Source organism: Lolium rigidum, chromosome 7, assembly GCF_022539505.1.
Source record: "Lolium rigidum isolate FL_2022 chromosome 7, APGP_CSIRO_Lrig_0.1, whole genome shotgun sequence".
NCBI classification, from domain to species: Eukaryota; Viridiplantae; Streptophyta; class Magnoliopsida; order Poales; family Poaceae; genus Lolium; species Lolium rigidum.
Genome location: NC_061514.1, coordinates 111,326,536 through 111,398,624, shown reverse-complemented (window position 1 = coordinate 111,398,624; position 72,089 = coordinate 111,326,536).

Genomic DNA, 72,089 nt, shown 5'->3' with positions numbered 1-72,089 from the left:
CTTTCTATTGGAATTCCAAGTATTTATAATACTTGTAATACCTTTTAATAACAAGTTATATGTTTGCTTTGTTTTATCTAGCAAGAATTGATTAATGCATTGTGGTCTTAATGCTTAATTTCCTATTTTGAAATAGGATTTCAAGGGTGTTATCTTATGTGTCCTAAATTTTATAATTTAAGGAGATGATCTAATGGCATGATTTCATGTACCTGAATATTTATAGGGGCTTGATTGCTTATTTGATAATTTGATTACTTGCATGATATTTTATGTGATCACTTATTCATTAGGATATTATAAGGTTGTATTATAACCCCATTTTAAGGTTAATACTAGTACTACATTTTAATAACACCTTGAAATACTTAGAGTAGGTATTCCTCTCATCATGGTTTGGTCTTGGTGATAAGGATAAGTGATTAATCACCATACATGGTTTTATCATTCTTAATTTATCACTAAAGTAACTAAAGTGATTAGGGTTCTTTTTATAGTTAACTTTGGTTATATGGATGAATGGTTTCTCACCATATAAGGTATAGATTTGACTCTAAGGTTTTCTTAGGTTCTTTAATTAAGGAATAAGTGGAATGTAGATGTGGTAGGATTCTACTTATGATCACCAAGTGATTCACAAGTTTTAGGGTTGAGATATAAGTTAGGGTTTTACATGTGATCATCAATTAATTCACAAGTTAGTTTGAGACATGGGGACAAGTTCTATATGGGATTTAACACCACATTACTATGGCTAAGGTTGCTCTTCCTCACCACACATAGGATGATTCAATCCAAGATCATTTGGATTGATATAGGGGCTGAACCATACAAGGTTTGTTTCTATTCAGTTGTTCCTCCAATTTAATATATTGGAAATGGTTTTAGGGTTGCTAGTGGTTCCCTAGTGATTGTATATGTTGAATAATATCTGTTTAACCCACTAAGGTTTAACTGATAATTATTTATCTCCAAGGTATGATCATGGATTTAGACATGATCAACTTGTTATTAATGTCTTCTACCTCAAGTTCTTAGGATTTATGATTATTACCCATTTTATAATGATCAAGGTTTGGCTTCCTAAGGTATCTCTCAAGAAATGAGGTTCTCACTTCTAGGCTCAAGCATTGTCTTGATCAACTAGGGTATAACACTTCTATTTTACTTTCTAGGATGGACATGGCTATGGTTGTCTCAATGGATTATATCCCAGGAGAATGCCTGAGATATTCTGTTAGGGTTCTACTTAAACAATTATGATATAATCATCTGGGTATATGGATATTTCTCTCCCTCAAATCCAAGTGTTGCCTCAATTAACTTGAGTGTAACACCATAGCTTGAGTTCTCTCATATAGGAGTGGTTTATTCTAGGGTTTATGGTGTACTCTCAATATCTCAATAGGTATCAAGTCTAAAACTCCACTTGGCTATCTTGGTTGAATTAATCTCTTCCTTACTTTATCAATTCATGGATATGGTATTATTCCATGTGATATTAAGTTATCTCACCACTCCAAGGGAAATGGTTTTCAACCTAATACTTTAGTTCAAAGGTTGTCCTTTATTCTTAAATAGGTAAAGCTTGGATTAGTATGAATGGTCTCTCTCATTTGGGAATGACTTGAATAATAATCTAGGGTTCCTCTTGAAGATGATGTTGTGATCATATGGATATTTATATCCAAGGTTTGCCTCAAGGTTTTTCATTGCTTCCCTAAATAAAATAGGACTCTCACCTCTTTAGGTTTGATGTAAAGCTATTTGTAATAGAGAGGAATATATACTTCTTGAGTGGATCCCCTTGTTATAATTCCAATGTTGAAGTGGAGTGAATACCATGAGGTTCATGGTAGGATCATGGATTTGTTTAAGACATGGAAAAGATAAATGAAGAATGGTTTGTCCATTTATTGTTACTTGATTTCCAAATAGATGTATGTTCATATGTTATGGCAAGGATTATCATATTATGACCTTTGATGAGATCAAACAATTGATCATTGATTAAAGTGTGATTATGTTAGTTTTAATTCCATTTGATCTAACCCCTCAGATCAAATCATCTCTACCCAAAACAAGGTTTTAAACAAGTCACATTGAGGTTTATAGCGCTTGACTGGATGAGCTACTTCAATTCCACCAAGATCAAGTGAAACTTCAGTTACTGTGACTGTTTTACTTTAAAGCGCGAAAATTCCCCGGATTTTCTACGCATGAATGCAATGCACACATCAGTTTCCTCTCTTTTTGTAACCCCAAATCATGGGATATTACATAGATCTCCGTCAAAGGCTCCACGATGCCGAGAATGCTTTGAGTGACAAGATATCTCAGCAAATCGCGCGTGAGAATTCCATCATAGATCGGCTCGACACCCAGAATCGGCGATTCGTTAGTAAGTTTTTTCTTTCGCTTGTCTTTGTTTCTATCTTGGTTTGCTTCTCAGATATTGATGATCTAGTACTTTGTTCCAGCAGGGAGGATGGGTGAAGATTTCACCTTGCACGAGGGTGTGGAGGATCGTCTTCTCGACACTCTTTCCATCCTTGAGTTGCACGACGATCTAGCGGGCACCAATATTTCCAATTCTCGTGCCGCATTTACGCGACTCTTTTGCCATTTCTTCCCCAAAGAAACACAGCCTACCATTTTCTCAGAGCTTGTCCACCGCTTCCTAGGTAAGGAAGATCCTGCCTTGGTTTATCGACAGGAGAACTTGAAGGTTGGTGTTGAGGGGACCATCGCCCTGGTGGCCGATGATGCGTGTAGTTGACACGTCCGTTGGGAACCCCAAGAGGAAGGTGTGATGCGCACAGTAGCAAGTTTTTCCTCAGAAAGAAACCAAGGTTTATCAAACCAGGAGGAGCCAAGAAGGACCTTGAAGGTTGTTGGTGGCGGAGTGTAGTGCGGCGCAACACCAGGGATTCCGGCGCCAACGTGGAACCTGCACAACACAATCACAGAACTTTGCCCCAACGTAACAGCGAGGTTGTCAATCTCACCGGCTTGCTGTAAACAAAGGATTAGATGTATAGTGTGGATGATGATGGTTGTTTGCGAAGAACAGTAAAGAAAAATTGCAGCAGTTTGTATTCCAGATGTAAAGAATAGGATCGGGGTCCACAGTTCACTAGCGGTGTCTCTCCCATAAGATAGCAGATGTTGGGTGAACAAATTACAGTTGGGCAATTGACAAATAAAGAAGGCATAACAATGCACATACATATATCATGATGAGTACTATGAGATTTAATCGGGGCATTACGACAAAGTACATAGACCGCTATCCAAGCATGCATCTATGCCTAAAAAGTCCACCTTCGAGGTTATCATCCGAACCCCTCCAAGTATTAAGTTGTAAACAACGAGACAATTGCATTAAGTATGGTGCGTAATGTAATCAACACAAATATCCTTAGACAAAGCATCGATGTTTTATCCCTAGTGGCAACAAGCACATCCACAACCTTAGAACTTTCGTCACATCGTCCCGCATTTAATGGAGGCATGAACCCACTATCGAGCATAAATACTCCCTCTTGGAGTCACAAGTATCAACTTGGCCGCAGCCTCTACTAGCAACGGAGAGCATGCAAGAACATAAATAACATATATGATAGATTGATAATCAACTTGACATAGTATTCAATATTCATCGGATCCCAACAAACACAACATGAAGGATTACAAATAGATGATCTTGATCATGATAGGCAGCTCACAAGATCTAACATGATAGCACAATGGGGAGAAGACGACCATCTAGCTACTGCTATGGACCCATAGTTTAGGGGTGAACTACTCACACATCGATCCGGAGGCGATCATGGCGATGAAGAGACCTCCGGGAGATGATTCCCCTCTCCGGCAGGGTGCCGGAGGCGATCTCCTGAATCCCCCGAGATGGGATTGGCGGCGGCGGCGTCTCCGGAAGGTTTTCCGTATCGTGGCTCGCGGTACCGGGGGTTTCGCGACGGAGGCTTTAAGTAGGCGGAAGGGCAGGTCGGGGGCCACACGAGGGCCCCACACGCCGTGGCCGCGCGCCGCGCACTCGGGCCGCGCCGCCCTGTTGTGGCGGCGCCTCGTGGCCCCACTTCGTCTATCCCTCGGTCTTCCGGAAGCTTCGTGCAAAAATAGGACCCCGGGCGTTGATTTCGTCCAATTCCGAGAAAATTTCCTTACTAGGATTTCGAAACCAAAAACAGCAGTAAAACAAGAATCGGCTCTTCGGCATCTCGTCAATAGGTTAGTGCCGGAAAATGCATAAATATGACATATAATGTGTATAAAACATGTGAGTATCATCATAATAGTAGCATGGAACATAAGAAATTATAGATACGTTTGGGACGTATCAAGCATCCCCAAGCTTAGTTCCTACTCGCCCTCGAGTAGGTAAACGATAACAAAGATAATTTCTGAAGTGACATGTGATGACGCGTAAAGCACACGCCCGTTGGGAACCCCAAGTGGAAGGTGTGATGCGTACAACAGCAAGTTCCCTCAGTAAGAAACCAAGGTTTATCGAACCAGTAGGAGTCAAGAAGCGCGTCGAAGGTTGATGGCGGCGAGATGTAGTGCGGCGCAACACCAGAGATTCCGGCGCCAACGTGGAACCTGCACAACACAACCAAAGTACTTTTCCCCAACGAAACAGTGAGGTTGTCAATCTCACCGGCTTGCTGTAACAAAGGATTAGATGTATAGTGTGGATGATGATTGTTTGCGAAAACAAGTAGAACAAGTATTGCGAGTAGATTGTATTCGATGTAAAAGAATGGACCGGGGTCCACAGTTCACTAGAGGTGTCTCTCCCATAAGATAAATAGCATGTTGGGTGAACAAATTACAGTTGGGCAATTGACAAATAGAGAGGGCATGACCATGCACATACATGATAGGGATTTCTATTTTCGTGCCCTCCGGTCCTTAGTTGTACTCAGTTTTCCCCAGCTCCTTAGTTTTTCCTCAGTTTTCCCCAAGCCCTTGTTTGAAACCCGCAGAAGCAGCCTCGGACGGCAGGATTCCCGTTTAGTTGACCGTTCTGTCACGTGTGGGGCCGCGTCTTGTGGGGCCGAGTCGTGTGGGCCCGCGTCGCGTGGGGCTGGTAGAAAGGGCCCGCGTGGGACAGGACGAGAAGCGTTTGGTTGCACGTGAGCAGGAGCCGGGTTCGTCTCTCTCGGCCCCAAATTGGCATCCCTATTAAGTGCACCTTTTTCCCCTCTTTCTCTCTCGTCCTTTTCACCAAATTAGTATAAAATCTAGAGAAGCTTGCATTTCTGACTTTCTTCAATTATTTGTGCCTTTTGGCCCTCGTTGTTTGCCCAATATGGCAGCAAATCTAGTACTCCCTCTGGTTCATATGTATGTAGTTAAATCTAGAAGCAAATCTCCAGGATAATGTACGATAAATTCACAATCATAGTAAATCAAGAAAACTAAGTACGGCCAACAAAATATAGTAGACTAGGGATAGATAATCCCTAGATAATATGGATAGATAATAGGTCGCATACACAAGCAGCCAACATAGTAACAGAGTTCTTCACAAGCACCATCATACTAACATAACAACAAGGGATCCCTAGCTAACAACAAAGGGATCCCAACAACAAACTAGGAGGCAGCAGCAGCAGAGACACGTCCGAGACTCCGCCTACCCCATCCGGCTCTCCCTCCACTTGTTGCTCTTGCTCCCCTTGGGAGCCTTGGGCTTGAGCGGAGGCATGCGCCCGGCGGAGATCTCCACCCGCCGGAAGGCTGCGGAGGTGCATGCCGAGCGCCCCGTGCTTGGCGCGGAAGGAGTGGACGTTCACCGTCGTGCCGACCTTGGGGAAGGTGTTGCTCGATGTTCTCAGCATGCGTGACGAGGCAGTTGAAGTCCGTGGCGCCGAGTCTCCCGGTGCGAAGGGGCACCTCGTACACCTCCTTGGCGAAGTAGGAGATGTGTCGGCCGACCCGCAGCCTCCGCAGCGACTCGGCGAGTCTTGACGTCCTCCCCGCTCTTCGTCGCTGCCGACGTCGCCGCCGTACATCCGATCCATATCAAACGAAACTAGTGAATGAGTTGCAACGATGACTAACGTACATGATAACAAAGTTAAGAAAAACAGAGTCAGCCTCGGTTAGAGTGGACATGATTATATATCTACAGGGAAGGGGTAAGCGAACTAAAGCTCATGCACAATAGATTTGTACACAGCAATGGTTCGCTGAACCCTCCTCGTAAAAATTTGTGCCCAACCATTCATCATAGGCAAAGAAACAGATTCTAGATCTGAACTAGATCTGAACTTGAACACATTCGAGATTATTTGCAAAATTAAACGGTTGATATCTTTTGATTAGTGCATAAAATAACCGATTGAGATCCCATGATTACTTGCATAAATTAACTGATTGAGATCCAATATTACTTGCATAAATTAACCGAACAGCCGAACCCCAAATCAAGAAGTGATCAAAACAAAATGGAATAAAATCGGCGCAAATATTAGCCCAATACCGATCCATCTACAGATCCATCTACACCAGCAAAAATAGGGTTCAAAAAGGAATGGGGAACAAAAAAGGAAGCAAACCGTAGTTACCTCGTTCCATGGGTCCTCCAGGGAGGTGTCGTAGGGGTTCGGGGCGGGACGTACGGCACGGGGTCGTAGGGGTCCCATCCCGCCGGGATCCGATCGCCACCGGCGGCAGCAGCCTCCGATGCACCGGCGGCGGCGGCGGCGGCGTCGTCCGTCGAGGGGACGGGGCCGAAGATGGAGGCGTCGCGCTTCGAGCCAACCTCGACGATGGGATTGGCATTCTCCTTGTCCATCTCTCCGGCGGAGGAAGAGGAAGAGGAAGAGGGAGAGGGAGAGGGTTTTTGCTTTGGAGAAGATGATGGGACGTGGGAGAGAGTTGGCGATGCGTGAGCGAGTGAGAGTGACAGAGACGAGTGGGAGGAGGCGTCTATAAAGGCGAGGGGTGGTTAATGCGACCCGCGTCCTACGCGTGCACGAGTGCACGTCCGCACGTCTTGGACTTCCGCAACGCGACACGCGTCCACGATTGCACGTCTCGACTTCTCCACCGCGACCCGCGTCTACGCGTCAACAATTGCACGTGTCCTCGAGTCTAACCCCGGAAATTTAGATATACTCAGGTATACCCTCGAGTCTTATACTAGCATTTTTTGTGTGCTCAATTTTCCCCTCGAGTGCTAATACTCGGCTAGTGCAATATACTCAGCTTTACCCTCAAGTGGCTGGTCAACAGAGAGTCAACAAATGGGATTAACTAGTTAAATGAGTCATTTAATGTGCAAAAAAATCCTAAAAAGAGTGGCACTTACTCATGGAGTCTTTACCACAAATTGACACTTCTCAAATCATAGATAAATCATAGATAAATCAAGTTTTACCACAAATTGCCACTTCTCAAATCACCTAGTAGCTATGAAGGTGCATGGTTTTCCACAATAAGCCCTTCCCAAAACAGCTTCCCCCAAATCATACTTTGTCTAAATGAGGCCACAATTCTCACACTGATGTATATTGGTATTGCAAATAGTTTGAGGTAGGCCAAGATGGGTTTCATTGTACAAAACACGCATTTTCCATTTTTTAAATCTCATATTTGAATCCCTTAGTCTATTTACTACTCAGGTGCCCTTGGTTTCTTGATAGTACTCGGTTTTGCCCTCTCTCTTCACAAATTCTCGCAGACGTGCATCATCGCTCTGATTGGTCTAGCCCATGTCACGCGGATCGTGCCCACCGACCGTTGATCGTATGATATAGGGAACGGGCAGGATAACCCCTCTCTCTCTCGTTGGCGGTTAATTAGCTTGCTCGAAGGGCGGTTTTTCGTATTATTTTTCACGCGCTAAAAATTATAAACTGTTTTAGGCGTTATTTTTCACGCAAAAAATGATAAACCATCACCGATTTGTTGTTACCATTACTTTTCACGCAAAAAAAATGATAAACCATCACCGATTTGTTGTTGCCATTACTTTTCACGCAAAAAATTGATAAACCATCAACAATTTGTTGTAGCCATTACTTTTCACGCAAAAAAAAATGATAAACCATCACCGATTTGTTGTTGCCATTACTTTTCACGCAAAAAATGATAAACCATCAACAATTTGTTGTAGCCATTACTTTTACGCAAAAAATGATAAACCATCAACAATTTGTTGTTGCCATTACTTTTACGCAAAAAATGATAAACCATCAACAATTTGTTGTTGCCATTACTTTTCACGCAAAAAATATGATAAACCATCACCGATTTGTTGTTGCCATTACTTTTCACGCAAAAAATGATAAACCATCAACAATTTGTTGTAGCCATTACTTTTCACGCAAAAAATGATAAACCATCAACAATTTGTTGTAGCCATTACTTTTCACGCAAAAAAATGATAAACCATCAACAATTTGTTGTAGCCATTACTTTTCACGCAGAAAAAACCTAATTTGTTACAAAAGCTGGTTTCAGTGAGACCTAACCAAGTTTGGCATACATGATGGCATACCTATAACAACAAGGAATATCTAAAAGGGAAAGTTTCGAGAAAATTTAGGGTGAAAATGATGCCATACATGATGCTCGTTTTTCGAGGTTTTGACCTGAAAATCAATTGGGTATTGTAAAGGGAAATAAAAAGTTCGAAAAATGTAAAAACGAAACAATCTATCTATCTATGTATAGAAGATCAGCTGTATGAAATTTGAGGTTATTTAGAGAAGGTAGAAAAAATCACCTTGTTAGAAAAGTCTGGTTTCAGCGAGACGAAACGGCATGCGCTTAAGCAAAGTGATTTTTTCGAACATCTCCAAATGACCCCAAATTTTCCATACATGATGCCATACGTGTAACAACAAGGAACCCTATCTAAAAAGTGTCAAAAAAGTTTGCCCAACCGTATAGCTCTATCAAAAAGAACCTCACCATGGCGCTAGTATAATTTTGGGATAGTTACAAACTTTCGTTACCTAACCTTCAACATGAAACTTGTTTCAAATTCATTTTGGCCTACAAGAAACAAATCCCAACTTGATTCGAGCACCACAGCCTCCAAACGATGCCGATGCCGATATCGGCATGGTCGAACGGCTATGCTCGCCGCCACTCGCTAGGTCAACGTCGGGATGCACCCTCAATCCCGTCCCCTCATTCGATCACCGACACACCGGAGATACCGCCGAGGCCAATGCCGAACGTACATGCCGATGCCAATGCCGATCATGCATGCACGCCGCCGTGGGCACGGCCACGCCGACCCGCTATGCTCGGACGCCACGGACCGCCGCGAGATCTTTCCCTTCGCCACCACACTCTCCTAGCACCCACCTATACACGCCGGAAAGGAGAGACACTAGTTTTCTCTACATTGCTCGCGTTCGTGTCCGACACGGTCGGTCAAAGTTTTGAGGTGGTCGTCGATGTCGTCGACCATTTCTTCTCTTCTTTGCATGGTTAAACGCGTCTAGTTCATATCTATCTAATGCGTCCGGTCTCGCCTCATGCAGTTCTTTGTGGACGTCGATCTCATCTCGGCACCCCGCATGCCACCTCCTCCGTGCCATCGCTGTAGAGCTCCGTTTAAAAATCTAATCCTACCCGTGTATTGCCCCTTGTATCAGCGTCATGGCCGTACTTGTCATTTGATATACCGAAGCCCCACTCGTTCGCGTTTTGGTCGGGGATACAGCGATGCTTACGGTCAAACAAAGATGGATGGTCCGACGTGTCTTTGCGGGCTCTACGTGGCCCCACTAGTCGGAAGATAACGGTCAACCGTCGGGCAACCGGCCGTTACATCACGTCTGATGGTTTCAGACAAACGCTTGGGTAAAACTGAGGAAAAACTAAGGAGCTGGGGAAAACTGAGCACAACTAAGGACCCGAGGGCACGAAAATAGAAATCCCTACATGATATGATGAGTATTGTGAGATTTAATTGGGCATTACGACAAAGTACATAGACCGCTATCCAGCATGCATCTATGCCTAAAAAGTCCACCTTCAGGTTATCATCCGAACCCCTTCCAGTATTAATTAAGTTGCAAACAACAGACAATTGCATTAAGTATGGTGCGTAATGTAATCAATAACTACATCCTCGGACATAGCATCAATGTTTTATCCCTAGTGGCAACAACACATCCACAACCTTAGAACTTTACGTCACTCGTCCCGCATTTAATGGAGGCATGAACCCACTATCGAGCATAAATACTCCCTCTTGGAGTTAAGAGTAAAAACTTGGCCGAGCCTCTACTAATAACGGAGAGCATGCAAGATCATACACAACACATAGGTAATAGATTGATAATCAACATAACATAGTATTCTCTATCCATCGGATCCCAATAAACACAACATATAGCATTACAGATAGATGATCTTGATCATGTTAGGCAGCTCACAAGATACGACAATGAAGCACATAAGGAGAAGACGACCATCTAGCTACTGCTATGGACCCATAGTCCAGGGGTGAACTACTCACTCATCACTTCGGAGGCGATCATGGCGATGAAGAGTCCTCCGGGAGATGATTCCCCTCTCCGGCAGGGTGCCGGAGGCGATCTCCTGAATCCCCCGAGATGGGACTGGCGGCGGCGGCGTCTCCGGAAGGTTTTCCGTATCGTGGCTCTCGGCATCGGGGGTTTCGCGACGAAGACTGTATGTAGGCGGAAGGGCAGGTCAGGGGGCCACACGAGGGCCCCACACAACAGGCCGGCGCGGCCAAGGCCCAGGCCGCGCCGCCCTAGTGTCTAGCCACCTCGTGGCCCCACTTCGTAAGTCCTCCGGTCTTCTGGAAGCTTCGTGGAAAATAGGCCCCTGGGCGTTGATTTCGTCCAATTCCGAGAATATTTCCTTACTAGGATTTCTGAAACCAAAAACAGCAACTGGCTCTTCGGCATCTCGTTAATAGGTTAGTGCTGGAAAATGCATAAATATGACAAAAAGTATGCATAAAACATGTAGATATCATCAATAATGTGGCATGGAACATAAGAAATTATCGATACGTCGGAGACGTATCAGCATCCCCAAGCTTAGTTCCTGCTCGTCCCGAGCAGGTAAACGATAACAAAGATAATTTCTGGAGTGACATGCCATCATAACCTTGATCATACTATTGTAAGCATATGTAATGAATGCAGCGATCAAAACAATGGTAATGACATGAGTAAACAAATGAATCATAAAGCAAAGACTTTTCATGAATAGTACTTTCAAGACAAGCATCAATAAGTCTTGCATAAGTTAACTCATAAAGCAATAAATCAAAGTAAAGGTATTGAAGCAACACAAAGGAAGATTAAGTTTCAGCGGTTGCTTTCAACTTATAACATGTATATCTCATGGATATTGTCAATGTAAAGTAATATAACAAGTGCAATATGCAAGTATGTAGGAATCAATGCACAGTTCACACAAGTGTTTGCTTCTTGAGGTGGAGAGAGATAGGTGAACTGACTCAACATAAAAGTAAAAGAAAGGCCCTTCGCAGAGGGAAGCATTGATTGCTATATTTGTGCTAGAGCTTTGGTTTTGAAAAGAAGAAACAATTTTGTCAACGGTAGTAATAAAGCATATGTGTTATGTAAATTATATCTTACAAGTTGCAAGCCTCATGCATAGTATACTAATAGTGCCCGCACCTTGTCCTAATTAGCTTGGATTACCGGGATTGTCATCGCAATACACATGTTTTAACCAAGTGTCGAAAGGGGTACCTCTATGCCGCCTGTACAAAGGTCTAAGGAGAAAGCTCGCAATTGATTTCTCGCTTTTGATTATTCTCAACTTAGACATCCATACCGGGACAACATAGACAACAGATAATGGACTCCTCTTTAATGCATAAGCATGTAGCAACAATTAATGTTCTCATATGAGATTGAGGATATATGTCCAAAACTGAAACTTCCACCATGGATCATGGCTTTAGTTAGCGGCCCAATGTTCTTCTCTAACATTATGCATGCTCTAACCATTAAATGAGTGGTAAATCTCCCTTACTTCAGACAAGACGAACATGCATAGCAACTCACATGATATTCAACAAAGAGTAGTTGATGGCGTCCCCACGAACATGGTTATCGCACAACAAGCAACTTAATAAGAGATAAAGTGCATAAGTACATATTCAATACCACAATAGTTTTTTAGGCTATTTGTCCCATGAGATATATATTGCAAAGGTAAAGAATGGAAATTTTAAAGGTAGCACTCAAGCAATTTACTTTGGAATGGCGGAGAAATACCATGTAGTAGGTAGGTATATATGGTGGACACAAATGGCATAGTGGTTGGCTCAAGGATTTTGGATGCATGAGAAGTATTCCCTCTCGATACAAGGTTTAGGCTAGCAAGGTTATTTGAAACAAACACAAGGATGAACCGGTGCAGCAAAACTCACATAAAAGACATATTGTAAACATTATAAGACTCTACACCGTCTTCCTTGTTGTTCAAACTCAATACTAGAAATTATCTAGAGTTTAGAGAGACCAATTATGCAAACCAAATTTTAGCAAGCTCTATGTATTTCTTCATTAATAGGTGAAAAGTATATGATGCAAGAGCTTAAACATGAGCACAACAATTGCCAAGTATCAAATTATTCAAGACATTTTAGAATTACTACATGTAGCATTTCCCGAATCCAACCATATAACAATTTAACGAAGAAGATTCAACCTTCGCCATGAATACTATGAGTAAATCCTAAGGACATATTTGTCCATATGCAACAGCGGAGCGTGTCTCTCTCCCACACAATGAATGCTAGGATCCATTTTATTCAAACAAAACAAAAAAACAAAAATAAACCGACGCTCCAAGCAAAGCACATAAGATGTGATGGAATAAAAATATAGTTTCAGGGGAGGAACCTGATAATGTTGTCGATGAAGAAGGGAATGCCTTGGGCATCCCCAAGCTTAGACGCTTGAGTCTTCTCAAAATATGCAGGGGTGAACCACCGGGGCATCCCCAAGCTTAGATCTTTCACTCTCCTTGATCATATTGTATCATCTCCCTCTCTTGATCCTTGAAAACTTCGTCCACACCAAACTCAAAAAAACTCATTAGAGGGTTAGTGCTCAATTAAAATTTACATGTTCAGATGTGACACAATCATTCTTAACACTTCTGGACATTGCACAAAGCTACTGGAAGGTAATGGAACAAAGAAATCCATCCAACACAGCGAAAGAGGCAATGTGAAATAAAAGGCAGAATCTGTCAAAACAGAACGGTTCGTAAATACGAATTTTATTGAGGCACCAGACTTGCTCAGATGAAAATGCCCAAGTTTAATGAAAGTTGCGTACATATCTGAGGATCACTCATGTAAATTGGCATGATTTTCTGAGTTACCGATAGAGAATTAGGCCCAGATTCGTGACAGCAAAGAAATCTGTTTCTGCGCAGTAATCCAAATCTAGTATGAACCTTACTATCAAAGACTTTACTTGGCACAACAATGCACAAAACTAAGATAAGGAGAGGTTGCTACAGTAGTAACAACTTCCAAGACTCAAATATAAAATAAAAATACTGTAGTAAAAACATGGGTTGTCTCCCATAAGCGCTTTTCTTTAACGCCTTTCAGCTAGGCACAGAAAGTGTATATCAAGTATTATCAAGAGATGCAGTATCAACATTATTTTCACAATTTATCCCATTGGGTATCTTATATGCTCCCTTATCTATAGTGGTTTTAAGAGCTTTATCAATTTTAGGCCTATAATAGCTTTTTGGTTTAGGCCCCTTAGAGATATACATGAACCTTTGCTCCTTTCCCACATAAGCTTTCTCTCTAAACTTTATAGATGAAAAGGTTGAACTCAATGTTCCCATAGCCTCTTCAAGTTCACTAATCCTTTGGGTTTGATTATCATGAATAGCACAAGATTCTAAGATGGCGATTCTCTCATTAATTCCACCTAGAGATTTATCAAGTCTATCAGTGCTATCAAGTAATGCTCCCAAAGTAGTATCAATACTTGGAAGGTTTTGCTCTATGGTTTCCAACTTTTTCATGACATCTTCAAGAGAGGTTTCAATTTTAACTTCATTAACAGGTGGTATTCCAAATAAACTTTCAATAATGCAACTAGCTTCTAAAGCAGGAGCGCCTAGGAAGTTACCTCCCGCGAGACAATCAAGAACATACCTATTCCAGCTAGAGATACCAACATAAAAATTCCTGAGTAGGATAATGGTGGAGTGTTTCTTAGTGCACCTATTATGGGCATCACTAATTCTATACCAATCATCTTTTAAACATTCTCCCCCTTGTTGCTTAAACGAACGAACTTCAACTTCAGGATTACTCATTTTAGCGATAGTAAATAAAGCAAACTAAATAAAGTAAATGCAAGTAACTAATTTTTTTGTGTTTTTGATATAGAGAACAAGACAGTAAATAAAGTAAAGCTAGCAACTAATTTTTTTGTGTTTTGATATAATGCAGCAAACAAGAAAGTAAATAAAATAAAGCAAGACAAAAACAAAGTAAAGAGATTGGATTGTGGAGACTCCCCTTGCGGCGTGTCTTGATCTCCCCGGCAACGGCGCCAGAAATTTAGCTTGATGACGCGTAAAGCACACACCCGTTGGGAACCCCAAGTGGAAGGTGTGATGCGTACAGCAGCAAGTTTCCCTCAGTAAGAAACCAAGGTTTAATCGAACCAGTAGGAGTCAAGAAGCACGTCGAAGGTTGATGGCGGCGGGATGTAGTGCGGTGCAACACTGGGGATTCCGGCGCCAACGTGGAACCTGCACAACACAACCAAAGTACTTTGCCCCAACGAAACAAGTGAGGTTGTCAATCTCACCGGCTTGCTGTAACAAAGGATTAGATGTATAGTGTGGATGATGATTGTTTGCGAGAAAACGAGTAGAACAAGTATTGCAGTAGATTGTATTCAATGTAAAAGAATGGACCGGGGTCCATAGTTCACTAGAGGTGTCTCTCCCATAAGATAAATAGCATGTTGGGTGAACAAATTACAGTTGGGCAACTGACAAATAGAGAGGGCATGACCATGCACATACATGATATGACGAGTATTGTGAGATTTAATTGGGCATTACGACAAAGTACATAGACCGCTATCCAGCATGCATCTACGCCTAAAAAGTCCACCTTCAGGTTATCATCCGAACCCCTTCCAGTATTAAGTTGCAAACAACAGACAATTGCATTAAGTATGGTGCGTAATGTAATCAATAACTACATCCTCGGACATAGCATCAATGTTTTATCCCTAGTGGCAACAACACATCCACAACCTTAGAACTTTCTCGTCATCGTCCCGATTTAATGGAGGCATGAACCCACTATCGAGCATAAATACTCCCTCTTGGAGTTAAGAGTAAAAACTTGGCCGAGCCTCTACTAATAACGGAGAGCATGCAAGATCATAAACAACACATAGGTAATAGATTCATAATCAACATAACATAGTATTCTCTATCCATCGGATCCCAACAAACACAACATATAGCATTACAGATAGATGATCTTGATCATGTTAGGCAGCTCACAAGATACGACAATGAAGCACATAAGGAGAAGACGACCATCTAGCTACTGCTATGGACCCATAGTCCAGGGGTGAACTACTCACTCATCACTCCGGAGGCGATCATGGCGATGAAGAGTCCTCCGGGAGATGATTCCCCTCTCCGGCGGGGTGCCGGAGGCGATCTCCTGAATCCCCGAGATGGGATTGGCGGCGGCGGCGGCGTCTCTGGAAGGTTTTCCGTATCGTGGCTCTCGGTACTGGGGGTTTCGCGACGAAGACTATATGTAGGCAGAAGGGCAGGTCAGGGGGCCACACGAGGGTGCCACACAACAGGCCGGCGCGGCCAAGGCCCAGGCCGCGCCGCCCTAGTGTCTGGCCACCTCGTGGCCCCACTTTGTAAGTCATCCGGTCTTCTGGAAGCTTCGTGGAAAAATAGGCCCCTGGGCGTTGATTTCGTCCAATTCCGAGAATATTTCCTTACTAGGATTTCTGAAACCAAAAACAGCAGAAAAAAGCAAGCGGCTCTTCGGCATCTCGTTAATAGGTTAGTGCCGGAAAATGCATAAATATGACATAAAGTATGCATAAAACATGTAGATATCATCAATAATGTGGCATGGAACATAAGAAATTATCGATACGTCGGAGACGTATCAACATGCTATCATAATCTTGATCATACTATTGTAAAGCATATGAGATGAATGCAGTGATTCGAAGCAATGATGAATATAATGAGTAAACTAATGAATCATATAGCAAATACTTTTCATGAATAATACTTTCAAGACAAGTATCAATAAGACTTGCATAAGAGTTACTCATAAAGCAATAAATTCGAAGTAAAAGCATTGAAGCAACACAAAGGAAGATAAAGTTTCGGCGGTTGCTTTCAACTTCAACATGTATATCTCATGGATAATTGTCAACACAAAGCAATATAACAAGTGCAATAAGTAAACATGTAAGAATCAATGCACACGAGTTGACACAAGTGTTTGCTTACGGGATAGAAAGAATAGGCAAACCGACTCAACAATAAAGTAGAAGATAGGCCCTTCGCAGAGGGAAGCATTGATTACTATATTTGTGCTAGAGCTTTTCATTTTGAAAACAAGAAACAATTTTGTCAACGGTAGTAATAAAGCATATGAGTTATGTATAAGACATCTTATAAGCTGCAAGCCTCATGCATAGTATACTAATAGTGCTCGCACCTTGTCCTAATTAGCTTGGGTTAACACGGATTATCATTGCATAGCATATGTTTCAACCAAGTGTCACAAAGGGGTACCTCTATGCCGCCTGTACAAAGGTCTAAGGAGAAAGCTCGCATTGGATTTCTCGCTTTTGATTATTCTCAACTTAGACATCCATACCGGGACAACATAGACAACAGATAATGGACTCCTCTTTAATGCATAAGCATTTCAACAACAATTAATATTCTCATAAGAGATTGAGGATTAGCTGTCCACACTGAAACTTCCACCATGAATCATGGCTTTAGTTAGCGGCCCAATGTTCTTCTCTAACAGTATGCATACTCAAACCATTTGATTGTGAAAACCTCCCTTACTTCAGACAAGACGAACATGCATAGCAACTCACATGATATTCAACAAAGGTAAAAGAGTTGATGGCGTCCCCGAGAAAACATGGTTACCGCTCAACAAGCAACTTACTAAGAAATAAGACACATAAGTACATATTCTTCACCACGATAGTTTTTAAGCTATTTTATCCCATGAGCTATATATTGCAAAGGTAAAGAATCGAAATTTTAAAGGTAGCACTCAAGTAATGTACTTTGTAATGGCGGAGAAATACCATGTGGTAGGTAGGTATGGTGGACACAAATGGCATGGTTATTGGCTCAAGGATTTGGATGCACGAGAAGAATTTCTCTCAATACAAGGCTAGGCTAGCAAGGTTGTTTGAAGCAAACTGAAGTATATAAAAGGTGCAACAAAGCTCACATATGAACATATTGTAACTATTATAAGACTTTATATTGTCTCCTTGTTGTTCAAACACCTCAACCAGAAAATATCTAGACTCTAGAGATCAATCATGCAAACCAAATTTTAACAAGCTCTATGTAGTTATTCATTAATGGGTACAAGGTACATGATGCAAGAGCTTAAACAAGATCTATATGAGCACAACAATTGCCAAGTATCACATTATTCAAGACATTAAACCATTTACCACATGCGGCATTTTTCGTTTCCAACCATATAACAATGAATGAAATAGTCCAACTTTCGCAATGAACATTAAAGATGAAGCTAAGAACACATGTGTTCATACAAAACAGAGGAGCGTGTCTCTCTCCCAAACAAAGAATGCTAGGATCCGATTTTATTCAAACAAAAACAAAAACAAAAACAAACAGACGCTCCAAGTAAAGCACATAAGATGTGACAGAATAAAAATATAGTTTCACTAGAGGAACTCGATAAGTTGTCGATGAAGAAGGGATGCCTTGGGCATCCCCAAGCTTAGACGCTTGAGTCTTCTTAAAATATGCAGGGATGAACCACGGGGGCATCCCCAAGCTTTGACTTTTCACTGTTCTTGATCATATTGTATCATCCCCCTCTCTTGACCCTTGAAAACTTCCTCCACACCAAACTCGAAACAAACTCATTAGAGGGTCAGTGCATAATTCATATATTCAGAGGTGACATAATCATTCTTAACACTTCTGGACATTGCACAAAGCTACTGAAAGTTAATGGAACAAAGAAATCCATCTAACATAGCAAAACAGGCAATGCGAAATAATAGGCAGAATCTGTCAAAACAGAACAGTTCGTAAAGACGAATTTTAAAGTGGCACCAGACTTGCTCAGATGAAAATGCCCAAATTGAATGAAAGTTGGGTACATATCTGAGGATCACGCACGTAAATTGGCAGATTTTTTTGATTTTGCTACAGGGACTACTGCCCAAATTCGTGACAGCACGAAATCTGTTCCTGCGCAGCAATCCAAATCTAGTATTGGCTTTACTATCAAAGACTTTACTTGGCACAACAATGCAATAAAATAAAGATAAGGAGAGGTTGCTACAGTAGTAAACAACTTCCAAGACTCAAATATAAAATAAAGTGCAGAAGTAAAATAATGGGTTGTCTCCCATAAGCGCTTTTCTTTAACGCCTTTCAGCTAGGCGCAGAAAGTGTGTATCAAGTAACATCAAGAGATGAAGCATCAACATAGGTGTTGGGAGTTTTCTCAACTATGCATTTTATCTTATCTATGTGAGTTTCAGAGGCTCCCTTTTCATTGTTCTTAGGTTTGCTATCCTCGTCAAACAAATTTTCAGGAACAAGCCAACCATAGTTATTTTCTAGAGCATCATTCATTTCCAGGAGCTTACAAGGTATTGTTGTCTTAACCTCCCCACCATCATTAATATTATTAGTGTACCTTACTCTCTCCATGTCCATCTTTTCAAGGATACTAACAAAATTGGTATAAGAGCCAAGCATTTTATATTTAATAAAGACCTTTCTAGCCTCTCTTGCTACTCCACCAAATTCTTTAAGAAGGGTTTCTAAAACAAAATCTTTCTTTTCCCCTTCCTCCATATCACCGAGTCTAAGAAACATGTGTTCGATTATAGGATTGAGATTAACAAATTTAGTTTCCAACATGCGAACTAAAGAAGCAGCAGCAATTTCATAAGTAGGAGCAAGTTCTACCAAGTGTCTATCTTCAAAATCTTCAACGATACTAACATGAGTGAAAAAATCTTCTATATTATCTCTCCCAATTATAGACCCTCATCCTACCGGTATGTCATTCAGAGTGAACTTAGGAGGAAACATGATGAAATAAACTAAAGGTAAATAAAGTAAATGCAAGTAACTAATTTTTTTTGTGTTTTTAATATGGAGAGCAAGACAGTAAATAAAGTAAAGCTAGCAACTAATTTTTTTTGTGTTTTTCATATAAGAGCAACAAACAAAGTAGTAAATAAAATAAAGCAAGACAAAAACAAAGTAAAGAGATTGGAAGTGGAGACTCCCCTTGCAGCGTGTCTTGATCTCCCCGGCAACGGCGCCTGAAAAAATGCTTGATGCGTGTAGTTGACACGTCCGTTGGGAACCCCAAGAGGAAGGTGTGGTGCGCACAGTAGCAAGTTTTCCCTCAGAAAGAAACCAAGGTTTATCGAACCAGGAGGAGCCAAGAAGCACGTTGAAGGTTGTTGGTGGCGGAGTGTAGTGCGGCGCAACACCAGGGATTCCGGCGCCAACGTGGAACCTGCACAACACAATCACGGAACTTTGCCCCAACGTAACAGCGAGGTTGTCAATCTCACCGGCTTGCCGTAAACAAAGGATTAGATGTATAGTGTGGATGATGATGGTTGTTTGCGAAGAACAAGTAAAGAACAATTGCAGTTGTTTGTATTTCGGATGTAAAGAATAGGACCGGGGTCCACAGTTCACTAGCGGTGTCTCTCCCATAAGATAGCAGATGTTGGGTGAACAAATTACAGTTGGGCAATTGACAAATAAAGAAGGCATAACAATGCACATACATATATCATGATGAGTACTATGAGATTTAATCGAGGCATTACGACAAAGTACATAGACCGCTATCCAGCATGCATCTATGCTTAAAAAGTCCACCTTCGAGGTTATCATCCGAACCCCTCCGGTATTAAGTTGTAAACAACGGACAATTGCATTAAGTATGGTGCGTAATGTAATCAACACAAATATCCTTAGACAAAGCATCGATGTTTTATCCCTAGTGGCAACAAGCACATCCACAACCTTAGAACTTTCACGTCACTGTCCCGCATTTAATGGAGGCATGAACCCACTATCGAGCATAAATACTCCCTCTTGGAGTCACAAGTATCAACTTGGCCAGAGCCTCTACTAGCAACGGAGAGCATGCAAGAACATAAATAACATATATGATAGATTGATAATCAACTTGACATAGTATTCAATATTCATCGGATCCCAACAAACACAACATGAAGGATTACAAATAGATGATCTTGATCATGATAGGCAGCTCACAAGATCTAACATGATAGCACAATGGGGAGAAGACGACCATCTAGCTACTGCTATGGACCCATAGTCCAGGGGTGAACTACTCACACATCGATCCGGAGGCGATCATGGCGATGAAGAGACCTCCGGGAGATGATTCCCCTCTCCGGCAGGTGCCGGAGGCGATCTCCCGAATCCCCCGAGATGGGATTGGCGGCGGCGGCGTCTCTGGAAGGTTTTCCGTATCGTGGCTCTCGGTGACCGGGGGTTTCGTGACGGAGGCTTTAAGTAGGCGGAAGGGCAGGTCGGGGGCCACACGAGGGCCCCACACGCCGGGGCCGCGCGGCCGGCACCGGGCCGCGCCGCCTCGTTGTGGCGGCGCCTCGTGGCCCCACTTCGTCTATCCCTCGGTCTTCTGGAAGCTTCGTGCAAAAATAGGACCCTGGGCGTTGATTTCGTCCAATTCTGAGAAAATTTCCTTACTAGGATTTCTGAAACCAAAAACATCAACTGGCTCTTCGGAATCTCGTCAATAGGTTAGTGCCGGAAAATGCATAAATATGACATATAATGTGTATAAAACATGTGAGTATCATCATAAAAGTAGCATGGAACATAAGAAATTATAGATACGTTTGGGACGTATCAGCCGATAGTCAGCAAAATGTCGACTGGGCGAGGGTTGGCAGCTCCGCAGGGATGAACAAGGACAAGTGGAAGACTTTGGTGAAGGCTGCCAAGCCTTTGTCGAAGAAAATCATCGCCCTCCTGAACCCGAAGCCTGCGGCGTCTACTAGCACTGCCAGGACTGAGGTCAAGTAGACCAACATGTCCCTATGTTTTTCCTTTTCCCTTTTGTAGTTGTCACTATCTTTGTAACTTGCTACTATATATCTATCGATTTGCTAGGAGTCAATCTTTTGTAAGGGAACCGATTGTGTAAATATCTCCAATATTAATGAAAAGTGGTCTTTGCTGGATGATTGATGTCGACATTTCTTTCTTCCAGTTCGTATTTGATAATTATACCGAGGCTGCTGGACCTTCCCCTGCTTCACCTGCTGTGTCTTGTTCTGCATGGACGTCTGCCGATGTTTTCTTGGGTGACTCTTCATGTGCTAACTCAACTCAACAAGAACTAGCCGAACTTCGGCAACAACTTCAAGCCATGAAAAAACAAGCCATCACTGTTATGGATCAATCCCGCAAATCTTCCGATCGTGAAAAAGCTGCTCTTCGACAAGCTCAAGATGCTCTGGAGTTAAAGGAAACTGCGGTAGCTGAAGCTTTGCGGGCTAGCACCCGTGAAAATTACATGCTTGACTTGATGACTGAAGCAAGTCAAGATATGGCGGGTACGTTGCACTGCATATTTCCGTTCCTCGACATTGTGCATGCGCTTTGTCATATCTTGTTTTTCTTTATTGACTCTAGGTTCCTTTGTCGATGTTGTTGCTGAGGACCAACGCGTTGATGCGTGAGTTGAGATTCTTCTTCGGCTTGCTAGTCAGAGTGGTAGTGACTTCTAGGCGAGCAAAGACCGTACCAGACGAATTGTTCGGTTCCAGGATCGTGCCACTCAAGTTCGGGAGTTTCTCGACTTCTGCACCAGTACTTTGGCCATGGTGTACAACACCATGTTTCCTCGGAATCCTCAACCTGCAACTGTTCCTGATTTGATGAAGAAATTCCGAAGCATACATCATATCCATGACTTTGTAAGAGTTCAGCTGACTGCCAGCGCCAGGTTTGCTTTGATCTGGTTGAAAATTTGTCAATCAAAGCTAGATCTAGACAAAGTTATCGACATCTGCCACTCCAAGTTGAAACAAAGGAGGAGGAACGTCGACAAGCTTAATGATGCGATGACGCCCGTTGCTGAAAAGATGATTGATGAGCTGCTAAGGGTGGATGCTGCTTTCTTCCGAGAATATCATTATGCGGACGCCCTTGGTGCTCCTGCTAAGGGTGAAAAAGTAACCATAGACGATTTGATGTAGATCTTCGTATTCTTTTCCTTCCGCTGTGCTTGATACAGAGTGTAAAGTTTGTATACTGCTAATCATATGAGCTGTAAACATTATTGCGAAACTTATGCATAGTCAAAGCAAATTTATATGTTGTTTGTTTTCTCCTAGCCCATGAGTGTTTTGACGGCGTATCTATGTTTATTGTTTGCGAGGTGTTTGAACCAAGGCGAATAGTTTCGAACTATATTTTGAGAGATCTTGAGAATTCTTCGGGTTAGAGCCCCCGAGCCATGCGAGAAATATATATCATCACTATTTTTATTATATTGCAGCATCGCAAGCCCGCCTCATTAAAAACCTTCCAGCCCCACTCGGTGCCCTGAAAGGAAAAGAGTGTGTCTGCAAACTTGCGAGCTCTTCAGTACAATGTATGTTTACAGAGTCGACTATATTAGTTTTAAGCGTAGAACCACCGAAGCTGCGCCACATTCCATGGGTTTGGCTCGTCCTTCCCTGTTTTCTTGTCCTTCAATCTGTATGCAACTCCTGGAATTACTTCAGTAACGATGTATGTCCCTATCGATGGAGACTCGAATTTTTCATGGTTGTCCTGCGTAAGCCGGAGAACTAGGTCGCCAACTTGAAAGGACCTCGGCCGCAAACGTCGACTATGATAATTCTTGAGGTTTTGCTGGTACTTGGTTACTCTTGACAATACTTCGTCCCTTGCTTTGTCGAGTGCGTCGACGTCATCCTCCAGTGCCTTTCGCGATGTTTCTTCGTCATATTCTGCGACTCTCGGAGAATTATGCTCTATCTCTATGGGGAGTACCGCCTCAGCTCCGTGGACCAGGAAAACAGAGTTTCTTGAGTTGCGGTGTTGGGTGTTGTTCGGATGCTCCACAATACATGAGGTAACTCATCAATCCAATTGTGCAAAGCTTTCTCCAATGGTGTTATCAACTGCTTCTTGATGCCATTGCAGATCACACCGTTTGCTTTCTCTACTTGGCCATTAGTTTGTGGGTGTGCCACCGATGCGAAGTGTAGTTTGATACCTACTTCATCGCAATACTACTTGAATTCTTGAGATGTAAAGTTGCTTCCATTATCCATAGCTATGCTGTGAGGGACTCCAAACCGAAAAACTATATCCTTCACGAAGTTCACTGCTGATGTTGCATCTGCCAAAGTTACTAGGGCTGCCTCTATCCACTTGGTGAATTTGTCGACAGCTACAAGTATAAACATGTGTCCTCCTGGCCAGGACTTGTGTAATTTCCCCACCATATCGAGTCCCCACTGCGCGAAAGGCCACGCCAATGGTATTGGAATCAGTTCTGATGCCGGTGAATGAGGTTTAGCCGCAAATCTCTGACACGCGTTACACGTGCGTACTATGTCTTTGGCATTTTCGACTGTTGTCAGCCAATAAAATCCTGCCCGAAAAACTTTGGCTGCAATAGTGATACGTCCCAAACGTATCTATAATTTCTTATGTTCCATGCTACTTTTATGATGATACTCACATGTTTTATACACATTATATGTCATATTTATGCATTTTCCGGCACTAACCTATTGACGAGATGCCGAAGAGCCGATTGCTGTTTTCTGCTGTTTTTGGTTTCAGAAATCCTAGTAAGGAAATATTCTCGGAATTGGACGAAATCAACGCCCAGGGTCCTATTTTTGCACGAAGCTTCCAGAAGTCCGAGGGAGAGATGAAGTGGGGCCACGAGGCGCCGCCACAACAGGGCGGCGCGGCCAGCAAGGGGCCCGCGCGGCCCAGTTGTGTGGGGCCCTCGTGTGGCCCCCTGACCTGCCCTTCCGCCTACATATAGTCTTCGTCGTGAAACCCCAGTACCGAGAGCCACGATACGGAAAACCTTCCAGAGACGCTGCCGCCGCCAATTCCATCTCGGGGGATTTAGGAGATCGCCTCCGGCACCTTGCCGGAGAGGGGAATCATCTCCCGGAGGTCTCTTCATTGCCATGATCGCCTCCGGATCGATGTGTGAGTAGTTCACCCCTGGACTATGGGTCCATAGCAGTAGCTAGATGGTCGTCTTCTCCTCATTGTGCTATCATGTTAGATCTTGTGAGCTTCCTATCATGATCAAGATCATCTATTTGTAATCCTTCATGTTGTGTTTGTTGGGATCCGATGAATATTGAATACTATGTCAAGTTGATTATCAATCTATCATATATGTTATTTATGTTCTTGCATGCTCTCCGTTGCTAGTAGAGGCTCTGGCCAAGTTGATACTTGTGACTCCAAGAGGGAGTATTTATGCTCGATAGTGGGTTCATGCCTCCATTAAATCTGGGACGATGACGAGAAAGTTCTAAGGTTGTGGATGTGCTTGTTGCCACTAGGGATAAAACATCGATGCTTTGTCTAAGGATATTTGTGTTGATTACATTACGCACCATACTTAATGCAATTGTCTCGTTGTTTACAACTTAATATCTGGAGGGGTTCGGATGATAACTCGAAGGTGGACTTTTTAGGCATAGATGCATGCTGGATAGCGGTCTATGTACTTTGTCGTAATGCCCTGATTAAATCTCATAGTACTCATCATGATATATGTATGTGCATTGTTATGCCTTCTTTATTTGTCAATTGCCCAACTGTAATTTGTTCACCCAACATCTGCTATCTTATGGGAGAGACTCCACTACTGAACTGTGGACCCCGGTCCTATTCTTTACATCTGAAATACAAACTGCTGCAATTGTTCTTTACTATTCTTCGCAAACAACCATCATCATCCACACTATACATCTAATCCTTTGTTTACAGCAAGCCGGTGAGATTGACAACCTCGCTGTTACGTTGGAGAAAAGTTATGTGATTGTGTTGTGCAGGTTCCACGTTGGCGCCGGAATCCCTGGTGTTGCGCCGCACTACACTCCTCCACCATCAACCTTCAACGTGCTTCTTGGCTCCTCCTGGTTCGATAAACCTTGGTTTCTTTCGAGGGAAAACTTGCTACTCGTGCGCATCACACCTTCCTCTTGGGGTTCCCAACGGACGTGTCAACTACACGCATCAAGCATTTTTTCTGGCGCCGTTGCCGGGGAGATCAAGACACGCTGCAAGGGGAGTCTCCACTTCCAATCTCTTTACTTTGTTTTTGTCTTGCTTTACTTTATTTTATTTACTACTTTGTTTGCTGCACTAAAAAAACACAAAAAAATTAGTTGCTACTTTACTTTATTTACTGCTTTGTTTGCTCTCTATATCAAAAACACAAAAAAAAATTAGTTGCTAGTTTTACTTTATTTACTGTCTTGTTCTCTATATTGAAAACACAAAAAAAATTAGTTACTTGCATTTACTTTATTTACCTTTAGTTTATTTCATCATGTTTCCTCCTAAGTTCACTCTGAAAGACATACCGGTAGGACGAGGGTCTATAATCGGGAGAGATAATATAGAAGATTTTTTCACTCATGTTAGTACCACTGAAGATTTTGAAGATAGACACTTGGTAGAACTTGCTCCTACTTATGAAATTGCTGTTGCTTCTTTAGTACACATGTTGGAAACTAAATTTGTTAATCTCAATCCTATAATCCAACACATGTTTCTCACACTCGGTGATATGGAAGAAGGGGAAAAGAAATATTTTGTTTTAGAAACCCTTCTTAAAGAATTTGGTGGTGTAGCAAGAGAGGCTAGAAAGGTCTTTATTAAATACAATATGCTTGGCTCTTATACAACTTTTGTTAGTATCCCTGAAAAGATGGACATGGAGAGAGTAAGGTACACTAATAATATTAATGATGGTGGGGAGATCAAAACAACAATACCTTGTAAGCTCCTAGGAATGAGCGACGCTCTAGAAAATAACTATGGTTGGCTTGTCCCTGAAAATTTGTTTGACGAGGATAGCAAACCTAAGAATAATGAAAAGGGAGCCTCTGAAACTCACATAGATAAGATAAAATGCATAGTTGAGAAAACTCCCAACACTAATGTTGATGCTTCATCTCTTGACAATACTTGATACACACTTTCTGCGCCTAGCTGAAAGGCGTTAAAGAAAAGCGCTTATGGGAGACAACCCATTATTTTACTTCTGCACTTTATTTTATATTTGAGTCTTGAAGTTGTTTAATACTGTAGCAACCTCTCCTTATCTTTATGTTATTGCATTGTTGTGCCAAGTAAAGTCTTTGATAGTAAAGCCAATACTAGATTTGGATTGCTACGCAGGAACAGATTTCTTGCTGTCGCGAATTTGAGCAGTAGTCTCTGTAGAAAAATTAAAAAAATCTGCGAATTTACGTGCTTGATCCTAAGATATGTACGCAAGTTTCATTCAATTTGGGCATTTTCATCAGAGCAAGTCTGGTGCCACTTTAAAATTCGTCTTTACGAACTGTTCTGTTTTGACAGATTCTGCCTTTTATTTCGCATTGCCTGTTTTGTTATGTTAGATGGATTTCTTTGTTCCATTAACTTTCAGTAGCTTTGTGCAATGTCCGGAAGTGTTAAGAATGATTATGTCACCTCTGAATAAATGAATTATGCACCGACCCTCTAATGAGTTTGTTTCGAGTTTGGTGTGGAGGAAGTTTTCAAGGGTCAAGAGAGGGGATGATACAATATGATCAAGAAGAGTGAAAAGTCAAAGCTTGGGGATGCCACCGTGGTTCATCCCTGCATATTTTAAGAAGACTCAAGCGTCTAAGCTTGGGGATGCCCAAGGCATCCCTTCTTCATCGACAACTTATCAGGTTCCTCTAGTGAAACTATATTTTTATTCCGTCACATCTTATGTGATTTACTTGGAGCGTCTGTTTGTTTTTGTTTTTGTTTTTGTTTGAATAAATCGGATCCTAGCATTCTTTGTTTGGGAGAGAGACACGCTCCGCTGTTTCGTATGAACACACGTGTTCTTAGCTTTATCTTTAATGTTCATTGCGAAATTTGAACTACTTCATTCATTATTATATGGTTGGAAACGGAAAATGCCGCATGTGGTAAATGGTTTAATGTCTTGAATAATGTGATACTTGGCAATTGTTGTGCTCATATAGATCATGTTTAAGCTCTTGCATCATGTACCTTGTACTCATTAATGAATAACTACATAGAGCTTGTTAAAATTTGGTTTGCATGATTGATCTCTAGAGTCTAGATATTTTCTGGTTGACGTGTTTGAACAACAAGGAGACAATGTAAAGTCTTATAATAGTTACAATATGTTCATATGTGAGCTTTGCTGCACCTTTTATACTTGAGTTTGCTTCAAACAACCTTGCTAGCCTAGCCTTGTATTGAGAGGAATTCTTCTCGTGCATCCAAATCCTTGAGCCAATAACCATGCCATTTGTGTCCACCATACCTACCTACCACATGGTATTTCTCCGCCATTCCAAAGTAAATTACTTGAGTGCTAACTTTAAAATTTCCATTCTTTACCATTACAATATATAGCTCATGAGACAAAATAGCTTAAAAACTATCGTGGTGAAGAATATGTACTTATGTGTCTTATTTCTTAATAAGTTGCTTGTTGAGCGGTAACCATGTTTTTGGTGACGCCATCAACTCTTTTACCTTTGTTGAATATCATGTGAGTTGCTATGCATGTTCGTCTTGTCTGAAGTAAGGGCGGTTTTCACAATCAAATGGTTTGAGTATGCATACTCGTTAGAGAAGAACATTGGGCCGCTAACTAAAGCCATGATTCATGGTGGAAGTTTCGAGTGTGGACAACTAATCCTCAATCTCTTATGAGAAAATTAACTGTTGTTGAATGCTTATGCATTAAAGAGGAGTCCATTATCCGTTGTCTATGTTGTACCGGTATAGATGTCTAAGTTGAGAATAATCAAAAGCGAGAAATCCAATGCGAGCTTTCTCCTTAGACCTTTGTACGGGCGGCATAGAGGTACCCCTTTGTGACACTTGGTTGAAACATATGCTATGCAATGATAATCGGTGTTAACCCAAGCTAATTAGGACAAGGTGCGAGCACTATTAGTATACTATGCATGAGGCTTGCAACTTATAAGATGTCTTATACATAACTCATATGCTTTATTACTACCGTTGACAAAATTGTTTCTTGTTTTCAAAATGAAAAGCTCTAGCACAAATATAGTAATCGGTGCTTCCTCTGCGAAGGGCCTATCTTTTACTTTATTGTTGAGTCAGTTTGCCTATTCTTTCTATCCAGAAGCAAACACTTGTATCAACTGTGTGCATTGATTCTTACATGTTTACTTATTGCACTTGTTATATTGCTTTGTGTTGACAATTATCCATGAGATATACATGTTGAAGTTGAAAGAAACCGCTGAAACTTATATCTTCCTTTGTGTTGCTTCAATACCTTTACTTTGAATTTATTGCTTTATGAGTAACTCTTATGCAAGTCTTATTGATGCTTGTCTTGAAAGTATTATTCATGAAAAGTCTTTGCTATATGATTCATTTGTTTACTCAATTATCTTCATCATTTCTTCGAATCGCTGCATTCATCTCATATGCTTTACAATAGTATGATCAAGATTATGATAGCATGTCACTTCAGAAATTATCTTTGTTATCGTTTACCTAATCGAGGGCGAGTAGGAACTAAGCTTGGGGATGCTTGATACGTCCCAAACGTATCTATAATTTCTTATGTTCCATGCTACTTTTATGATGATACTCACATGTTTTATACACATTATATGTCATATTTATGCATTTTCCGGCACTAACCTATTGACGAGATGCCGAAGAGCCAGTTGCTGTTTTTGGTTTCAGAAATCCTAGTAAGGAAATATTCTCGGAATTGGACGAAATCAACGCCCAAGGTCCTATTTTTGCACGAAGCTTCCAGAAGTCCGAGCGAGAGACGAAGTGGGGCCACGAGGCGCCGCCACAACAGGGCGGCGCGGCCAGCAAGGGGCCCGCGCGGCCCTGTTGTTTGGGGCCCTCGTGTGGCCCCCTGACCTGCCCTTCCGCCTACATATAGTCTTCGTCGCGAAACCCCCAGTACCGAGAGCCACGATACGGAAAACCTTCCAGAGACGCCGCCGCCAATCCCATCTCGGGGGATTCAGGAGATCGCCTCCGGCACCCTCGCCGGAGAGGGGAATCATCTCCCGGAGGTCTCTTCATCGCCATGATCGCCTCCGGATCGATGTGTGAGTAGTTCACCCCTGGACTATGGGTCCATAGCAGTAGCTAGATGGTCGTCTTCTCCTCATTGTGCTATCATGTTAGATCTTGTGAGCTGCCTATCATGATCAAGATCATCTATTTGTAATCCTTCATGTTGTGTTTGTTGGGATCCGATGAATATTGAATACTATGTCAAGTTGATTATCAATCTATCATATATGTTATTTATGTTCTTGCATGCTCTCCGTTGCTAGTAGAGGCTCCGGCCAAGTTGATACTTGTGACTCCAAGAGGGAGTATTTATGCTCGATAGTGGGTTCATGCCCCCATTAAATCCGGGACAGAGTGACGAAAGTTCTAAGGTTGTGGATGTGCTCGTTGCCACTAGGGATAAAACATCGATGCTTTGTCTAAGGATATTTGTGTTGATTACATTACGCACCATACTTAATGCAATTGTCTCGTTGTTTACAACTTAATACCGGAGGGGTTCGGATGATAACCTCGAAGGTGGACTTTCTAGGCATAGATGCATGCTCGGATAGCGGTCTATGTACTTTGTCGTAATGCCCTGATTAAATCTCATAGTACTCATCATGATATATGTATGTGCATTGTTATGCCTTCTTTATTTGTCAATTGCCCAACTGTAATTTGTTCACCCAACATCAGCTATCTTATGGGAGAGACACCACTAGTGAACTGTGGACCCCGGTCCTATTCTTTACATCTGAAATACAATCTGCTGCAACTGTTCTTTACTATTTTTCGCAAACAACCATCATCATCCACACTATACATCTAATCCTTTGTTTACAGACAAGCCGGTGAGATTGACAACCTCGCTCGTTACGTTGGGGCAAAGTTCTGTGATTGTGTTGTGCAGGTTCCACGTTGGCGCCGGAATCCCTGGTGTTGCGCCGCACTACACTCCTCCGCCATCAACCTTCAACGTGCTTCTTGGCTCCTCCTGGTTCGATAAACCTTGGTTTCTTTCCGAGGGAAAACTTGCTACTGTGCGCATCACACCTTCCTCTTGGGGTTCCCAACGGACGTGTCAACTACACGCATCAAATAGCTCGACTGCTTGCGTGGTGGCCGCATACTCCCTCATGTATATCTTTTAATATAACTCGCCCCTCTTCGGGTGTGATGCACCGCTGTAATACTCCCGAGATACTCCTCTTGTACAATTCTCCCTTAACCACGGTGAACGCCTTAGATCGTCGAATAACCCTCCGTGCTTCTACCGGATCATCGGGAATCACTTTCCTTGTGATGTATGCCAAGTACACATGCATCCATGGAACTTGTATCATCATAACCTCCTCGGTTTCCTCTTCATCTTCCGATGCATTTGACTCTTGAGCCGTCGGAGCCCCCGAGCCTTCCTTGGCCTTTTCTTTTTTCTTCGACTACTTCGGTGCTTTCTTCACCTTAGTCGATCTTTCACTTATATCCTCCCAGAAAACACCAGGGGGTATTGGTAAGCATTGTGAACCGATATTTGCCAGAATGTTGGCTTCGCCGTTGCTAAGTTTGCTGCTGTGATTTACTTCGCAGCCATCAAAGAGTTTCTCGAGTGCATTGTATACCTCCTTGTATGCTATCATGCTATCGTTGACTGCATCGCACTTGTTCATCACCTGTTGAGCCACCAACTGGGAGTCGCCGAAGATTTTTAATCGAGTTGCGCCGCACGCCTTTGCCATCTTCATCCCGTGTATGAGAGCTTCATATTCTGCCTCGTTGTTGGACGCGTTGGGGAATTTCATCCGCAGTATATATTTCATCTTATCAACTTGGGGTGACACAAGTATCACGCCTTCTCCAGCTCCTTCCAATCTCTTAGACCCGTCGAAATTCATATGCCAAGTACTAGAGAAATCTGGCGGGGTCCCGTATTTTGTAATTCCATCCACTCTGCGACGAAGTCCGGTAGAATCTGCGACTTGATCGCCTTTCTTTTCTCGTACGTGATGTCCCGAGGGGAAAGCTCGATGCCCCAAAGGGAGACACGTCCCGTGGCTTCGGGATTGTTCAAGATGTTCGACAGAGGTGCTTCATTGACTACTATTATCAGGTGTGCCGAAAAATAGTGCCGTAACTTTCTTGTTGTTGTGAATACTCCAGACGCAAGTTTCTGATATTGCGGGTAACGCTGCTTGGATGGTTATAACACCTCACTGATGAAGTATACTAGCCGCTGAACTCCATGAATCTTCCCTTCTTATTATCTCTCCACCACGAGAACTGTGATGACCACTTGAGGTGTGGCCGCGATGTATAACAAGAGTGGTTCTTTTTCCTTCGGAGCCACCAATACTGGCGGTGTTGAGATTGTGCGCTTCAGGTGCTCGGAATTTTTGTCTGCTTCCTCGTTCCACTCGAACTTTTCTCCTTGCTTGATGAGTGCATAGAAGGGCATCGCTTTCTCTCCTAGCCCGGCGACAAACCTGCTCAAAGCTGCGACCACGGCCCGTCAGCTACTGTATCTCCTTGAGCTTGTTTGGCTTCCACATCGTTACGATGGCCTGTATTTTCTCGAGATTAGCTTCGATTCCTCTGGCTGATACTAAGTACCCCAGGAGTTCTCCCGCAGGAACACCGAAGGAGCATTTCGTCGGGTTTAGCTTGAGGCGAAACTTGTTGACGTTGTCGAAAGTTTCTCTAAGATCATCAATCAAAGATAGCCCCTGCTTTGTTGTTATGACGATGTCGTCGATGTACACTTGAACGTTCTTGCCAATCGATGTACACTTTTGCATCATCCTCTGATAAGTAGCTCCCGCATTTTTCAACCAAAAGGGCATTGTTCCGTAGCAAAACACGCCATAGGGGGTTATAAAAGCTGTTTTGACCTCATCTTCTTCTTTTAGGCGGACCTAGTTGTAACCAGAATACACGTCCAGGAAGGAAAGACGTTCGCATCCCACTGTGGGGTCGATAATTTGATCGATCCTCGGGAGGGGAAAGTGATCCTTTGGACAATGTTTATTGAGACACGTGAAGTCGACGCACATGCGAAGGACATCAGTGTTTTTCTTCGGGACCAGAACTGGGTTAGCGACCCATGTGGCCTCTGTGTGTAGTTCCTTGATGAAATTTGCTTCTCGAAGTCGGTTAATTTGTGAGAGCATAGCTTTGCGGTTTGGCTCCGAAAATGCCGCAAAGGTTGTCGAATTGACCTAGCCCTTGGATCCAGATTAAGGGGGTGCTCGGCGAGTTCCCTGGGTACTCCTGGCATGTCAGCTGGACACCATGCGAAGATTTCCCAGCGCTCACAGAGGAACTCGACCAGCGCGCTTTCCTATGCGCTATCCATGTTTGTTGCGATAGCTGTCGTCGTCTTAGGATCCGCCAGGTGAATCTGTACTTCCTTTGAGTTCTTGGAGGTGTCGAAGGTTTGCTCCTTGAGCGGCCTTCCTCCGTTAGGTAGCACGTTGTAGTCGGTGGTGAGCCTAGAAGCCGCATACTCAGCTTGCATCCCGAAAGTTTCGGAGAGCTTGTGAAAGTCCTTGTCACATTTATCTGCTAAACGAAAACTTCCCTTCACTGTGATTGGACCTTTGGGACCAGGAATCCTCCATAGCAAGTATGTGTAATGCGGCACGGCCATGAATCTAGCATACGCGGGTCGACCCAATATAGCGTGATACTGTGACGAGAAATCGATGACCTCAAATTCCAACTTCTCCCTTCTGTAATTTTCTCGAGTTCCAAATTGCACGTCGAGGTTTATCTTGCCCAAAGGATAGTTCGGCTTCTCTAGTCTGATGCCATGAAAGCGCGTGTCTGTTGGAGTCAGATTTGCGAGGGAGATGTTCACCTTTCTCAAAGTGTCTGCGTATATGAGATTCAAGCTGTTCCCTCCATCTACGAATATACACGAGACCTCGAATCCTGCGATCACTGCCGGTAAAATCATGGCTGCTTGTCCTGGTCGAGGCACTTGGGGTGGGTGATCCGCTTGAGTGAATCCTATGTCCTGTGCCGACCAATTGAGGTACTCGGTGGTTGGTGGAGGCTTCTTCTCTGCCATGTACACCTGTCGTGAAATTACCTTCTGCGTCCTATTCGAGGGTCTCCCTTTCTGAATCATCGACACTGCTCCTGTTGTGTCAATGTAAGGACCTGGGTTTGTTGGGGCTGCCGCCAACTGCAACTGATGTTGATTTTCATTAGTAATCGCGAGTGGAGGTGGCAGGTGAACTTCACTCCTTGGACCCCTGTTTACTGCTTGAGCATTTGTATGCTCCGCATATGTATGCAAAGCTAGGAATGTTCGACAATCCTTCTGAAGGTGCCCTGACTGTCTCTTTCCGTCGATGTTGATGAAGAAATGCATCTAGCATGGCCTGTTTAGAAGATCTGCGGGTGATACATTATATGGCCTCGGGAACCTTGGGCGATTATTTTGTCTGCTGGAGCTTGGTGCATCTCGATGATCATTGCGCTGCTCATTGCCTCTCTGGTAATTGTCCCGATGATTTCCTCCACTGTTTCCTCGGAAACCAGCCGCCACTTGGTTGGGACCATCGTAATCTGAGTACTGTCGAGAATATCGTCGCCTATTTTGGTTGTTGCTCCTGTTGCAATCTTCCTCGGGTGATCTGTGTCATTTATTATGAACAACATCTTCACCATCCGCCCAGCGATTCGCTATCTCCATAAGATCTGCTATTGTTCGTGGCCTGGATCTGCCCAAATCTTTGATTAAGTCTCTTCTTCGGATCCCCGCAACAAATGCGTCAATTGCTCTTTCGTCAGATATGTTCTCTGCCGAATTTTTTATGATGTTCCATCGCTGAATGTACATCCTCATTAGTTCGTCATACTTCTGTTTGCAAGCTCTCAACACCTCTATTGACGCAAGTTTTTTTACACGTTGAGCAGAATTTTTTTACGAAGAAGTCCTCGAAAGTTTCCCAGTTGTCGATGGATCCTTCCGGTAACTTCTTTATCCACGATCTTGTGGCTCCGCTGAGGTGAACCTGGATGCTCTGCATGGCAGTTGCTCGAGTTCCTCCTGTTAACTTCACTGTTTCCAGGTAATCCACCAACCAATCCTCTGGATCTTGCAAGCCACCGAAATTTTTGTAATTTTCCGGTAGCTTGAACCCAGCAGGAACCCGAGTTTTACGACTCGTCGAGTAAAACAGGGGAGCCCGCACATATCCTCTTCGTCGACTTCTGGTGATTGCCGACGTTCTCTTCTCTCCTGTCGTGCTCTATCGACTCGCGCTTGTATCGTTGTGTCTCTTGGATCCCCAGCTCGAGGAGGATCTCGCGCTGCCGAAGTAGGCTGAGATTATTTTGCCTTGGTGCGCTTTCGGGTTGTGGTGTACTCGCTCCTTGTATCGCTGTCCCCATGACTCCAACTCCTTCCATGGCCATGTTGTACGACACTTCTCTAGGATCTCCTGCAGGTGGCTTAGATGCTAATATAAAAGCATGTGTCGCCATATATCCTGCTTCCGGTGTTCTGGGGATGATGTGCCCTCTTGTATCTATCGACATAAAGGACATGTCGAGATTCTGTATTAGGTTCTCTCTTTCATGCTCAGGCACATGGGCCAGCCGCGATCTTTCTCTCGCGCGCGCTGCTCGGTGACTATCTCCCAAAGTTCCTGAATGCTGGCTCAGGTTAGCTCTGCGCCTACTCGATGCTGAGGCCGCAACTTTTCTCTGCTCCAGTATAGCTGTCGATGCTTTCTGAGTTGCTGTTCAGATCGGAATCCGTGAATGACCCGAAAGACATCCCGCCGAGCAGATCGTCGAGATCTCCGCCGGCGGCGGGCTTGATGTAGCTTGCTGACGAAGTTTCCTCATCGCTTGACTCGATTGATGCCGATGATGGAAATCGGAATCAGCCGCTAACGATCCCGAAAAAATCGGTGCCGCTAGGCGATGTGATCCTTCTCTCCCAACGCAGAAGTGGAAACTTCCGAACGTCATCTCCATTGGCTCCTCCATATAGGCATATGCATCCACACGGGCGAGAGGGTGAGGAACAAAATCGACGAGACTAGTTTTGATATGTTTACCTCCGTCCATCGCGTTGCTTGCCACCGATGAAGTCGACGATGTTGAACGTGTCGTCGAGATCAGCTCCTTGTCGCCTCCAATTCCAACAGACGGCGCCAATTGACAAGGTATTAACTTGTCAATGCCTACAAGTTGTAAACTAGGGTTTCGAGGAAAGTAGAGGGCAAATAGATCTCGAAGGTTTCAGCCGAAAAGGTGCTCGACTGCTAAAAACTAGGGTTGTGTTGACAATGAATCGATCCTCTCTTTCTCTCTCGGCTCCCCTTTATATAGGAGGTGGAGCCGAGGTTTTCGTATCGTACAAGTTACAAAATCTGGGAGACTTATTTGAGTCTGTACCGTACAATTATAAATCTCTTTATTCCTAATCTATTCCTATCTTTCATATCGACGCTTTATTGGGCTTCCAGAATTTGTAATCTTCGAGTCGTGGGCCTTCGATCATCCCCGGGTACCTTATTCAGCAGGCCCATCTAGGATGCCTATGTCACCCGACGAGCGTTGCAAGGTGTTTCCGAGCGTGACAGTGATGAGCTCCGCAAGCCGCCGGAGCGCCGTGAGCGAAGAGGCTGGCCGTGCAGAGCAGACTCCCAAGGCGCACGACATCGAAGCTGGGGAATGCGGCGAGCGCGATGTCCAAGCTGGAGACACCGGAGAGCGCGACATCGAAGCGGGAGACGGCGGCTCTCGCCCTGGCAGCTGGCGCTGCCTTGCGGTGGCTATTTGTAGAGGCAATAGGGGGAGGAGGAGGGTGTGGTAGCCATCGGTGATGGAACTGCGGGGGAGACGAGGAAAATGCGAGGAGGGGCACTTTCGGAACATTAGCTATACCACGACGCCTGCGCCTTAATCTCTGAGACAAAATCTCATCTTTTTATGCCTTATGCCTTGGGTTGGAGGGAGTAAGTGGGAAGGACATGTGGGGCGAGGGAAAATAACCCTAACTCTGCCTCCTCCCCCTCTCCTAGCCTCTCAGCCGCCATATATAGTTGTTGTCGGGCAAGCCCGTGCAACACTGATGAAGGAGGCGGTGGGGATCTCGCCGCTCCATGGAGGGCTCCAGAACGTCGGGGCGGTGGCCTGGATGGTCTGGACGGTGTCGACTCTGTGGCCGGTGGTGTCCGTGGTTTGTGCCTTCCTATGTGCGGGGGGTGAGGAGTCGGTACTCGGAGGTTGTGGCACCGGGCTAAGTTGTCGGTCCTGGGCTGAAGATTGAAATCCCTCCATGCTCGATTTGCTCTTCCACTGCCAAATATGTTGCTTGGTTTTCTCCGCCAGGCTAGGTGATGGGCAGGGTGGTCTGATGTGGGTTTGTTACTAGGGAAAACCTTGGCTAACAGAGTTGGCCACGACAGTGACGAGGTCTGATACGTCTCAAACGTATCTATAATTTCTTATGTTCCATGCTAGTTTTATGAAAATACTCACATGTTTTATATACACTTTACATCATTTTGATGCATTTTCTGGCACTAACCTATTAACAAGATGCCGAAGCGCCAGCTCTCGTTTTCTCGTTGTTTTTGGTTTCGAAATCTTACACAGAAATATTCTCGGAATTGGACGAAACAAAAGCCCACGGTCTTATTTTCCACGGAGCCTTCCAGAACACCGAAGGAGAGATGGAGAGGGGCCAAGGTGGCCCCACACCCTAGGGCGGCGCGGCCAGGAGGGGGGCGCGCCAGCCTGTGGGGTGGGCCCTCGGGCGCCCTCCGACTCTGCCCCTTCGCCTATTTATTCTCTCCGTCGCGAAAACCCTAGTACCGAGAGCCACGATACGAGAAAACATACTGTGACGCCGCCGCCAATCCCATCTCGGGGATTCAGGAGATCGCCTCCGCACCCTCGCCGGAGAGGGGAATCATCACCGGAGGACTCTACATCATCATGCCCGCCTCCGGATTGATGCGTGAGTAGTTCATCCTTGGACTATGGGTTCATAGCAGTAGCTAGATGGTTGTCTTCTCCTCATATGCTATCATGTTTAGATCTTGTGAGCTGCCTAACATGATCAAGATCGTCTATTTGTAATGCTACATGTTGTGTTTGTTGGGATCCGATGAATATGGAATACTATGTCAAGTTGATTATTGATCTATCATATATGTGTTGTTTATGATCTTGCATGCTCTCCGTTGCTAGTAGAGGCTCTGGCCAAGTTGATACTTGTGACTCCAAGAGGGAGTATTTATGCTCGATAGTGGGTTCATGCCTCCATTGAATCTGGGACAGTGACAGAAAGTTCTAAGGTTGTGGATGTGCTGTTGCCACTAGGGATAAAACATCAATGCTTTGTCTAAGGATATTTGTGTTATTACATTACGCACCATACTTAATGCAAATGTCTATTGTTTGCAACTTAATACTGGAAGGGGTGCGGATGCTAACCCGAAGGTGGACTTTTTAGGCATAGATGCATGCTGGATGGCGGTCTATGTTCTTTGTCGTAATGCCCTAAGTAAATATCATATTAGTCATCATGATATGTATGTGCATTGTTATGCCCTCTCTATTTGTCAATTGCCCAACTGTAATTTGTTCACCCAACATGCTATTTATTTTATTGGAGAGACACCACTAGTGAACTGTGGACCCCGGTCCATTCTTTTACATCTGAAATACAATCTACTGCAATCTCTGTTCTCTGTTGTTCTGTTGGGGGGATGACCCCCGGTATGCCAAAGGCATGCCAAACCGGATGGTTTGAGCCATCAAGATACCGGTTTAATGTTCATTCCGGAGCGCGAAGTTAAGCGTTTTGCTGATTAAATCTATACCGGAATCCCCAAGAGGGGTATACCGGTATAAGCTAAGAAGACACCGGATGACCGGTAAGAGGTGCACTGTAGCACGTCGGCAAGACTGGTCAAAGATTCTCTCCAGAGCTAGAGGACAAGGATGAGCTAAGCAAAGTAGCTTTAAACGAAGCCCTGGAGCCAAAGAGGAAGGTGACGCCAAAAGCAACCAGAGGACATCAGCCTCCCTGATTAAAGAAGATACCGGCGTCACCTATGATTAAAGTATCTTTGTAAAGTAGTTTGTCCAGTCAAAGATCCCATTAGGGTTTCTAGGGTTTCTTCCCCTGTAAGCCACCCTCTCCCCTATATAAGGAGAGGGGGCACACCCCATCGCGGGCAAGTAAGTAGGTACGAGATAGTGGTTGAGAAAAACCTGTAACCTGTTGAGATCAATGAATAGAAAGATCTAGAGCAGAGTTCTTCCTTGTGTCTTTCTTCTTCTACCTCTGGCTTAGGCCAAGTTCTTGAGGAAAGCATCCGGAAGTTCATCCAATCTAATCAAAAACCCTCCCCCGAATCCTCTAGCGCCCATTCGGCCCCAACTTAAGCCATCCTATGGCATCTGTCTGTTCACCACGACGACAGTTGGCGCCCACCGTGGGGCAAGAAGCGGCGCTTGATGGAGTTCACATTCGGGCGGGCCTCCTTGACGTCGCCGGCGAGCGGACGGTGTCTGCGCTCGTGCAGCGCATCTACTCCATGGACTTCATCAACGACAACGCGGGCTGCTTCGCCAACGGCGGCATCTTCCCCAAGAACGGCCGCGTCATCGAGTTCGGCAGCCACCGCGTCTACTTCGGCACTGTCCCTATGCGCCAGCGCCTTCCGCCGGTGCTGGTGGCGCCGGATCCGCCAAGGTGGCTATGTGTTGGCCGCGCCGCCGGCAGCGTGGAGGTAATTATGGCTGGCGCGGTTGGTGCTGGCAAGGAAGCTGTGGATGAAGGTGCTGGGCGTACGACATCGACCCGTCCGGCCAAGCCACCGCTGGAGCGCGAGACAGGCGCTGCGGGAACATCTTCCGCACCACCGGAGACACCACTTCAAGCGGCGATGAACGTGCTGGCGACGCCTGATAACCCACAAGTATAGGGGATCGCAACAGTCTTCGAGGGAAATAAAACCCAAATTTATTGATTCGACACAAGGGGAGGTAAAGAATACTTATAAGCCTTAACAACTGAGTTGTCAATTCAGCTGCACCTGGAAAAGCACTAGTAACAGGGGTGATGTGAAAGCAACAGTAATATGAGAGCAGTAGTAACAGTAACACAGCAGCAGTAATAGTAACACAGAGGCAATGGCACCAGAAAATAGTTGATACTACTTCCAATGACATGTAGAACGAGTATATGATGATGAAAGATGGACCGGGGTTCCCAGCTATCTACACTAGTAGCAAGTCTCCAATAACACAAGTGTTGGGTGAACAAATTACAGTTGGGCAATTGATAGGATTGAAATAGCATTAAGACAGAACATCAAGATCATTAATCATGTAGGCATGTTTTCCATATATAGTCATACGTGCTCGCAATGAGAAACTTGTACAACATCTTTTGTCCTACCAGCCGGTGGCAGCCGGGCCTCTAGGGAATCTATCGGAAATTAAGGTGCTCCTTTTAATAGAGCACCGGAGCAAAGCATTAACACTCCGTGAAAACATGTGATCCTCATATCTAAGCCTTTCCCTCCAGCTTGTCCAAATTTCGTCACTTTGGGGCCTTTGGTTCCGGACATAGACATGTGCAAACAACTTGTAGATACAATCTAAGCAATAAGTATAGAGCTTAAATCTAAGATCATGCCACTCGGGCCCTAGTGACAAGCATTAAACACAACAAGATTGCAAGCAACAATAACTTCATAAACTTTGTAGATAGACAATCATAATGTAACAATCCATCGGATCCCGACAAACACAACACCGATTACATCAGATGAATCTCAATCATGTAAGGCAGCTCATGAGATCATTGTATTGAAGTACATGGGGGAGAGAATACCAACTAGCTACAGCTAGAACCCGTAGTCCATGGGGGAACTACTCACGGAGCATGATGGAGGCGATGGCGTTGATGGAGATGGCTTCCGGGGCACTTCCCCGTCCCGCGAGGTGCCGGAACGGAGACTTCGCCCCCCGAATTGGAGTTTCGCGATGGTGGCGGCACCCCTGGAGTCTTTCTGGAGTTTCGTCAATTCGTGTCGCGTTTTTAGGTCGGGACGGCTTAAATAGGCGAAGAGGCGGAGTCGGAGGGGCCACGGGGGCTCCTCACACCAGGCCGGCGCGGCCAGGGTGGAGCCCGCGCGGCCCACACGTGTGGGGCCCCCAGGGCACCCCTCTGGTCCCCCTCTGACTTTCTGGAAGGTTCCGGGAAAAATAAGATGTTGGGTCTTTATTTCGTCGAATTCCGAGAATATTGCCCGAACAGCCTTTCTGGAACCAAAAACAACAGAAAACAGCAACTGGCCCTTCGGCATCTTGTTAATAGGTTAGTTCCGGAAAATGCATAAAAACATTATAAAGTGCAAGCAAAACATGTAAGTATTGTCATAAAACAAGCATGGAACATCAGAAATTGTAGGTACGTTGGAGACGTATCAACGCCCATCGCGCAGAACATCGACCCAGCAGCGGCTCAGGCGGAGCTGGAGGCAACGCGCAAGCCGCTGCTTTTCGGGGGCGCAGACATCATCCGGGCGCAGCGCGAGCTGAACCTAACCCTACGTGAGTATAACGCTGCCCATGGCTTTGCTTCAGTTAGCGCTCAGGCTGCTAGGATGCCGGAAAACCGGCTTAAGGCTCGCAATCTAGATCAGGATTTGCGTAAGGAAGTTCTTGCCGGCAAGAGTACCTCTGCATCATTGAGCATCGTAGAGAAACCTAAGTATAGCAGTCCGGATAAAACCATAAAAGCTGCTAAGGCTGCAGTAGAGCTGTGTGAGTCGCTTTCCGGAGAGGCTTTGGCAAAACAGCAAGAACGTGTTAGAGAGTTGCTAGAAACCATTGAGCAGCAGAATGCTGAGCAGCTTGCTAAGTTGAACAAGGCCGCGGCTTCAAAATCTGTGCGTTCAACAAAGAATGCCGGAAGCAAGTCCCATGGGCAGGCATCGTCCCCCCATCCGGACAGAAGAAAAGAAAGAGAAATGAATGCGCAGCAGATGACTGTATATGATCTGGTCCTTGCCGGAAAACAACAAGTCGGGCAACACGATGCCGGTATAAAAAGCCAAGGGGCAAATCGAGGCTACGCCAAAGGAGGCTATGCCGGAAACAATCATGCCGGTAGACATGAAACCGGGCAAAATTATCGAGCTGTAAGGGCAACGTATGAAGAGGAGGAAATGCTTCCCCCGAGGTACCGGCAGCCAAGGGCCGCGGTACCGGAACATTACGATGAAGCTGATTCGACAACTGAAAGACTCACGGCATACTGGAACCCGTTGGGGGAACGCGTGGGAGAAAGACACCTGCCAGAACGGGATGCGAGGCACCGTCTGGATAGAGTGTATTTATCTGAAATGATCGAGGCAGAAGGTCCTCCGGGCCCTAAGTGTTTTGGCCCAAGGATCATGAAAGAGGAACCACCAGTTCGCAACTTCCAGTTGCCCCGTGACACAAAAACATATAATGGCACCACTAAGCCGGAAGACTGGCTCGCAGATTACGTAACCGCGGTATACGTCGCTGGTGGCGGAGGAACCGTGACTGGTGGAGGAAACCGGCATTGGGCCGTGAGAATTGTACCATCATTCCTGGTGGGACCGGCACGAATCTGGATAAACAACTTGCTGGCAGGAAGCATAAACGGTTGGTTGGACTTTGAGGAAGCTTTTGTGAGTAACTTCAGTAGCACATACCGGAGGCCCAACAGGCCGCAGCAGCTCGCCTTGTGCGTGCAGCGTCCAAATGAAACAGACCGGGATTACCTGACCCGGTGGAACTCCACGAGAAACTCCTGCGCAGGGGTGATAGAGGCGCAAGCCATTGCTTGGTTTTGCAATGGATGCCGCAGAGGTTCGCCGTTGTGGAAAAAGCTACAGCGGAACATGCCGGTAACTATGGCGGAGATGATACGTGTGGCAGATAGCTACGCATTGGGAGACCCAATGCAACCGGCAGTGCAAGCTGATCCGGCGCAAACAAGCCAACCGCGACAGGATCAATACCGGGACAACCGGCACAACAAGAGTAGGGAAGATTTTCCGGATCGAAGATATGGTCCACAGCAAGTAGCTGCGGTGCAGAATAACTCCGGCCCCAGCGGGAGCCAAAGGCAAAAAACCGGATCGCAGCCGTGGGCGGGTCCTAAAAACAATGGGTTGAAAAGAAGAAGTGGGGAGAGAAAAAAGATTGGCAAGAACATATGAGATACACCATGGAAGCAGCAATGGAGCAACCATGCCGGTTTCACACTCCAAATCCGACGAAGCCGGCAAATCATCTGACAAAAGATTGCTCTTGGATCAAGCACTTGATGTTAAGAGGTGCGGCAAAAGATGCGCAAGCACAAGGGTGTTCCACAATACTGCCACCCTCGCATGACATGTTACATCAGCACCCATTACCACCGCCACCACCGCTTACCGGAGCAAACGCTCTACCGGTACAGCCTCAGCCAAACCGGCAGCAGCATCAGCAAGTTCATCAGGTGGGAGAAGGCAATAGCCAACCACCTCCACCGGCACCTTTGGGCCGGAACGTTTACCACGATCTGGACGTGTGCTGTGTTGTGTTCGTCACTGAGCCAACCGACAGGCAAAGCCTGCGTCGCTGTTCCAAGTGAACGTTGTGATGCTGGCAGTACCAAAGTACATGCTGTGGTCAGATCAAGAAATCTCCTGGTCGTTCAAGGATCACCCTAGAATAATGCCTAATCCGGGTGGTTATGCTCTTGTGGTAGACCCAATCATGCATGGGCCAACGACTCGAGTCAAGTTCAGCAAAGTGCTGATAGACAATGGAAGCAGCATAAACATCATGTACCGGCACACCATGCATACACTGGGCATAACAGAAAACATGCTACAGCCAACTCGCACAACTTTCCACGGAATCGTTCCGGGCTTGTCCTGCGCGCCACTGGGAAAAGTCCGGGTGGATGTATCGTTTGGAGGGCGTGACAATTGTCGGGTTGAAAACATTGAGTTCAAGGTGGTGGACCTGGATAGTCCTTACCATGCATTGCTGGGGAGACCGGCATTGGCAGCTTTCATGGCCTCGACTCACACGGCCTATCTCAAGATGAGGATGCCGGCACCTCGAGGACCCTTAACTGTGGTGGGAAACTACAAGATTTTGCTGGAAACTCCTTCCGCTGGATCAAACCTGGCAGAATCGCTGGTGATCGCAGAGGAAAAGAGAAGGATGCAAACTGCGGTTGCGCTGGCTCAGTCCTCACAGTTGAGCTTAGCAGCAATGAGTGGAAACTTGGGCACACCGGCGTTCAAGCCGACAAAAGAAACAAAGGACATTGTGCTAGATCTGGCTTACCCTGAGCGCACCGTTCGTATCGGTGCCGGCCTCAGTGAGGCATAGGAAAGCGCGCTCGTCAGCTTCCTCTTTGAGAATTGGAATATCTTTGCCTGGTCTACTGATGACTTGGTAGGTGTTCCGAGGGAGCTAGCTGAGCACTCTTTAAATGTCCGGAAGGATGCTAAGCCGGTAAGGCAGCCCTTGCGCCGGTTTGCCGAGGATAGGAGAAAAATTATTGGAGAAGAAGTAACAAAGTTGCTGGTGGCCGGTTTCATCGTGGAAGTGCTGCATACTGAATGGCTAGCCAATCCGGTGCTGGTCGAAAAGAAGAAAGAAGAGAACCTTGAAGCAAAAGCTCCAAAGGTGTGGCGCATGTGCATCGACTACACCAACCTGAACAAAGCTTGCCCAAAAGATCCTTTCCCCTTACCCCGGATCGATCAAGTGATTGATTCCACTGCTGGGTGTGAGTTGTTGTCTTTCCTGGATGCTTATTCCGGTTTCCACCAGATTCCCCTGAAAAAGGAAGATCAAATAAAAACTGCGTTCATTACCCCGCACGGGGCTTACTGCTATGTCACTATGCCTTTCGGTTTGCGCAACGCTGGTGCAACGTACCAACGCTGTATGCAAAAGTGCTTGTTTGATCAAATCGTAAAAAATGTGCAAGTCTATGTGGACGATGTCGTGGTAAAAACTAAGGTAAAAGAAACCTTAATCGACGATCTCCGGCAAACATTTGATAACTTAAGAAGATTCCGGATGAAACTCAATCCGGCAAAATGCACCTTCGGTGTTCCCGCCGGCAAACTGCTTGGCTTTCTCGTATCAAGCCGGGGCATTGAGGTTAATCCGGTAAAAATCCGGGCAATCGAAAGAATGACTATACCGCGAGATCTCAAGGACGTGCAAAAGTTTACCGGAAGCTTGGCATCGCTAAGCCGGTTCATAAGCAGATTGGGAGAAAAGGTTCTGCCACTCTATGCTCTGATGAAAAAATCTGATACGTTCGTCTGGACCCCTCAGGCAGACGCAGCGTTTAAAGAGCTGAAAACAATGCTAGCCACCGCACCAATACTGGCTTCACCTTTGGAAAGGGAACCCATGTTATTGTACGTAGCAGCAACTAACCGGGTTGTAAGTGTTGTAGTGGTAGTGGAAAGAGGAGAGGAAGGAAAAACCGTGCAGAGGCCGGTATACTACCTGAGCGAGGTGCTCTCCCTCTCAAAACAAAACTACCCGCATTTCCAGAAAATGACTTATGACGTGTTCATGGCCGCCACAAAGCTTAAGCATTACTTTGAGGAGCACCCCATGAAAGTGGTGAGTGAGGCACCCATTTCCGATATCATGTGCAACAAAGATGCTAGCGGTAGGATCGCAAAGTGGGCAATCCAGATATCACCATACGTACCGGCATATGAAAGAAGAGATGCCATAAAATCGCAAGCTTTGGCTGATTTCCTGGTTGATTGGGTGGAAATGCAATACAAGCCGCCAGACCAAAAAAATAGAATACTGGAAGATGCACTTTGACGGATCCAAACTCAAAGAGGGTCTAGGTGCCGGTGTGGTACTTACCTCACCTAAGGGAGATCACCTCCGGTATGTTTTGCAAGTGCATTTCAGGGAATCCAACAATGTTGCTAAATACGAGGCTTTGATTCATGGACTTAAGGTCGCAAAAGAAATCGGTACACACCGGATCATTTGCTATGGAGATTCAGATCTTGTGGTGCAACAATGTTCCTGTGGTGACCCTGCATACCACTGCATGTTGTAGTATGCCAGTCGTTGATATAACATTCGCGAAGTACCATTCCGCAAATATCACATCCCTCAGAGTAGTACAACAGAACATAGCAAGGTCCATAACTCATTCACATATTATTACAATCATCATACACAAGTCGTCTCGGAGCTCCTCTTGGGTTCTGAGAGGATAACTCCTGGGTTCGAGGCGAACCCAACTTAACTTACAATACCATTGTCTCATTAAACTAAACATTTATTCAAACGAGCAGCTAAATAGTAAGAGTTCGCGCTGCTCGATTACTACTCCTCCTCCTGATATCCTTAGGCTTGTTCTCCTCCGGAAGCCTCTCCGGATCCATAGACTATGATGTAGTCTACGCCTTCCACTCCTCCTGAGAGGTCTGGTTCCTCGTAGCCGATGATTTCGGCTCCATCATGGTTGTCGTTGTCCTCCTCCAGATGGTTCAGACAATCTAAGCATGGGGTTTAAGAGTGGTATGAGTACGAGCGTACTCAACAAGTTCATTATAGATAAGAGGTGTTTAATGCACTAGCTACGATATTAGACCAGAAAGTCTAATACCAATGCAAGTTTTGATAAACATTTCTTCAATAGATTGCTTTTATTTCAAAGAGCTATGTCCGTCGACTTTCACCGGTTTACTAGAACTTCATGGAGCTCCTTTCCGGCCGCGTTCGCAGTTCCTCAATCCCGGAACGAGGAGTGACAGGTCACGGCTCTTTACACTCGCAGAGGTGTGTTGCTTTACCCATAAGAGATCTTAACCTTGGTGCCAACCGGGCAGCTTTCCCGTCCACACTTCCTTCGGTGTGAGGCCCGGTATAAGGTCTAGCCAATCATGTTCCTCCGCTACCTCGAACACCCACCCTTTGTTGCATACCCCGACCCTGGGTCCTCGTCGGTCCTCTTATACCACTTAACGACGGACCCCGACCACGACAACAGCTTGGGATCGAACCAAACTCCTTCGCCGGTAGCTGCAACCCATCATAGACCGCAATACCGTGGGGACTTTAGGCCTCCCCAGCCCACCGCTTGCACTTCGAGCGACAAGTGTCTACGGACTATGCCGTGGGGACTTAAGGCTTCCCCAGCCCACCGCTTGCCCTGACAGATACAAGTGTCTACGGTAAAGCGCATCCGTTGATGAACGAGAGGTGGAAACACTTTTGACTACTCCGTCCCACTCCGGATCTTATGGTTAACACGGGTATTACGGCACAAGAATCACTGGCGACATTTGTTGTTTAATCCTAGATGGATATAAGCCCGTGCAATGGAACCTCCACCATATCAACACAATCCATGGTTCCATTGCCCACCACTTAGTCATATTCATAGTTATGAAAGTAGTGGTTTCGATTTTTGTGCAATAGTGATAACCATAATACTTTGCAAGTAATTTGATAGAAATACTCAAATGACATGAGCAAGTGATGAACTTGCTCGAACACTGCAAAGTTCTGCAGTTGGAAGGTATGGACTGACCCTTGTCCTCTTGTTCTGAAAAATAGCATCATTGTCCGATAAGGGCAATGGTTAAAGAAGCAATAATGCATGATTCCAGTTTTAGGGTTTGTCTCCCCCCCTTTTTGATGTCGTTGTTATTTTATGAGAGGTTAGATACTAAGAACATCTTAGGGATACTTGATGTAGGGTAAATCCAACCTTGAAATGTTGTCAAGGTGTTTTGAAATCCAAAGGCATTAATGGACTTACTTTTATTATTAAAAAAATATGTGTGATTTAAATGATTATTTAAATCCTCAAATTAAGACTTATTCTTAATTGTCTTCAAAAATTATCTTTGATATTTTATTTGGATAGAGAATTTTATGCTGATCTATTTCCATATTTTTAATTATTTTTTTAGAGCTTTTATCATTTTTCTATTGAATTTTCAAATTCCTGGTTTTTAATGAAATTTGGAAAAGACTATTTTGCCCCTGGGCCCACCTGTCAGTGGAGCCCAGTGGTTTGGCTAGACCAGCTCGGGTCCAACCGACCCGAGCGGTCGGTCGCTCACTCCCTCGCCACTCCGCTCGTCCTAACCCTAATCCCCTCCGCTCTCACTGGCGACTCGCGGCCGCCCGCGCCGTCGCCGGTCGATTCCGGCGGACTCTGGCCGCCATGGCCTACGCCATGGGGCGCAATCGACGTGTCTCTCGACGGCGGTTATCCTCATCCGCGTCGATCTGGAGCGGGCGCTGCTCCAGCTCGTCTTCGTCCTCCCTCGCGGCGACTAGGGTTACGGAATCCGCTCGATCCCGCCGTTCCTGGCGCTCCAGGTGCTTGGGCTCCGCCCGTGCTTCGCCGCCGTGGTGCGGGCGGTGCCGTGGTGTCGCCATGGCCCGGCTTGGTCCGGCGCCGCCGTGCTTCGGTGCGTGCCGCCGAGGGCCGCCATGGCCGCGCCTATCTGCCCGACCATGGTAAGTGTTCCGCCGCCCCCTTTTCTCCCTGTGCCTCTCTTCTTCTTCCTCCGAGTATCCCCGGCCATGGCTTCCCTCCCGTGGAGGTGCCGGCCATGCTCGGCCTACTTGCGCTGTTGCTGTGAATCTGCTATGCTTAGCTTACTGCTGTGATTACCATGCTTCTGTGCTTCCTAGCTATTTCTATTCATTGTAATCTCTGGCTGTGGCCCTCCTGTGGTTGCTCATGAGCATCAGTGATGTTCCTGGCTTAATGGCATGCTCCTATTCATTCTTACTGTCACTAGGGCATACTGTGGGTGCTTAATCTTGTCCCTGGCTTGATTGTAGTGGTTAATCCTTGCATACTTGCAAGTGCCAGTGCCTCTGGGCTGGTTCATTTTGCTCAGATTCATGATTATGCTTAATTGAGTATTACTGTTGGCTTAGCAGTGTGATCCAGTGATGAATTGATATGTGCTTTTCTTGTATATTGGGATCCTTTGATTCATCAAGCCTTTGATGTGCGTCTGGATACAATTATAAAGCCTGATGCTCTTATCTGTGAGGCAATTGTTCAGTTATTTAATTATCTGTTTATGTGTGAGTTGCCTAGAATGAGTTCTAGCATGCAGTAGCATGCTCTAGCAAGCTTCTGGTGATCATGTGATCACCAGTTGCTTGTACAAACTGCTCCTTAGTGTCTGTGGCTCACTGTTGCTCACTCTGTGCTGTGTGTGTATCATACAGACTTAACCTGGTGTGTATTGATGTTGGCTTATACAACTGCTGTTGCTTGCACTGATCCATTGGATCACTGCAAAGCCCTGGTGCTTTTATTGATTTGTTTTGTTCACTTATCTGTGTTGCCTGAATTTTACTGAAGTGGATAAGTGATGTGAGCTGCTGTGCAGTTGTGATCATCTAATTAATTGTGACAGGGCTAGATGGATGCCAACTCTCAGTTGAGTACCCTAGCCCTCTACTGAATCCAAATGGATAATGAGGTATAGGTTCTTGTGCTGGCTTAGGGTTGAGGTGGCCTTGGCAGCACTTGTGTTGCTGTCCTGGTTGCTCCCCTATCTGTGGTTTGCCATGATTTGTGTTGGCTGGCTGGAATGGATTAATTGTTCACTGGCCTGGTCCAATCTTGGACTTCCAGTGACCTTTTGGTGTTGACAAAATATATAGACACATGATAGTCTATCATGTCTGATGGCTTAGCTAGCTATGGGTGCTTAGTGTGTGGATTTAGGTTAGCTATGGTTTCATTCTTGGCTGGATTTCTCTAGTTATGCATGGATTTGCATAACTGTTGTTCCCATAGGATGTTTACCTAGTGATCTTACCCATCTATGCTTGCACCACATGGCTTGCTAGCCAGATGATGACACACACAGGGTATTCTACCCTCCTGTGCTCCTGTGATGCATGGTATGCTTATGTATGAACAAGATATAATCTTGCTCAGGCTTTTGTGTGGTATACCTCACTCCAGCTCCTAGAAAATGAGTGTTGGTGTAGAGGTTTTGCTTCTGGTGGTCTTTTGCTTGCCCTGCTCCTCCTAGCAAGCTTGTGAATCTTGGTTTGGTTCGGTGGTGATCTGAGACAGGTTGATCAGCTCTGGCTGTTCTTCCTGTTCTTGGTGTTCTTACTCTTTGGAGATGCTGCCGATGAAATGGCTAGGGTTCACTGTTGAAGAGGTTTATATATGGCTGGCCTCTTCTCCCCCTGGTCGACAGCAAGGTCTGGTCCTTTTTGGTGACTCTCCCAGGCTTGTGTGCTGTGAGGCATGCACACTAGCTGGTGAGCTGCCTGTGTGTTTGCTGCTTGGTACTTGGTCCAGTGAGTGGATCAGCTCGGCTGATCATGGTCATATCCTCTCATTTCCATTTTTCTTGTTAACCTGCCAAGTGGCTTTGCCACTTGGTTTAATCCTTGTTTGGTCTTTGTGTGTATGTGCAGGGACAATGTGATGATCAAGATGAAGATCAAGATCTTCTTGAGCAAGAATTACATGATGATCAACAATGTAATTTAGGACATTTAATTGACTTGTAATTTTCCTTTTTCTTTTTCTATTTCATCAATTCTTGTAATGTGTTGTAAATTCATATATTTATTCTGGATATTGTAATGACATTGTATTATGTGTGTGATTATCAATAAAGCTCAAAGTTTTCTCTAATGAGCTTTACTTTAATATAATTGTTCATCTTATTTATTATTGATCATTTACTTAATGAATTTACTTAATTGAATTATTTATGTAATTATTTAATGTTTGAATTTGAAATTCAAATTCAACCTTGTTTTGAATTCAACCATGTCATAACATTTAGAATTCAATCATGTGAACTCTCCCCTCTCTTCTCAAAACCCTAAACTAGTGAAGTGAGAAGCAAGTTTGTCGCACTCTCGAAACCCTAACCCCGTAAGGTGTCGAGAGAGAAACTTGTCCCCCTTCGATGCATTTTTGTTTAAAAGCGCGAAATTTCCCCAGAATTTACTATGCAATGCACATCCCTTTCTAAAATCTACCCCTCGATCGTCTCTAAACCTGGGACATTACAGTTCCGGAGATTGGGACGCAAAAGATGCCAACATGGCTTCATACCGGTTTCACGTGCAAAAGATTGCCGGCTTGTTTGAAGGCTGTGAGTTTCACCATGTGCCACGAGCGAAAAATGAAGCCGCGGATGCTTTGTCCAAGCTAGGCTCATCTAGGCAAGAAATTCCTCCCGGAATAGCCTTGGCACACTTAAGAGTACCATCAATCAAACCGAGTCCGGAATCGGAGTCCATTTTTGTACCGGAATCACATGTTGTACCAATGGATATCGATGAAGGAAACCCGGGGACTGTTCCAGCAAACTCGGGGACTGTTCCGGTAAATTCGGGGACTGCAGCGTCCATACCGGAGGAAACAATGCTAGTGGATAACATGGAGATAGACGTACCGGTGTTTCTGGTTCGAGAGGCACCATCTTGGGTTAAACCTATTAAGGAATTCCTGATCAACGGCACCTTGCCGATTGACGAAAATGAGTCCAGAAGGATCCAGAGAAGGTCCAAAGCATACACCATCATCAATGGCGAGGTGTACAAGAGAAGTGTTACCGGTGTCCTTCAAAGATTTGTGGAACCGGAAGAGGGAAAAGAAATGCTTGTGGAGATTCACCAAGGGGAATGTGGGCACCACGCTTCGTCAAGGGCATTGGTAGCAAAAGTATTCCGGCATGGGTTCTATTGGCCCACTGCATTGGAAAATGCTGAGGATCTGGTACGAAAATGCAATGGATGCCAGAGGTACGCCAAGCAAAATCATACCCCGACATCCGGTTTAAAAACCATACCGCTAACTTGGCCATTTGCTGTTTGGTGCCTTGACATGGTTGGCCCATTCAAAACTGCAAGGGGGAGCATGACCCACATCTTGGTTATGGTGGACAAATTCACCAAGTGGCTAGAAGTAAAACCTATTGCAAAATGTGATGGACACACAGCGGTGAAATTCTTAAAGGATGTCATCCTGCGGTACGGATACCCACATAGTATCATAACTGACAATGGCTCAAACTTTGCCCAAGGTGAGTTCAAGCGATTTTGTGAGGATAACAATATCCGGTTGGATTTGTGCTCAGTGGCACACCCGCAAGGTAATGGCCAAGTGGAAAGAACAAATGCGCTGGTGCTTTCCGGTATAAAACCAAGGCTCATTGAACCACTCGAAAAGACACCGGGATGTTGGCTTGATGAGCTGCCATCGGTGCTGTGGAGCATAAGAACAACTCCAAACCGGTCTACCGGATACACCCCATTCTTTATGGTTTACGGAGCAGAAGCGGTCATACCAACCGACATTCTCCATGACTCACCAAGGGTGCAGCTCTATACCGAACAAGAGGTAAAAGAGGCCCGAGAAAACGATGTGGACTTGCTAGAAGAAGCAAGAGAATTGGCATTGGCAAGAACAGCCATTTACCAGCAAAACATCGGACGCTATCATAGCCGGAAGGTTAACCCGAGGGTATTCCGGGAAGGAGATCTGGTGTTGCGCCTAGTGCAGCGCACTGAAGGCCGGCATAAGCTTTCACCCCCATGGGAGGGACCTTTCATTGTGAGCAAAGCTCTCCACAATGATGCCTATTACCTGATCGATGCACAGGAATGGAAAGAAGGAAAGGCGGACAGATCCGGAGATGAGACCAAGCGTCCGTGGAACATAGCTCTGTTGCGTCCTTTCTACTCATGAAGTTGTGGTGTAAGAAGTTCCTTTTTGTACCTTATTTGCTATGAATAAAAGATGTCGGAACCTCGAATGAATCTCGGGGACTACCCCTACTGAAATTGCATGCAATATGTTTATTTTTTCAGCTTACCGGTTGCTTGTTGAACATTTTTTCTTTCCGGTTTAGTAACGTGCTAAACCTACCGGAGTCTTCGACTCGCTCGCTCGTCCGCAACCCGGCTTCATGACAAGCAAGATAAACCGGTAGGAATTAAGCACGTGAACTACGAAAAGAGAGAGTGGGAACGAATAATCCGGAAAAATTTAACTAACCCCGGCTAAACCGGTTTTTTGTGAAAATTTCGAGTTATTTCTAAGTTCAAGAAAGTGCTTGCTTGGCAAAAGAAATTTGTGCCTCATACGCCAAAACACCCAAAAGAGGTAGGCAGAGCCAAAGCAAAAGAGCCAAGTATGCATCGGATTGGATGCGGAAACGATTCCGGAATCTTCGCAGTACAAGATCAAAGCAAACAATGAGCAAAATGCTAAGTCAACAGACAAACATAGGTTAATAAGCTACCAGTATAACATACCGGCAGATAATATGGTAACACAGCCAAAAGAGCGGCTAAGTTTTATATTACATCATAAACCCCGGCATACCGGGGTAGAATTTGATAAGCATTGTTTTGAGATAAGCAGGGCAGGCAGATACACCACAGGAAATGTTTAGGCAGCCGGAGGCTGAGGGCCAGCAACAGGAGCTTCAGGAGGCGCGTCACCAGCTTCCGGAAGAGCATCACCTTCTCCGGCATCCTCATCATCATCTTCCTCTTCTTCGAAGTCACTAAGATAGTCCGTGACGTCAGGAGGAGGAGGGATGAAGGTGCGGACCGCCGCGTACTCTGCTATCTAGTAGGCGCGGTCCTTCCGCTTAGCGGTGCGGACTGGATCCGTATCGGTGGGAGCATCTTGGCGCAAGGTATGGAAGGCATCCAGGTCCAAATCTTCATACCAGGAACAGGCGATGCGTAGCGCCTCATCTGCTCCGGCACGAGCCGCTGACCACTGCCACTCGCGGATCCTCCGGCCGGCACTTTTCAGGCGTTCGGAGGTGAGCGTCAAGTTAGCCGGCACCTCCTCCCCAGGACATAGCACCTTGAAGAGCTAGATCGCCACGTCGGGCAGATCGGCGAGATTCCGGTCCACCGCGCGCATGTGCTGGACCCGGGCAGAAAGCGCGACCAGGTGGTCATAAGGATCCCAGAGCGCATTCGGGTTCCTGAACTCTTGCTGAACCCGGCGCTCTGACACCTTCTTCTGCGCGTGCAACTGCGAGTCCGGAAAGAGCCCTGCAAGACAAAGAAAAAAGGTAAGGACATGCTACCGGAAGATATAAGCTTATAAGAAAAAGCCGGAAAGAAAGAGGAAAAACTTACTGAGGGCAAGCGCGTCGGTTTGCATGACCAGTTGGTCGTACTCCTTTTGCTCTGCCTCTAGGAGGGCGGCCCGATCTTCGGCCGCTTTCCGTGCCTTGCCTCCCTCCTCCAGCTCTGCCCGCAGCACCGCGGTGGAGTTGGTAGACTCCTCCAGGACCTCATTCAGCTTGGCCTCAGCTGCAGCTTTGGCATCCTTCATCTCCTTATCGTGCCGGAGCCCGAATTGGATGAGCTGGTCCTTCAGCCCCCTGGAAACGAGCTCCTGGGCGTCCAGAGCCTTGCGATGATCCCGGATAAGCTGCTCTTTTTCGCCTAGAGCCCGGACAGGAAATATTAACAAACATATATTTGGTAAAACGCAGAAAGGCAGGTCAACCGGAAAAGAGAGAGTACTTTGGAGTGCAGCGAGCTGAGTCTTGAGGGCTTCGATGAAGGCTTCCGGGATAGTTGTTATGCAAAAAGTTTATAAGTACTAAAAGATAGAAGCTTCCGGTAAGATGGTGCCGGAGGCACGGAAGCTCACCTTGGCACTTGTTGTGCGCTTCAGAAAGATCCCGGTGCTCCCACAGTAGCTCCTCAAAGAGGTGCTTCCGGGCGTCATCCGTGCTCTGTTCAAGTAAAGAGGGTTAGAAAAAAGAAGCCGGTTTCTCTATGTTCTTAACTAAGTTTCGCGCTAAGAGCTATGCTCTCAACATGAAACTCGGGGACTGGGAAGATATACATAATCCAGAAAGAATGAAACCTGCATAAGTTGAAAAATTGCAAAGAGTTTGGTGTAACTTACCACCACGTTGTTGGTGGCATCGTGCCACGCATTGTCAAGCTCCTTGACCGCGCGCCGCAGCCGCATGAAGTGCTGCTCAGTACACCGGGGGCCAGCGGGGTCAATCGCCGGAAGCCGGTCTTTCCCCAGGCCGCGCGTAGCCGCGGACACATCCGCTCGATTCCACTTTTCAGCGTATTCGAGCAAATGTCCCAGCTCGTGGCCTCCGCGCTTCAGCTCCGTGATTTGGCCCAGCTGACCGGAAGCCGCTTCTCCGGCCACGACAGCGGCGCGGCCGGCGTGCAGTACCAAGTGCTGCGAGCCAGAGGTAGGAGTGCCGGAAGCCGTGGCCTTCGCCTTGAAAGGTTCCGGCTTGAGGACCTTGGTGCCTTCTGGCGGCGGCGTCGGCTTGGCCACAGCGGGTCCTTGGCTTGGCGGCGGCGTTGGCGTGGCCCCAGTTGGCTCGACGGTGGGAGCTTCTGGTGGAGGCGCGGGGGTAGTCTGGGGTGGCGAGCGGGCGTCGGGTGCGTCCTGGCCCGGAGTTGAGCTTGCCGGCACGGACTTGGAGGGGGAAGAATCCGTAGTATTCTTCTTCTTTCTTTTCGGGATGGGAGGAACTTGAGGTTCCGCCCTCCCGGCAGCTTCAGAATCGGCGCCGATGTTGCTGGCGCCGGTGTCTTTTCTTTCTGGAGGGGAGACGTGGTCCTCCTCCGCGCGGTGATCTGGAGGTGTAGGGGCCGCGCGCCCCGCACTTGAGGTGCCTCCCAGAGGGGAGGTAGAAGGGTTGCCGGTACCAGATGGTACCGGGCTTGAGTGAGGAGGAGATGAGGTCCTTGCGGTTCCCTCAGAGCTCTCCGGCCTCATGCCGCTGTCGCTCTTGGAGAGCTTGAGCGCAGGGCTGAACAAGAAAAAGAGAAAAGATCAGAAAGAGCAACCGGAAGGAAAAGTTTGTAAAACAAAGCAAACAGAGAAACAAAAACTTACCCGAAAGCGACCGGCATCTGCTTCCCTTTGTAGCGCCTCTTGCCTACTTCTTTCCCTCCAACGACTTCCGTCCGGGAGCGTTTGGCGGGAGGGGCTTGGCTTGAACCGACCTCTGGTGCCGGAGCCTTGTTCTTCTTGCCCTGGGAAGTGAGTTTCTCCAGGAACTCGCGGCCAACCTCGGCCTGCAGCGGCGTAGCGTGGTCCAGGACCTGCGGGTTGGCGCTTGCTGAGGGAGCATCTACAGCAAGAAAACATATGAGGAGGTGAAAGAATAAGATACCTCAAGAATGGTAACCTCATCATCGGAACCGGAGTCTTTGCCAGAAAAGTTACCGGGACGTGGAGTCTGGGAGCGGTTCATCTTGCTCTTGGTCCAGATCACGTAAGGATCCGGATCAACCGTGTCCAGGTCGCGCTTCCGGAAAGGGGCACGTACTTCCTCAGCAATGCGAGGGAAGCGCTCAAGGGCCTGAAAAAGAGAAGAATCTGTTAGTTACGCATAAGAAAAAATTACCGAAAGACAATCCGGATACTCAAGTTCTTACGTCAGCGGTTGGAGGGTTCATGGCGCTAAGAGGAAGAAGGCCCCACTTCCAGTCCAGGGGCATATCCGTATTACAGATTTGCATGGCCTTGAGCGCTACATCCTCGGTGCTCAGGGGCAAGCCGGTGATTTTTGTGGGGTCACGGGGGCCGCACATTTGACTAATCTTATGAGCTCGGCGCTGGAGAGGAAGCACCCGGCGTGCGATAAACGCGCGGATGATATCGTCGGAACACAACCTAGTGTCCTTCTTGAGTTTCTCCAGGAACTGGACTATCCGGTTGGTCTCAGTATGGTTGGTCCCTGGATGGTAGCCCCAGTTGGTCTTCGTGGGCGTCACCGGATTGAAAGCCGGTAAGTTGATGAAATCTGAGGAACCTTTGTTCCTCACATAGAAGAAAGTCTCCTGCCAGGCCCGGCAAGAATCCAGGCCGGAGAACTTGAAAAAGGGGCTCCCTTGGCGGGAGCCGATGATGCAAGACCCGCATTGAACGGGAGGTTTGGGCTTAGGAATATCTTTGCCTTGGACCGAGTTGATCCGAAGGCTAAAGAAGCGAGCAAAAGTTTCCCTAGTGGGAAGGAGGCGGATGTAGCCCTCCATGAAGGAAACGTAGCAGGAGAGATAGAAGATGGCGTTACCAGGAAGGTGATGGGGTTGGAGCTTGTAGAAGTCAAGAAACTGACGAAAGAAATCGAAGGCGGGAAGGCCGAAGCCGCGCTCAAAGTGAGAGATGAAAACAACGAACTCCCCGGGCTCGGGCTTAGGTTCCACCTCGTCACGTGGAACCCGGCAAGATACCTGTGCCGGTATCCTTCGGGAGCGGTACAACCAGTCGATGTCTCTTTGGGTCACATCGGAACCTTTCCAAGCTCCCCGGGTAATGTTGGCCAAGTCCGCGCTAGAAGCTTGGCGGGAGCTGCTGGCTTCCTGGCCCCTCCTAGAGCTAGAATCCGGAACGGATGAGGAAGCTCCCATCCGGTCCAGCTCAGCTTGAAGCTCGCCGGAAGCCTGACTGTGGTGGCTGCCGGAAGCCGAATCGGAAAGATAGAGATCGGCAGACATGTGTGTCGATAGAAGCCGGAATCTACTTAGAAACAGATTTCCCAAGATCTACCCTTGCGCGAAGATCTACGAGTAAGAGGAAAAGCAAAAGAAAAGAGAAAGTAAATACCCTACCGGCCCAAGATCTGAAAAGCAAAGAAAAAAGAGGCAAATGCACATCGGGCCTAACCTGAGGTGGCGGAGAAGCAGAGGGAAAAGGTCGTCGGAGGTGCGGCGAGCTCGTGGCCGTCGACGGAGGCCGGCGACGAAGAGAGGCGAAAGCCGATGAAGAAAGCTCGAAGCAACGGCGGCAAAGGAGCGCCGGTGGATCTCTGCGCAGCGGGAGCAACAACGCAGATTCGTCAGGAGCGATGCTCTGGCGGCGACCGGCGGCGATGAGATCGCAAGGGGCGAGGAGCTCAGAGCGCTGGAAAGTGGGCGAGTGCGGGGAAGAAGATGAAGTAGAACCGCACTCCCTTTATATAGAAGAAGGAAGTAGTGGGCTGGCAACCGCTGGGCCGCGGTGGTTCAGTTCGTGGGCCGCCACGTGGCGCGAGGATACACGCGCGAAAAATAAAATGCCACAGGGAGGCCGCACGGATCCGGAACGGCAGCCGAGATCCGGTGTGGCGCCATAAATGCTGGCGCCGAAGCCGAAGGGAAGTGACCCCTGGCACTGGCGCGTCAGATACAGTGCGCATGTCTCTGATAGGCACTGTACCCAAGAAATTCTCGACTTCACCGATGAGGAGTTTAATGACATAGATACCGGAAGGGAAGATACCGGAAATACTTTGCAAAGAGAGGAAGATGTGAGTCCGGCAAAGAGGCCTGGAAATCTAAGCTGACCGCCGGAAAGATTAAACCGGTACCTTAAAGATATGGGAACCTGGCATGGTCCGTTGGATAAAATCCACCGGACAATACCAGCTTCGGGGACTAATGTTGGGGGATGACCCCCGGTATGCCAAAGGCATGCCAAACCGGATGGTTTGAGCCATCAAGATACCGGTTTAATGTTTATTCCGGAGCGCGAAGTTAAGCGTTTGGCTGAGTAAATCTATACCGGTATCCCCAAGAGGGGTATACCGGTATAAGCTAAGAAGACACCGGATGACCGGTAAGAGGTGCACTGTAGCACGTCGGCAAGACTGGTCAAAGATTCTCTCCAGAGCTAGAGGACAAGGATGAGCTAAGCAAAGTAGCTTTAAACGAAGCCCTGGAGCCAAAGAGGAAGGTGACGCCAAAAGCAACCGGAGGACGTCAGCCTCCCTGATTAAAGAAGATACCGGTGTCACCTATGATTAAAGTAGCTTTGTAAAGTAGTTTGTCCAGTCAAAGATCCCATTAGGGTTTCTAGGGTTTCTTCCCCTGTAAGCCACCCTCTCCCCTATATAAGGAGAGGGGGCACACCCTATCGCGGGCAAGTAAGTAGGTACGAGATAGTGGTTGAGAAAAACATGTAACCTGTTGAGATCAATGAATAGAAAGATCTAGAGCAGAGTTATTCCTTGTGTCTTTCTTCTTCTACCTCTGGCTTAGGCCAAGTTCTTGAGGAAAGCATCCGGAAGTTCATCCAATCTAATCAAAAACCCTCCCCCGAATCCTCTAGCGCCCATTCGGCCCCAACTTAAGCCATCCTATGGCATCTGTCTGTTCACCATGACGACATGTTCTTTGCAAGCAAACATCATTCTCCACACCATACGTTTAATCCTTTGTTTATAGCAAGCCGATGAGATTGACAACCTCACTGTTAAGTTGGGGCAAAGTATTTTGATTGTGTTGTGCAGGTTCCACGTTGGCGCCGGAATCCCTGGTGTTGCGCTGCACTACACTCCTTCACCAACAACCTTCACGTGGCCTTCATCTCCTACTTGTTCGATAAACCTTGGGTTCTTACTGAGGGAAACTTGCTGCTGTACGCATCACACCTTCCTCTTGGGGTTCCCAACGGGCGTGTGCTTCACGCGTCATCAAGTTAATTTCTGGCGCCGTTGCCGGGGAGATCAAGACACGCTGCAAGGGGAGTCTCTCACACCCAATTTCTTTACTTTGTTTATTGTCTTGCTTTACTTTATTTTATTTTCTGTTTTGTTTGCTTTCTTTATATCAAAAACACAAAAAAATAGTTATTTGCATTTACTTTATTTTGATATCATGTCTAGTCCTGTACTTGTTACTCTGTCACCTGAGGAATTGATCTTTACTTTTAAACAAGGGGATGAGGAGAGTTTTAAGGAAGCTTGGTCTAGAATTTTTGATTCTTATGGTAGAACTAAACCTAAAATGACTCTAAGCCTGCTTCTTAGTAACTTTTATTTTGGGCTTATTCTTCGCTATAGATATGCCTTAGATGCTGTAGTGGGAGGAGATTTCCTTCATTGCGATCGGGATCAAGCTTTTAATGCCATAAAAAAATTGGTTGCATCATCTAGCTCAGCTAATAATTTTGATTCATCTCTTGTTAGTATTTATAATAGATTAAAAACTCGAGACAAATATATCTTGCTTAAAAGAAGGGTATAGTCAGATTCGTGAGCATTTTGATTATGTTCCAGTAAACTCTGAACCTTCAATGTGGGACCCTACTATTAAAGTTGCTATTGGTAGTGAAACTTTTTATGCCCGTTGTGATATTATGTCTGAGTTTTGCCTTATGCCTAAAAGTATCTATGAATCTTTGACACTTTGGGGACTTACTGAAGGTGGAGAAGGAATAACTCTTATCGATAATTCCGTTATAATTCCTAAGGGGATAGCTGAAGGTGTGTTCACAACCTTTCTTGGAAGAACGGTATCCACTGATTATCTCGTTATTGAATGTGTAGGAACAGGACAAATCACACTTGGGAGATCCCTGCTGAAACTCTTGGGAGCAACCATAGATGTGGGAAAACGCACTCTAAATTTTACCTCTACACCCAGATGGGGTCATGTATTCCCTAGACCAAAGAGTAAGAATAAGAGTAAGAAGGGTAGGCGCAAAGCCCCTGGTAATAATGTTAATGCTTTATCTCTTGATAATACTTGAGTTACAATTTCTGTGCCTAGCTGAAAGGCGTTAAAGAAAAGCGCTTATGGGAGACAACCCATTATTTTATTTCTGCAATTTTTGTTTTATATTTGTGTCTTGGAAGTTGTTACTACTGTAGCAACCTCTCCTTATCTTTACTTTATTGCATTGTTGTGCCAAGTAAAGTCTTTGATAGTAAGGTTGATACTAGATTTGGATTTCTGCGCAGAAATAGATTTCTAGCTGTCATGAATTTGAGTAGAACTCTCTGTAGGAAACTCAGAAAAATCTGCAAAAATTCATGAGTGATCCTCAGATATGTACGCAACTTTCATTCAATTTGATCTTTTTCATCTGAGCATGTTAAGTGCCTCAAAAAATTCGTCTTTACGGACTGTTCTGTTTTGATAGATTCTGCCTTTTATTTCACATTGCCTCTTTTACTGTGTTGAATGGATTTCTTTGTTCCATTAACTTTCAGTAGCTTTGGGTAATGTCCAGAAGTGTTAGGAATGATTGTGTCCTCTCTGAACATGTGAATTTTTTATTATGCACTAACCCTCTAATGAGTTTGTTTTGAGTTTGGTGTGGAGGAAGTTTTCAAGGGTCAAGAGAGGAGGATGATATAGTATGATCAAGAAGAGTGAAAAGTCTAAGCTTGGGGATGCCCCCGTGGTTCATCCCTGCATATTTCAAGAAGACTCACGCATCTAAGCTTGGGGATGCCCAAGGCATCCCCTTCTTCATCGACAACTTATCAGGTCACCTCTAGTGAAACTATATTTTTATTCCGTCACATCTTATGTGCTTTACTTGGAGCGTCTGTATGCTTTTATTTTTGTTTATGTTTGAATAAATTCGGATCCTAGCATTCCTTGTGTGGGAGAAAGACACGCTCCGCTGTTTCATATGAACACTGGTGTTCTTAGCTATACTTTTAATGTTCATGGCGAAGGTTGAAAACCGCTTCGTTCATTGCTATTTGGTTGGAAACAGAAAATGCTCCATGTGGTAATTGGTATATTATCTTGAATAATTTGATACTTGGCAATAGTTTTGAGCTCTCAAATAGATCATGTTTAAGCTCTTGCATCATGTAGTTTGAACCTATTAGTGGAGAATTACCATAGAGCTTGTTGAAATTTGGTTTGCATGATTGGTATCTCTAAAAAAGTCTAGATATTTTCTGGTAAAGGTGTTTGAACAACAAGGAGACAGTGTAGAGTCTTATAATGCTTGCAATATGTTCTTATGTAAGTTTTGTTGTACCGGTTCATACTTGTGTTTGCTTCAAACAACCTTGATAGCCAAAGCCTTGTACTGAGAGGGAATGCTTCTCGTGCATCCAAAACCTTGAGCCAAAACCCATGCCATTTGTGTCCACCATACCTACCTACTATGTGGTATTTTTCTGCCATTCCAAGTAAATTGCTTGTGTGCTACCTTTAAAATTTCATTCCTTGTCTATGCAATACATAGCTCATGGGAAAATAGCTTAAAAAACTATTGTGGTATTGAATATGTCGCTTATGTATCTTATTTCTTATAAGTTGCTTGTTGAGCGGTAACCATGTTTCGGGGACGCCATCAACTATTACACCTTTGTTGAATATCATGTGAGTTGCTATGCATGTTCGTCTTGTCCGAAGTAAGGGTGATTTATCATGATTAAATGGTTTGAGTATGCATATTGTTAGAGAAGAACATTGGGCCGCCAACCAATGCCATGTATCATGGTGGAAGTTTCAGTTTGGACATTAATCCTCAATCTCTTATGAGAATATTATCCGTTGTTGAATGCTTAAGCATTAAAGAGGTGTCCATTATCTGTTTCTATGTTGTCCCGATATGGATGTCCTTAAGGTGAGATCTATCAAAATCGAGAAATCAAATGTGATCTATCTCCTTGGACCTTTGTACAAGTGACATAGAGGTACCCCTTTGTGACACTTGGTTGAAACATATGTAATGCAATGATAATCCATGGAAATCCGAGCTAATTAGGACAAGGTGCGAGCACTATTGGTATTCGATGCATGAGGCTTGCAACTTATAGGATATTTTATGCATAACACATTGTTATCACCAAGATTTGACCGAGTCAGAGGTGGGCCGCAGTCAAGATGGGCTTAAGGAAATATACGTGGAGAATTCTATGAATCGGCCTGTTGGGTTTAATTGCCCGTGTATCTGTAACATATTAGATCTATTTTAGTTTAGAGATAGAATCTTAGTCGTGCACGGTTTAGTGCATGCCCACATTAGAAAGTCCCCCGGACTATAAATATGTACCTAGGGTTTATGGAATAAACAACAACTCACGTTCAACCCCAAAAACAAACCAATCTCGGCGCATCGCCAACTCCTTCGTCTCGAGGGTTTCTATCGGTAGCGACATGCTGCCTAGATCGCATCTTGCGATCTAGGCAAGCACAAGCCCCACGTTGTTCATGCGTTGCTCGTATCGAAGCGCTTTTGATGGCGAGCAACGTAGTTATCATTAGATGTGTTAGGGTTAGCATTGTTCTTCGTTTAAGCATGCTTACGTAGTGCAACCCTTGCATATCTAGCCGTCCTCACGCCTATCTCAGGTGTGGGGGCGGCACCCCGCTTGATCATTATTTAGTAGATCTGATCCGTTACGATTGCTCCTTGTTCTACAAGGATTAGTTTAATATCTCGCAATAGTTTGGCCTTACAAAGGGGGAGGATCCCGTGGCACGTAGGGTGGCGTTCGCAAGTCCTAAACGGGATGTTCCTAGGATCAACTTCATGTTGGTTTTTTGGCCTTGTTTAGGATCGGCTTACGAGCACCGTGCGTGGCCATCCGGCCCAACCTGGAGTAGGATGATCCGATTATGTGGTGAAAACCCTAAATCGTCGTAGATCTCATTAGCTTCATCTTGATCAAGCAGGACCACCAAGTATTCGTACACCCCGTACGGATCATGGGTGGATCGGCTCTTTGAGCCGATTCACGAGATAACCCGAGAGCCGATCGAGGCTCGTATTTAACGTTTACATGTATGCCCCGCAGAAACTAAGCGAGGCAATCTCATCACCTTCCCGACCAGTGTATAGGTCAGGTGGCACGCCCTGCACTTCGCAACGCCGCGTGTGACCGGAAGAGCATTGCGGGCCGTCGCTCGGAGGGGTCTCGGCCAGCCGCAGCTCTAGGCTCCCCCCGGCTCTACGGTGTTGACAAGGCCGCTGCCCGCCCGACATAGGCATCCCAAATGGGCCTGCCTAATATAGTACCCGGGGTTTATTGAAGGCCCACTACCCGAAGAATAAGAAGACTCGAGAGCCCAAGATGTATTTAAGGAAAAGATAGAGTTGTAATAGGAAGTGTTATTTGTAAATTTGGCGGGATGAGTTAGAAACCGTCCCGGACTCCGTAATCCTTGTATAGCACGAATCCCTCGGCTCCACCTATATAAAGGGGGGGTCGAGGGACGAGAAGATCATCGAATCATTGTCTACAAACCTTAGTTTTCATATTCGTCGAGTACTTTTCGGCTGAAACCTTCGAGATCTACTTGCCCTCTACTTCTAACTAAACCCTAGCCTACAATCCATAGGCATTGACAAGTTAATCCCTTGTCAATTGGCGCCGTCTGTGGGAACTAGAGGCGTAAGGATCTGATCTCGATGGCACGTTCAAGATCTTCGACATCGTCAACCGGAAGCAACACTATGGATCGAGGTAAACAGATCGCTACTGGTCCTGTCGATTTTGTTCCTCACCCACCCTCCCGTTTGGATGCATATGCGTATACGGCGGAGCCCTTGGAGATGACGTTCGGAAGGTTCCACTTTCGTGTCGAGAAGGAAGGATCGTATCGTGTCGAAATTCCGATTTCGTCGGGATCGTCGGCGGTCGATTCTGAATTTTCAAGCTATGCGTCATCAACTGAGTCAGAAAAAGAAACTTCGGCAACACGCTACGTCGGCACCGAGCAAGAGAGAAACTCGCCAAGATCTCCGAGCAACACATCGGTTGGGTCATCTGCGGACTCATATATAAGCGATGGCTCAAGCGATGTCGACGATTACGACTTCGTCGACAAATCTCTCACGGTGGGCAAGGTCTTCATCAATCTCAACAATGATGTCACCGAACCCAACATAGATCCGAGTACAAAATATCATCGGATTTATGCTATCGAAGATCAAGAGGGAACATCGGAGGCTTTCGACCAATTGGGAAATCCTTTTGTCGATCCCTCAGATCTAAGGAGAGGTATGGGCACTAAATACGACGGGCCCACACCACGCGTCGAGTTCAACTTCCACGAGCAGCTCGGGACGGAGCGGCAAAAGCCATAGATGGTTCGGAACCAATGACGACGACAGCTACGGCTCAAGAACTACAAGCTTATCAATATATGCTCGCACGAGCTGCCGAGAAATAGAAAAACGAGACGGCTGAGTTGAACGAGGAGAAAGGAGGCAGCTTACGCGTCCGGCGGGGAGAAGGGCGGATCTAAGTGGACAATCTAGAGTTTCGGGTGATAGCCACGAGAGAGGCTCGGAACGAGAGGAAGATCAAGGTTACAACACATACCCGAAGCGAGAAAGAGAGCACTTGATTCAAAACCTCGACATGTCTTTTATGACGATAGATACAAGAGGAAATATTATCCCTAAGACACCGGAAAGTCTGGGTATATGGCGACACAAGCTTACATACTTGCATCCGGACCACCCCGGGAGATCCAAGGGAAACATTATACAACATGGCGTTAGCGGGGGTTGGAGCTATGGGGACAGCATTCGTAGCAACGCCTCCCGAAGAAGCGAGCAAGGCAAAATAGTCCACGACCTGCGGTAGTAACGGCGGCGGCGCGGAAGGACCAAGTGGAGCAAGAGACACGGGAGTGCAAGCAAGGGTCGACGAGCAAGGCAAAGCGGAAGAGATCATCGGCGGTCCCGGAGCTTAATGACGAGGATATGTGCGGTCTACCGTGCTTCACGAGAAGAGTCCGAAAAACTCGAGTCCCCTCAGGATTCAAGTTACCCGATCACTTCAAAAAGTTCGACGGCTTGCAAGACCCGGAGGACTGGTTGATTGATTACCTCGAGACGGTGAAGCTAACCTGGAGGAACTAGAGCAACGGCGATGCAAAGTATTCGGGTGCACTTAAGTGGAGCCGCACGATCTTGGATCAAAAAACTTCCGCCGGGATCCATCGGCAGTTTGGGAAAGTTTCGAGGACGTTTTCGTCAAGAACTTCAGATCCACATGCAAGAAGCCTGCATCGTTGGAAGAGCTACGGGCGTGTCGACAAAAGCCAGATGAGTCAATGAGAAAGTACATCCAAAGGTGGAACATCATAAAAAACTCGGCAAGAAAATATATCGACGAGAGAGCAATAGATGCGTTTGTCGCGGGAATCGGGCGCGGAGATTTTGTCGAGGACTTGGGAAGGACTAATCCAAAAACGGTATCCGCGTTGATGGAGATAGCAAATAAATGGGCGGACGGAGAAGACGCTGTCCACAATAAACGACACGGGTCACCGAGAGGAGGACCGTGGTCGAAATTATCGAACGAGGCGACGATTTCCTCGGCGGTATCCGAATTACGACGCCCCGGGGCAAATTTCGGCGAGGATTTCGGTCAAATACGGGAGCAAGCAACGAGAGATGATTATCGGAGAAGCAATGAGCAGCGAGGCGATAATAGGGACGACTCCCGTAACGAGGCAAAATAGTGGGCCGAGGTTTCCACGACCTTTTATGTCTCCCGAAGAAATGTTGAACGGACCGTGCCGGATGCACTTCTTCCTCGACGGCAATGGGAAAAGACGGTCGGGACACCTACGGAAGGATTGTCGAAATTTCCAAGCAATGTTCGGATGTGCGAGAAAACGCTCACGCACGAGCAGCACGGAGAAACCCTCGGGAGCCTAGGAGCGAAATTCATCTACCGCCACCTCCCGCGATTACGAGAAGGCAATCAACACCGGCTCGGAATAGCGGCAGCACCGGCACCACCACCCTATGTTGATCCTAACTCCAACGGAGCCGGTGTCGATGATTCGGAAGGGAAGGCCATCCAATAGAGCTCAAAAAGTAATCTCGCGACGGTGTTCATGGCGAGAAAAAATGCCTCCACCAACGGTTGAGTACCTCAATTGGTCGGGACAAGACATCGGCTTCACCATAGCGGACCACCCGCGGCAAGTTCCTCGACCGGGGCGGTCGGCACTCATTACGCCGGCGGTTATCGCGAGGATTTGACGTTTCTCGAGTATTCATAGATGGCGGCGGCAGCCTAAACCTCATGTATGCGGATACATTGAGGAAGATGAACATATCCTTAGCAAACACTGAAGCCAACGGACACAAGGTTCCACGGCATCACACCGAGAGAAACCAAGTTACCCATTGGGGAAGATCAACCTCGACGTTCGGTTTGGAACCGAGAAAATTATAGAATCGAAAAGCTGGAGTTTGAAGTCGTGGATTTCCCATCGCGGTACCACGCTTTGTTGGGACGACCAGCATACGCTAGATTTATGGCGGTACCACACTATACATATACGTTATGGAGATTGCACGGACCCAAGGGACCAATCACGGTCAAAGGGAGCTTTGCTTTAGGCGATAAGTGCGACAAGGATTTCCATCGATTGTCGAAACCTTCGGGATGCAAGCGGAATACTTGGCGTCGAAGAGCATGACCGACTACGACGTGCGCCGGACGTCGGAAGGCCAAACAAGGAATCAACTTTCAACACGAGAGAAAAATTCTAAGGAGGTGCGGATTCACCCGAACGGATCCAAAAAAGACGACATCCATTGCAAACAACATGGATATCGCATAGGAAAGCGCGCTCGTCGAGTTCCTCCGTGAGAAGCTGGAAAATCTTCGCATGGTGTCCAGGTGACATGCCGGGAGTACCCGGGGAACTTGCCGAGCACCACCTAAATTTGGATCCAACGGCAAAACCAATCAGACAACCTTTGCGGCGTTTTTCGGAACCAAACCGCAAATCCATGCTATCAGAAATAAATCGACTAGAGGAAGCTGGTTTTATCAGAGAGATATCTACAGAAGCCACATGGGTAGCTAACCCAGTAATGGTGCCAAAGAAAAACACGACAGTCCTTCGCATGTGCGTCGACTTTACGTGTCTCAACAAACATTGCCCTAAGGATCACTTTCCCCTCCCAAGGATCGATCAAATTATCGACTCCACGGCAGGCTGTGAACGTCTTTCCTTTTTGGATGCATACTGCGGTTATAACCGGATCAGATTAAAAGAAGATGATGAAGCCAAAACAGCGTTTATTACACCTTATGGCGTGTTTTGCTACAAGACAATGCCCTTCGGTCTAAAAAACGCGGGAGCAACATATCGAGAGGATGATGCAGAAGTGTTTAGCAACACAGATTGGGAAAAACGTGCAAGTATACATCGATGATGTCGTCATAACATCAAAAAAGGGGACAACGCTGATCGAGGATCTCAAGGAAACTTTTGACAACCTCGACAAATTCTGCCTCAAGGCTGAACCCGACGAAGTGTTCTTTTGGCGTCCCGGCGGGAGAACTTACGGGGTTTCTAGTTTCAGCAAGAGGGATTGAAGCAAATCCCGACAAAATACAAGCCATAGTAACAATGAGGAAGCCAACAAAGTTGAAAGAAATACGGCGACTAGCTGGGCGAGTCGCGGCTTTGAGCGGATTCGTCGCCGAGGTTAGGAGAAAAAGCGTTACCATTTTATGCGCCGATCAAACAAGGAGATAAATTCCGGTGGAACGAAGAAGCCGATAGAGCTTTCGAGGATGCTGAAGCGAAAAATATCGACACCACCAATCCTGGTGGCTCCAAAGGAAAAGGAACCTCTCTGCTTGTATATTGCAGCCACACCCCAAGTGGTTAGCACGGTGTTAGTTGTCGAAAGAGAAGAAGAAGGGAAAATCCATGGAGTACAGCGACCAGTATACTTCGTCAGCGAAGTCTTATCCCCCTCAAAACAAAGGTACCCTCAGTACCAAAAGCTAGCATATGGAGTGTTCACGACAGCACGAAAATTGCGCCACTATTTCTCGGCACACCCGATCATAGTGGTCAATGAAGCTCCTTTGTCAAATATACTGAATAACCCAGAAGCTACGGGTCGTGTCTCCCTTTGGGGAATAGAACTTTCCCCTCGGGACATCACGTATGAAAAAAGAAAAGCAATAAAGTCGCAAATACTACCGGACTTCATCGCAGAGTGGATGGAGTTGCAAAATACGGGACCCCAGATTTATCGAGAACCTGGACTATGAACTTCGATGGGTCCAAGAGGCTTGAAGGGGCTGGCGCGGGAGTAGTACTCATATCACCTGAAGGCGACAAATTGAAGTACATCCTTCGGATGACGTTCCCTAACGCATCTAACAATGAAGCGAGAATATGAGGCTCTCATACACGGGATGAAGATGGCGAAAGCACTGCGGAGCAACTCGACTAAAAATCTTTGGCGACTCACAATTGGTAGCTCAGCAAGTTATGAACCAATGTGACGCGAGTCAATGATAGCATGATGGCATACAAGGAGGTGTACAATGAGCTCGAGAAATTGTTCGATGGATGCGAAGTAAATCATATTAGCAGATTGAGCAACGACGAAGCCGACGTTCTTGCAAACATCGGGTCGCGGTGCCTTACGGTCCCACCAGGTGTATTTTGGGAGGAGATAACAGAGAGATCCACTGAGACGACAAAATCAAAAAAGAAGGAGAAGAAACCCTCGGGGGCTATCAAGGAGAAGCAAGAGGAAGAAGAAGAGGAGCAAGACCTGGTCCTAGTAATACAGATACCATGGATGCAGCCATACATATCATATATCCTCAGGAAAGAAATACCGGGTGATCCGGTTGAGGCAAGGCGAGTAATCCGACGCTCCAAAGCTTTCACGGTGGTTAAGGGAGAATTATATAAGCGAAGTATTTCGGGCGTCTTGCAAAGGTGCGTTACACCCGAAGAAGGAAGAATAATTCTAAAAGACGTACATGAAGGAATATGTGGCCACCACGCAAGTAGTCGAGCTATCGCGGCCAAGGTTTTTCGGGCGAGGATTCTGCGGTTGACGGCAATAGAGGACGCTAAGGACATAGTACGAACTTGCGACGCGTGTCAAAGGTTTGCCGCAAAACCTCACTCTCCGGCGGCGAGCTAGCACCAATACCTTTGTCATGGCCCTTTGCACAATGGGGACTCGACATGGTAGGCAAGTTACACAAATCGTCGCCGGGAGGAAAGGAATACATGCTAGTAGGCGTCGACAAATTCACAAAGTGGATAGAAGCGAAGCCGATAAATTCACCGGACGGAGCATACTGCGATAAAATTCATAAAAGACCTAGTCTTCGGATTTGGAGTGCCCCACGGCATCGTCACGGACAACGGCGGCAACTTCACGTCCAATGAATTCAAAGACTATTGCGAAGAGGTGGGTATCAAGCTGAACTTTGCGTCGGTTGCACATCCTCAAACCAATGGGCAAGTCGAGAAGGCCAATGGCATCATACGCAATGGCATCAAGAAGCGCTTGTTAGGACCACTAGAAAAAGCTCGACATACACGGCACTGAAGAACTACCAAGTGTGTTATGGAGCATCCGAACAACTCCAAATACGGCGACACGGGAAACTCCATTTTTTCTGGTACATGGAGCAGAAGCAGTATTGCCAATCGAGATAGAGCACAACTCTCCACGTGTCGCAGAATATGACGAGGAAACGTCGAGAAAAGCGCTAGAAGATGATGTGGACGCACTTGATGAAGCTCGAGATGAAGTATTGTCTCGAGTAACCAAATATCAACGGGACTTGAAGAATTACCACGGTCGACGTTTGCGGCCAAGATCTTTTCGGGTGGGCGACCTAGTTCTTCGGCTCACGCAAAAAAGTCATGAAAAACTCGAGTCACCATGGCTCGGCCCTTACATCGTCACGGAAGTAATCGGAGGAGGAGCATACGGGATAAAGGACAAGAAGACGGGGGTGGAGGAGCCAAACCCACTGGAACGTGGCGCAACTCGGGCGGTTCTACGCCTAGAGTCGAAATATAGTCCTTGTAAAACTTCAATGTCTTGAAACGCCCGCGAGTTTTCGGACGCACTCTTTTCCTTTTTCGGGGCACCGAGTGGGGCCGGAGAAGGTTTTTAATGAGGCGGGCTCGCGGTGCTGCAATATAATAAAGATAGTGGCTATATCACCTTCTTCTTTGTCGGCGCGACCAAAGTCATCGCTCCGACGAATTTCAATATAGTTCATCGATAAAAGAAGAAACAATCTTGCCTTGGTATTCAAATACCTCGTAAGTCAATAAAAATACAAAATAGTACTCAATAAAAGCTCGGGGGCTCATACTTGCCTTCAATATATAAATGCCTTGGTCCACAACCTCGCAAATATACAAATATAGAAAAAGTCACCAAAACACTCGGGGGCTAGGCAAACATAGAAATACAATGGATGCTTTACAATATGGTCATGGACTACAAAGAAGAAATTTCTACAAGAAGCAAATAACTAGTCTTGATTCGGTATGTCGTCAAGAGTAACTGCTGTTCTCCTCGGGAGCAGCACCAAGAAAGTCGGCATAATGGCCATCGGCAAAAAAGTCGGCATCCATCCGAAGAAGGTCCTCAATCATTTCTTCGGCTATAGGTGTAACCTTCGTGTTAATCCTATCAACACCAACTCTCCGGCGTTTCACCTTTTGATGAACCCTCTCGACAACTTGGGCAAGGTCAAGCTTCGAGTGACGGATACTGGAGCATGATAAGAGCAAATGCGGCGCCGGCTACCGGTTGTGCTTTGACAAAATCGTGGATACTGCGAGCATCTTTGAATCTTTCCATCAATTCGGGAAGAGTTTTTGGTGGGACATTCAGAGGAAACATGGAGTTGTAAACCATAGATAAGGTTTTGGTACGAAGTGAAGGAAATCACGGGTTTGAGAGGTACGATCCTGAAATCGACGATTTGGCGGGTCCTCTCCGGAGTGGCCCAAAACAAAGAACCATGGTCCAAGGAAAGATTGACAAGGAGGTTTGTCCTAGCGTTTACCCTCTCTTCCTCGGCGACGGCATCAACAAAGGCACCTATCAACACAACGAAGGGACAACCTTTAGGAAACAATAGCATGAAGATCAAAGATATCACAAGACGAGACAAACATACCCGACATATACGCATCGGCTTCATTCATTAACTCGAGCATGAAATTTTCTCGAGTAACCGCTTTTCAGCTTCGAAACGGCAATCTCCTTAGCGAGCCATAGCCTCGTGGACTTGCTGAAGGGCAACCTTTTCGGCTTCGAGATGATTTACGAGACTGTTCCATCATCACAAGTGTTTGCTTTTTCGCATACTGAAGTTGTTGTCGAAGATCATTCAATTCTTGCGACAAGGTATCATCGACAGTGCGATATCGATACTCGAGTTCTCTCGCGCGGGAAGAAGGCGAAGCATTGGAAGGAGTAGGAATTGGAGTATAGTTATCAAATATCAACTGAAATTTAAACAGAACAACATCAAAAAAACGAGGCAAAGATAGAATTCTTCATTAATCTCTTGGGAATAATTACAAGGGCACTACGGTGGAATTAAGAAAGTACGTGTCGCCAAATGACTACTTTGGCGACAAGAGCAAAAGAAGCAAAAGAAAAACGAGAGGCATGCAACTAGACCTCCGGCCTTGACGAACTAGGAGTCGACGCTGGCTGGATCCCGAGATACGCCAAGATTTTCTTCGTATTGGGCTTGGCCGCCTTCATCGGTGACTTCCACCTCGGCTGTTCTATCGGATCGGTGTCGCCAACCTTCGTCCGGTCGAGAGTCTGCGGCTGTCGGCAACCGAGCAACGGT